Source organism: Clupea harengus, chromosome 5, assembly GCF_900700415.2.
Source record: "Clupea harengus chromosome 5, Ch_v2.0.2, whole genome shotgun sequence".
NCBI lineage: Eukaryota > Metazoa > Chordata > Actinopteri > Clupeiformes > Clupeidae > Clupea > Clupea harengus.
The window spans coordinates 26,333,878-26,404,860 of record NC_045156.1 but is presented as its reverse complement, the minus strand read 5'-3'; the positions used below and the strand labels follow the sequence as shown (position 1 = coordinate 26,404,860).

The window sequence follows — 70,983 nt, the reverse complement described above, 5'->3', positions numbered from 1 at the left end:
TGGATTTACTGTTACGTTTTACACCTCCCTCAAAGGCTACTTTGTTTTTGGACCCCTTGGCTGTGCCATTGAGGGCTTCATGGCTACTCTAGGAGGTAAGACCCAAACCACAACTGGCAACCAGAAGGAGAACAGGGCAGATTTATTTTATCTGTAAGAAATTTGTCCAAATGCAATTTACACTGGTTGCTTAAAACACCCATGTGCCAGAAAGATGTGCTGCAACTATCCTTAGAGAACTGCTGAACTGAGAGGTAAAATCACTGTGATTTTCAAGTTCACTGAACTCTAACCTTTCTGTCTCCTGCCTTTACAGGTCAGGTGTCTCTGTGGTCATTGGTGGTACTGGCCATTGAGAGATACATTGTCGTCTGCAAGCCCATGGGCAGCTTTAAGTTTGGTGCCACCCATGCTGGAGCCGGAGTGGCATTCACATGGATCATGGCTATGTCTTGCGCAGTTCCACCACTCGTTGGCTGGTCCAGGTGAGACACGTTTTTACTCAAATGACAAGCAAGGGTTTTATTTAGATTGTCAACTCAATAATTAAGGTAGTTAAGAGATTAGCCAACAACTTGTTTAACTTGCCCTAACGATGAGCACAGGTCTATAGTGAGTTCCTGAAGATCTAAATAGGAGTAGATAGCTCTAGTAATGCTTTATGATTTATGCCCTACTATACCATAAACAGCTCATTAGGCTTTGATATAAATGTTCAATATATAAATATATATAAGTGTGTTTTTCAATTATTGTTTTCAGGTACATCCCTGAGGGAATGCAGTGCTCCTGCGGACCTGACTACTACACCCTCAACCCTGATTACAACAATGAGTCATATGTCATGTACATGTTCAGCTGCCATTTCTGTGTTCCTGTCGGCACAATCTTCTTCACCTATGGAAGCCTTGTCCTCACAGTCAAAGCGGTAAGAATCTGCAAAATGAAAGCTGCGGGTTTGAAACTTTCTGAACCTATAAACATGGTTGTAAGAGGAGGCACCAGTACAATTGTTTACTGATACACGTGATTCATATGTAGTCATACTTTGTTTCAAAGTTCAGCTGCTCTTTCAACATTTAGTGGTTGTCCTATAATGTCCCATTAATACTGATTGACAGTATTTATCCTAGTTCCCAAATCTGCGCTAGGTATAACTTGTAATCATTATGTATGTTTTAAGATTCATTTTAAGACATTTCAAGACTACTTACGATAACGTACAGTCAAATAACTTAGTGCACTAGTTTGAAAGGGTGAAATGCCATCATTATTATGAATCAATCAGTAATATTAAATTATCTGGATCTTATTCTTACCAACAGGCTGCAGCCCAACAGCAGGACTCAGCCTCCACCCAGAAGGCAGAGAAGGAAGTTACACGTATGTGCTTCATGATGGTTTTGGGCTTCCTCACTGCCTGGACCCCCTATGCCAGTTTTGCTGCCTGGATTTTCTTCAACAAGGGAGCTGCTTTCACTGCTCAGTCCATGGCTATTCCTGCCTTTTTCTCAAAGTCCTCAGCCTTGTTCAACCCCATCATCTATGTGGTGCTTAACAAACAGGTACGTTTTAACTTGTATTTGTATATTTAAAAAAACATATGTATTTGATAAAACCCAATGTAGGCAACAATTAAAGAAAATAAATACATTGGTCTAGACTGTAATCTTTGAAAAATCTCTCTCTTTTTTCTGTCCCTGCTTGTCTTCTTTTGCCCCCTGTCATCTAGTTCCGGGGGTGCATGATGCAGACAGTCTTTGGCAAATCCCCAGAGGACGAGACTTCAGTGTCCACAAGCAAGACAGAAGTGTCTTCAGTGGGTCCTGCATAGAGACATTTACTCAAAATCTGTTTTACATGTGGTAAAAACATTCGGTCAGTTCCCCACATTCCATTTTTTGGTTGTTTTGCTAAAAACAGAGGTAAAACTCTGGAATATCATATATGGTTTTGCCACCATGACTCTGTAAAAAGAAACTACCTGAGAACAACGGTAAAGAGCATGCTCCTTTTCAGTAATTACATGCTATGCAGATTCATATTCTACCCAGGTGATTTGAATTGGTCTGACATTATATTAATATTTGTAACAAGTGAGATGTTACAATCATTTAAGACAGGGAACAGCTATTGTTTAGTTTTTGATGGATTTTGTTTTGTTTGCTTTTTTTTTTGTCCTTCTATCCGTTCCTAATTTTTTCTGTATATATTTTGTAAATGAAAATAATACATGTATTAGTTAAATAAATGCTTGCATCAAAAAAGAAAAAAAGTGTAAATATTATTTCCATTATCTCAGTTGAGAACATATAACTGCCATACCAACTACCCTTTGTGTACCCTATATGATGGTTCCACATGCATGTGTGCTTTTCACATGGGAGGACCAATCTCCTTCACTCCTTTAAAGCACACTCTTACTCCTCCCCTTTCATCTGTGGTCTTAGCCTTCCTCTAAACCTTTCTATCTTAAATTTAAGAGTACAGAGCTTAGCTTTTCTAAGCAGCCTAGTCAAATGTGGATTCAGAGTCACAAAGAGGCCAATCCTTGCAAAAAGGACTTGTCTGTGTAGAAAGCTTTGAAAAGGGGATGGTGACCTCAAACACTACTGGTCATTTTTTAATCCTGAAAAATGAAATAGAAGAATAAAAAAGACATTATGAAAGTGTTTAAAGTATAATGAAAATGAAATACACTGAGAAATAAAGTAAAAAGATTTGAAAGGCAAGTTGATGTCAGTGCAGCTACAACAGGACCTTCTTGAATGGAAAAGATTGACCAATCTCCCTTCCTTTTGTTTACAAACAATCTGCCACAGATCGGAATATATTGCACAGTAAAAAAATGAGTTATGTAGATATTTACTGTACTTTTTGTTTCAAATGTGACTTTCCCTACTTGGTAACGGATGCATGGTATGTCCATGGCCAAAAAATGTATCAATGTGAAGGGCCAAGGTGTACAACTTTCTTACATAGCCTACTTGAAGTTTTTATATTGTACTACTCCAAGTCAATAAGTTGAACAAGTTGTTAAGCACATGAAGGTCATCACTTGTCTTAGGGAGAACCCATAATGACTTATCTGGTTTTAAATCTAACAGTATTGATTTAAAAAGTAAATGTAAATGTCAGATATTCTGTATCTTAGGTAAAATGACCAATTATTTCCTCTGATGTCCACTTAACAAGTGTAGATATTTCTTAACTATGATATATATTTTCTTAATATGTCACTTAATTATACAATATAATAACACATACAACCAAAATAGGTAATCTTGCTATTTTTAAATCAGCTCTTATCTGTGCATATATTAACTTGTTTATGTATTTATTACTGTGTGAAATTCTGTGCAACTAGTATATAACACATTTCAGTATTTACAGCCATAGAATATATTCAATAAAACGTCTAGTTGCCAGTCAATATCATCAGTGAAACATATGTGAGTTTTCATGTTCTTGTTACTGTTAGGTAATAATTCACACTCAAGTTTACCTCAGACTCGGGAGTTGTGTATAAGTATTTTTTTATTCAACAAGCTTGTCGGGCTCACTCACAACTTGGCAGATGAGAGTGAAGCCAAGTTAGTCACATCACACAAGGTTTATATAGATTGAAGTTGGCAAACTCTGATGTCAAAGTGCTATGTCAGCAGAAATAACCACATGGTGGGTTTCCTTTGTCCGAGGTCATCTCGCTATGCTTTCTGCAATGTATGCATCAGCAAGACGGATAAGAAGGACTACTAGTTCTACTCTTTAGCCATCGCATACGCATACACTCAAGGTACACTTTAAAGCACACATACAGAAACAGTCTATGGTGCTTAGAATGTTCTGTAAAGCTGGTTTGACTGGTAGGACCATACTATGTTCTCAGAGTTTAAGAGTTTGTGTTACTCTTTGTATTACCTGCATGTTATTAGGCATTTATTGACTATAAATGCATGTTGTACTTGAGCATTATTAAGCTTGCAGTGTATTGATACTCTTAAAGGAAATCCGGGCTGTTGGCTAATGAATATACCTTAATCTTTCCCCTTCTTCCCCTAGACCATTTCAGTAATCTCTTTTAAGTCTCACTGGGAGAGTATAAAACCACCACTCTTACCTTTGCAGAGAACAGGTCTACACAACTGCGCCTGACAGTTGATCTCGTGACCACATTTTTTGTGTTTTGAGATCACCTTGAGAAGATGAACGGCACAGAGGGCAACAACTTCTACATCCCCATGTCCAACAGGACAGGGCTGGTGAGGAGTCCTTTTGAATATGAGCAGTACTACCTGGCTGAACCATGGCAGTTCAAGATGCTTGCTTTTTACATGTTTATACTGATCTGTCTGGGATTCCCCATCAATGGAGCGACACTGTTGGTGACAGTACTGCACAAAAAGCTTCGTCAGCCTCTCAACTTTATTTTGGTCAACCTGGCTGTTGCTGGTATGATCATGGTCTGCTTTGGATTCACCATCACCATCACCTCAGCTCTTAATGGCTACTTCGTCTTTGGACCCATGGGTTGTGCTATTGAAGGTTTCATGGCTACTCTAGGAGGTAAGTGATTATTAGTTTTCAATAGACTTCATCAGTTTCTAGCAGGCCTTTTCATGATATTGCAGCAATATTGTATATATGGTATATAGCACAATAATGTATTTTAATTGTATGTTTCCTGCCCATATTCAGGTCAAGTTGCCCTATGGTCACTGGTGGTGCTGGCTGTTGAGAGATATGTTGTTGTCTGCAAGCCCATGGGCAGCTTTAAGTTTGGTACTACCCATGCTGGAGCTGGAGTGGCATTCACATGGGTCATGGCTATGGCATGTGCCGCACCACCCCTCTTTGGATGGTCAAGGTATGTCTGGTGTCTATCATTGAGAACACTGAGGACCTGTTTTCTATTATACTGAAAAATAGCAAGGATGATAACAGGGTTTGGTTTCTCCTAATGCTGGATCTTAATTCATATCACTATTTATAACCCAGGTACATCCCTGAGGGAATGCAGTGTTCCTGTGGACCGGACTACTACACCCTGAGCCCTGGATACAATAACGAGTCATATGTGATCTACATGTTCACCTGTCATTTCTGTGTCCCTGTCGTTACTATCTTTTTCACCTATGGAAGCCTTGTCCTCACAGTCAAAGCGGTAAGAATCTGCTACTTTTGTAAGGAAATGAAAGCTGTGGGTTTTAAACTTTCTGAACCCATAAGCATGGTTGTAAGAGGCACCAGTACAATAGTTTACTGATACACGTGCTTCCTATGTAGGCCTACTTTGTTTCAAAGTTCAGCTGCACTTTCAACATTTAGTGGTTTCCTATAATGTCCCATTCATTGAAAAGAACACGGAACAGTATTTATCCTAGTTCCCAAATCTGCGCTAGGTATAACTTGTAATCAATTAGTATGTTTTAAGATTCATTTTAAGACATTTCAAGACTACTTACGATAAAGTACAGCCAAATAACTTAGTGCACTAGTTTAAAAGGCTGAAATGCCATCATTATTATGAATCAACCAGTAGTATTAAATGATCTGGATCTTATTCTCACCAACAGGCTGCAGCCCAACAGCAGGACTCAGCCTCCACCCAGAAGGCAGAGAGGGAAGTGACACGTATGTGCGTCCTGATGGTTTGTGGCTTCCTGATTGCTTGGACCCCCTATGCCAGTTTTGCTGGCTGGATTTTCTTCAACAAGGGAGCTGCTTTCACTGCTCAGTCCATGGCTATTCCTGCCTTTTTCGCAAAGTCCTCAGCCTTGTTCAACCCCATCATCTATGTGCTGCTTAACAAACAGGTACGTTTTTCGCCAGCTATCATTTAAATAAAATTCCAGCTTTATGTTTTGCAAAAATATTATTTTGTCCAAGCACTTTAGATTCCTTTTCTCTGTGTTGTAGTTCCGTAGCTGCATGATGCAGACAGTCTTTGGCAAGGCCCCTGAGGATGAAGCATCAGTGTCCGCAAGCAAGACAGAAGTGTCTTCAGTGGGTCCTGCATAAGCATCATACTTGCACCAATTTACCTGTCAACAAGCTACAGCTGCCGATGGCACAAACTCAATGTTGGTTGCTCTCTAAATGTTATGTGGTGTTTCTGAAAGAAAATAATAATACTGGAAAAAATTATTCAGATTTAGTTGGAAATGTATTTGGGACCAAAGTCTGCCAATGTCCATTAGACCACAATGTAATTTGGCTTTTGACTTGCACCAGTAAGTACAGTGCAAACTTCCTTGTCTGAATTTCTTCTGCAGAGATTCAACCAAGGCTTTTCAAAATATCCATCATGTCTACATGTAAATACATTTACTTTGTTCAAGGAGCATTAAACTTGCAGTATTGCACTGCATACACTGCACAATGTGACATGGTATATGAACTGACTGGTACAACTGACAATTACTTTGTGAAGCTGGTGTTAAGTACATGCGTAAATACTCAGGTATTGCCCTTTTACAAGATCCCATTCAAGATTATCTGGATGATTTTTTCCTTATTTTGAGCCAAACAGCAAGACCCATTTTAACACCTTTAAATTGTTGTTTATCACTGAATGGATTTTGAGGTTTTATTTTTATGTTGTTAAATTGCTAACAAATATTTTGTTAGTGTGACTGTTTCTTTTTTTGTGTGTGTACAGTATTTTATAAAGCAAAGAAAAATATCCCAAAAAAAAAACCAATACTAGTGAAATAAATTTCTGCATCAAATGAGCCATGTTACAAGTGTCATTAATCTAATATGCAAAGGACCTTATGTATTTTATGCTTTCTCAACTATGTGCTATTGTTTTTCTGAGATCCACCTGGTAACGAGAATAGTGTCAGAGGATGTGTGGCAAAAGGAGAGTGACAGGCCCGTCACCAGGACAAACAGAACAGGGGGCATACGACACACAATTTGACATTTTTATTTAGAGACGAGATTGACCCCAGAAATGCATGGTTTGCAACTGCTAACCAAGACTGTATCAAAGCATTGGTACAAGATGGTCAATACTATAAATCATTTATTGGTCAGTAGCAGCAAAACGTGATTTGTGCAAACAGGAATGCCCCAGCAAAGTCAATTACATGACTAGCTTTTCTCAGGTTGATAGCATTGACTGTCAAGTTACGTCAAAAAATCCACACATACTAGGCCTGCAATACGAGAAGAGAGGGCCTTGGTCAATGAAGTTTTTTTTAAGACGGATTACAACTCAATAAACTCAATAAATGGTCACTGGCAATAAACTCAATTGAGTGGCATTCATGCAGGCATGTGATTATTTTGTAATCATTTTGAATCACATGCATACATACTTTTTTATAAGCAGCTTTAGTTAACCAAATTAGATTTCTCTCTAGTTTAACTTTGCTGTACTTCAGCAACTTCTAGTACGAAATAATTGGTAGCTTGCCAAACTATTCTTTCAAACGAGCTTCCCCAACACTGTAAGCTCCATACATACAACCATGCCCTCCAGAATTATTGGCACCCTTTAGTAAAAATGAGCAAAACGAGATGCGAAAAAAAATCTTTATTGTTTATCCTCATGATCTTTCTTTCAAAATATTCACAAAAATCTAACCTTTAATTGAAGTAACATAATTGAAAGAAACAATAAATTCTTATCATGAAATAAATATTTTTCTCAAAAAATATGTGTGCCACAATTATTGGCACCCCTTCATTTAATATTTTGTGCAGCCTCCCTTTTCCAAGATAACAGCTCTGAGTCTTCTCCTATAATGCGTGAGGAGGTTGGTGAACACATGGCATGGGATCTGAGACCAATTCTCCATACAGTATCTCTCCAGATCCTTCAGAGTCCGAGGTCGACGCTTGTGGACTCTCCTCTTCAGCTCATCCCGCAGATTTTCAATATGGTTTAGGTCGGGGAAGTGTGATGGCGATGGCAAAACCTTTATTCTGCGGTCGGTGAACTATTTTTGTGTAGATTGAGGTGTGCTTTGTATCATTTTCCTGCTGGAAGGTCCAACCACGGCCCATTTTAAGCTTCCTGGCGGAGGCTGTTAGGTTTTAATTTAATATCTGCTGGTATTTGATAGAGTCCATGATAACCATGTATCCTAACAAGATGTCTAGGGCCTTCGGAAGAAAAACTGCCCCACAACAGATCCGCCACCATATTTCACAGTGGGTATGTGCTTTTCTGTATGGCTAGCTTTCTGTCTACGCCAAACCCACCTTTGATGTTTGTTGCCAAAAAGCTCTATTTTGGTGTCATCTGACCATATAACCCCGTCCCTTTGAAAGTCCAAGTAACATCTGGCAAACTGTAGGCTTTTTTCTGGCAACCCTCCCAAATAACTTGTGGTGATGTAGGTGGCTTCTGATAGATAGATGGATACTTTATTAATCCCGAGGGAAATTTAGGTCATCCAGTAGCCTATACACTTAACTCACAAACATACATACACCACAGTAAAAAACAATACACATAGGGAGAACATGTTCACAGGGAGTGGGGTGTATACAGATACAGGATAGATCTGGCCCTATATTACAGTGTGCATTGATTGTGACAGTGTTGATGTCCACGAGGAAAGTAGTGCAAAGATATAGTGTTCATGTGCTTGTATGGATAGTGCAAAGATGGAGTACTTGTGTGTGTGAGGATAGTGCAAAGTGATATAAATAGTAAAGTCTGTGCAAGGGGCTAGTATAGCCAGTAAAAAGATGGACAGTGGGATGGAATATAATGAGATGAGGAGGGGAGACTGAGGTAGACTCATGCAGAGAAGTCCCATCTCCCTCCCCCTCCCCTTCTGCATGGCGTTAAAAAGCTGTATGGCCCTGGGGACAAAGGACTTCCTCAGCCTGTCCGATGAGCATGACAGTGACAGGAGTCTGCCACTGAATATGCTCCTCTGTCCGTTAAGAGTACTATGTAGTGGGTGGTGGTCATTGTCCAAGATGGTCAGCAGCCTACTCAGGGTCCTTCTCTCCGCCACTGATGTTGATGATGGTAGTTTTGGAGACTTTCTGCCCAAGACTCAACTTACTTCTGCAGTTCTCCAGCTGTGATCCTTGGAGATTCTTTTGCCAGTCGAACCATCCCCCCTCACGGTGCGTGGGGTCAATGTACAAACACGTCCTCTTCCATGCTGATTCTTAACCTCTCCTGTCGCTTTAAACTTCTTAATTGAAAAGGAGTTTGAGGAGTTCAGGGTGGCTGGCTTGAGACCAATGGGGGTGTCGGTGAGAACACTTGTCCAGGGGTACGTTCGTCGTAGAGTTGAAGCTAAGTTAATCAATTGGCCTTTTAGCCCGTTAAGATTAGCGAGCTGATTGAGAACAGCTAATATCGGTTCGTTAACGGCTGACCCGCATCCTAATCATGTGGTTAATTTCAACCAGGCTAAAGTTATCATGGCATTTGCGCGTGCACGTCCTACTTCAAAAGGCAGGAAAGGTCGATCACCAAAACCATGATTTTCTAACGGTATTATGGCGGAAAAGATAAAGGAGAGAGCTGTCATTTTTTCCGCTTCCGAGCAAGCTATTATCATTTCGCTATACGAAGACCATAAAGAAGTTATTATGGCCAAATCAAACACCGCCACCGCTGGCAGAGCAAGACAGGCAGCTTGGCAAAAAATTACCGATAAGCTAAATGCGTAAGTTTTGGGGAAATGTATAGGCTCATCTTAAGTGCCTCATTACCCAAATCAATCAGATCACATTTCTTTAAATGTGCCTGCTGGCAGTAGGCTTAATGGAAATAATCATCGAATGAGATCTTGCTAGCGAAAATAATGATCTCAACTCTTTCAGAATAAGTAGATAAAAACAAGGCCAAAGAGTATCTAATTGATACGAATTCACATATATGTACTGAAAGCGCTTATATATCACGTACTATGTGTATATGCATGTATGTGTAGATGACCATATAGAAGTAGGAGTTTGAATATTTAAGTGCAAATCTGTGTATGGGCGGATCACAGTGTATGTATGTATGTATGTATGTATTATTCATAATCAGAAATTCAATCAATTGAAGCAGTGAAAAGAAATTGTGTTAGATTCTCTCCTCGTATCATGAGTCCACTTTAATCATTTTCAACAATAATGATATGGTATGGTGTACTAATAACACTGTCATATAATTATGAGTGCTTTCAACCCCCATGTAGTTGCAACCCGGCCACTAAAAGGACTTGGGAGCAAGTCAAAGTCAAGCACAAAAACATCATTCAGGCTGGTGAGTCAATACAATATGTGCCATGGTAATGTATTGAACAGCTTGTCAGTGTCATATCCTTCATATTTTAGCAAACAAGAAAAGGGCTGACATGGCGAAGACGGGGGGGGGGACCCAGAGGTCCAGAGTTAACCCCTGCTGAGGAGCTGGCCCTGGCCAATAACAGGGGTAGGCCCATTATGCAGGGCATAGCTGGGGGCAGCTCCTCTGGAGAGGTGGTGGCAGGAGAGAATCCCTATGTCCAAGGTAGGTGCATTTCATTCTATGAGTTTCCTTCATAATTAGTCATTTGGTTAACCATCGTCACATTTTGCAGTAGTAGAAGGTTCACTCACACTCCTGCAGCCACCTACCAATGTGTTGGGAGAGGAGCCCACTGCTGATGTAAGTTGATATTGCTGCATCATTGTGTAATGATTCTAAACATGTTCATTGTGTGTGTCTTTTAAAACCCAAGGCAATTTTCCACAGTTCCTAATCATTCCTAATTCACTAACAGGAGGTCGGTCTAGACGATGAGGACACACTTTCCGCCTTCTCAAGCGATTTGGTAAATGCAAGTTGTGTTAACTAATACTCCTATCCCACTCACTCCTGGCACTCACTACATCAATGCATTCCTTTAGGCAAATCCTGCTGGACCACGGCCTGATCCGCCGGAGCCTGGCCCCTCTCGCTCTTCGGGAACTGGGGATGGGGACGTGAGTTCTCATTAAATACCCTCACATTGTGAGTATAGTTGGCATCTGACCACCACACTGAACAAAGTTATGAATGGTTTTCTTGTCTTTTTTTCCAGACTGACAATGAAGATGTGCGTACGCTTTATAAGCACTACTGAGCTCAGCGAAGCTTGATGTGGAGGTTAAATTGCTTAAACAGCAGCTGAATGTAAGTCGAATCCTGTAAAGCAAAGCTTTGGCTAAAGTATTTGTGAGCTTTGCCATGAATTGTAACTAAACTGAAATTCTTATTTCTTGTGCACCTTCATTTACAGGATAACCAATAAAGGGAACAAAAATAAAGGCTTTATTGTACAACATGGATCTCTTACATTATTCTTCAGCATGTTCCTCTATTCAGAATCAGAATTATTTGTATTGCCAAGTACACTCTCATATACAGGACATTGACTTGGTGATTTCAGAGCATGGGACAGACAGAATATTGATAAATAGAATAAAAATAAGGGTCATAGTCAAACATACAAATAATCAAAACAGTATTACAATATGAGCATACTGTGCAAGAGAAAGTGTTAACAAAATAGCAATAAATGATGTGCACTTGCTATGATGTGTTGAATAAATAAGGATGCAAACTAAAGTGCATTGTGTGCGGGGGTCCCGGAGTCAGTGTGGTGCAGGGGGCTTGTTTGTGAGCCCCACTGCCGTGGGGAAGAAACTGGTCAGGTGGCGCCAGGTTTTGGTTTTAATGGACCGGACCCTTTTGCTGGATGGGAAGAGGTGGTGGCCAGGATGGGAAGGGTCAGCAATGATCCTGCCTGCTCTCTTGCTGGTCCTGGAGTGAAACGGGTCAGGGTGGGACGGCAGGTCGCAGCCGATGGCCTTCTCGGCTGACCAAATGATCTGCTGCAGTCTGCCTTGGTCCTTGGCAGTGGAGGCAGCAAACCAGACGGTCATTGATTGATGATTTGGGATGGACTCGATGATGGCTGAGGATGGACTATTAATGGGTAACTTAAAAGCAAAGAGGGTGGCAAACCATATACCCATTAACCATATAAATGAAACATGCAAATATAAAGAGAAAAACATGAAATGAGTCCAACATTACCCAAAGTCATCTGGACACCTATCTGAAATGATGATGGGCAATTATGTCCCTTGCAGCCGGTCCGGACCGCTCATCAGGCTGGACAGGTTCCAGATCGTCCTCAGGATAGGCCACGATCACTGGGACCCTCTCCCTCCTGAGTGTGGCCACATTGTGGAGCCACCGTTATCGCACAGGCCCTGTCCAGTGCCACCCTCAGACAATTAAATCTGGCCTTTAGTAGGCCAAAGGTCATTTCTATTCGTGCCCTCGTTCTAGCGAGAGCACCGTTGAACCTCACTTCAGGGCCTGGGGCTGGCTCGGGATAGGGGGTCATGAACCAGGGCCTGCAGGCGTAACCCCTGTCTCCAATTAGGAGCCCATCATAGTTACCTAGTATATGATATGAACAATGTTGGATCACCTCTACATAAAATAATCAATTTCTGAATGACATGAGATTTGCTATACCTTGCTCGAAGCTGTGGCACAGTGTAGACTCTCTGAATATCCGGGAGTCGTGGACAGAGCCCGGCCACTTGGCCTCAACATTGGTTATGAGGCAGGTGGAGTCACAGATCATCTAAGATGAATTGCAGTCAAATCATGGGTATTGTACAGTACATGGGTAGCCTACAGCAGGCAATTGCAAGGTCCATGTCTATTGTCAAAGACAAATGATTGTTTTTATAGCAATGTAATTTGAGGAAAATGATGTCATAAGTACCTGCACATTAAGGCTGTGAAAGCCCTTTCTATTGACAAAATCGGCCTCGTTTGGCCCAGAGGGCCTTTTCAGGCAGATATGGGTGCAGTCCACTGCCCCAATGACATTAGGAAACTCTGCATAATGATAAGCTCCGTAATGAATAGTGATAGGAATGCATTTTCATGAAATGGTAAAATACTGAATTACTCAATTACCTGCAATTGCATAAAATCCCTCTTTGATCTCATCGACTGGGACATGGCCAGGGAACATGATGAATTTATTCATCAGTTGGTTTAGTGCCAGGTACACTTTCCTTACAGCAACGCATGCTGCGGCTTTGCCGATGTTTTCGGCATCACCTACACTGTATAAAAATGTACCTGATGCAAAAAACCTCAACGCTATGCAGAGAGTCTGAAGCACAGTAAGGGCTCTGCTGCGGCGTGTGACATTTGAAATGTACGGCCCAAGAAGGTCTTGCAAATAAATTAGTCCTTGTCGGCTGAAACGATAGCGCTCAAACAAGAACTCATCAGTGTAAAATAAAGGGTCTTGGCGATCGCGCAGAACTCTATTCACATGAAAAGCTAATCGAACTAGAATAGCTCCTTGGTCGACTGGGTCTCTCAAAAAGGGAGCTGCCATGTTTTTTCCGGGGGTGTGGCAAGCTTATCCAGCTACACTTAAGTTAGCCTGCCCTGGAGCAGGTTAGTGCTAATCGATATGTAACTATGGTGATTTAGCAAAAGTTGCTTCCACGAACCAAAAAGAGGGGCGTTTTTAATTTTAGCCTGAAAATTAGCTCGCTAAACCGCTTAGCGAGCTACGACGAATACCCCCCAGTCAGGATTCACAGTTCAATTTGTTTATTGGCGTTTTCGTGGAGGATAGGAGTAGGACTGTATGGATGTGTGTGTACAAGCATGTGTGTGTAATAGGAAGGTTTGTGTGTGATAGGAAGGCGTGTGTGTGATAGGAAGGCTTGGGTGTGTGTGGTTTCTAGGAGGGAATGAGAAATTATATACAAATCAGCTCCAAAATATTACATTGTACAAAGGATGCCGCAGCATACAAAGTGCGCTCAAGTCATACAATACAAGATGATAAATCATGTGCCTCATAATAATAACAACTGTACAACATAAAGTCTCAGCCTACACAGGCAATACATAAGCATACAAACTTAAGAGCATTTCCATTAAGGCAACAAATTAAGGTAGCAAACAATTCCAGGCACATATTAGTTCATTTCCATCTAACTAAATCAAGATCAGTCCATTGAAGTAATCACCAATACACTTACATGTTTCAGATAAAGCCGCAGCATTCAAGTTCTCTGTGTCTCTGAGTGAAAGGAAGAGGCTGTGAGCACAGGTGTAGCTTATAAGGTTGGTGGCAGGATGGCAAGTGATCAGGGCTAATTGGAGCTGAGTGAAACAGAATGAGGAAATGAACAGGCTGGGAAAGGGGCGTGGCCGTGTGTCTGTGAGGGAAGCAGGGAAAGTGAAAATCTTCCAAACAATAATTATTGCCATGATAGTGGAAATGGGTCTTTTAAACAGTTTAGAGATTTTCTTATATCCATTTCCTGGGGGGTATTCGTTGTAGCTCGCTAAGCGGTTTAGCGAGCTAATTTTCAGGCTAAGATAAAAAACGCCCCTCTTTTTGGTTCGTGGAAGCAACTTTTGATAAATCACCATAGTTACATATCGATTAGCACTAACCTGCTCCAGGGCAGGCTAACTTAAGTGTAGCTGGATAAGCTTGCCACACCCCCGGAAAAAGGAGGGATCCCATTGACCAAGGACTGATATTAGAGTTAGATTAGCGGAGGGAGAGTTCTTTGCGATCGCCAAGATCCATTATTCTTGTATGAGCGCTACCGATTCAGCCAACAAGGAATCATTAATTTACAAGACCTTCTCGAGTCATTTATTGCAAACACCACATTGACTGTCTTGCGCTTTTTTGCGAGTGGTACATTTTTGTAGTGTCGGTGATGCGGAGAACAAAGCACTCATAATTATATGAGTGTTATTAGTACACCATAGCATATCATTATTGTAGAAAATGATTACGGTGGACTCATGATAAGAATAGAGAGAAATACAGACAATTTATTTTCACTGCTTCAATTTATTGCATTTGTTATTAATACATTTAGTCATTTAACAGACGCTTTTATTCAAAGCGACTTCCAAGGAAACGTAAAACTACATGGAGGAAGGAGGTGAGGGGATTTGAACTAGCAACCATTCAGATTCAAACCAGTAGAGGAAACCGCTGTACCAGCTGACACGTGCCGTCAGGTATTCATACATAGATATCACCCTATAAACATCCCAACACACCTTGCTCTCACAGCGGTGGCGGTGTTGAATTTTGCCATGATTATGGTCTTGTATTCTTCATAAGCGTTCATGTTCATCTCCTGCTCGCCAGCGGAGAAAATAAGAGCCCTTTTCTTTGAGTTTAGAACCATTATACCGTTAGAAAATCATTGTTTTGGTGATCGACCTTTCCGGCCTTTTGAAGTAGGACATGCACGCGCAATAGCCCTGGGCCCCATTCGTCGTAGGCTTGAAGCTTAGTTAATCAATTGGCCTTTTAGACCGTTAAGATTAGCGAGGTGATTGAGAACAGCAAATATCGGTTTGTTAACGGCTGATCCGCATCCAAATCATGTGGTTCATTTCAATTCAACACCGCCACCGCTGTGAGAGTAAGGTGTGTTGGGATGTTTATAGGGTAATATCTATGTATGAATACCTGACAGCAAGTGTCAACTGGTACAGAGGTTTCCTCTACCGGTTCGAATCTGCAAGGTTGCTAGTTCGAGTCCCCTCACCTCCTTCCTTGATGTAGTTTTACATTTCCTTGTAAGTCGCTTTGAATAAAAGCGTCTGTTAAATGACTAAATGTATTAATAACAAATGCAATAAATTGAAGCAGTGAAAATAAATTATCTGTATTTCTCTCTATTCTTATCATGAGTCCACCGTAATCATTTTCTACAATAATGATATGCTATGGTGTACTAATAACACTCATATAATTATGAGTGCTTTGTTCTCCGCATCACCGACACTACAAAAATGTACCACTCGCAAAAACTGTGGTGTTTGCAATAAATGACTCGAGAAGGTCTTGTAAATGAATGGTTCCTTGTCGGCTGAATCGGTAGCGCTCATACAAGAATAATGGATCTTGGCGATCGCAAAGAACTCTCTCCCTCCGCTAATCTAACTATGTAATATCAGTCCTTGGTCAATGGGATCCCTCCTTTTTCCGAGGGTGTGGCAAGCTTATCCAGCTACACTTAAGTTAGCCTGCGCTGGAGCAGGTTAGTGCTAATCGATATGTTCCTATGGTGATTTATCAAGAGGGCGTTTTTGATCTTAGCCTGAAAATGAGCTCGCTAAACCGCTTAGCGAGCTACGACGAATACCCCCCAGGGAACAAATCCTTATCTTTTGGTGTACCTTGTTGGCTAAATCACTCCATAAAATGAATCAATCCATGGAAATGAAGGAAACACTGATGTATTTCACTGTGATGGCTTACAATTATGGGAGAATATTTGATTATTTTATGTGTCAGGACATCGGGTGTTCCTGCTCATCGGAGAGTAGAAATAGAAATAGAAAAGCCTTTATTGTCATTGTATTCGCATACAAGGCAATTTGTAAGGTCTGTGTTCTGTCCTTGTTTGATTTCTGAGTTTGTCTCCCTTGTGTTGTCACATGTTTGTTCCCTTGTCTAGTCCTTGTGCTTCCTTGTTCCCGCCATGTGCTTTCCTATGTTTGTTTGTCTATGCCATGTGCTCTCTTGTTGTTGTTCGTGTCTCCACCCCTCACCTGTTCCCAATCACCCGGTTTGTTTCTATTATTGGTTTCTCCTGTGTCCTGTTAATTCCCCTTGTTTAGTCCACCTGTGTCTCATTGTCTGCCCCGCCTTGATTGTTCTCACCTGTCCCTCGTTATCTGTTGTGTGTGTATATAGTTCATGGATTCTTGTTTCTCGTTGCGTCTTCGTAATTACATGTTGCGTTCTGTGAATTCCTAGTGTTGCCAGGGATTAGCGCTTTCTCTTTGTTTAATTGATTTACTCGTGCTTCTGACCTCTGCCTGTACAACGACTACTCTCCTGCCTATTCCCTGTTTGGATTTGTTTGCTTACTCTTGGACTGCCTACCTGTGTATCGAACCCTGCTAGTAAACGATTATTCTTCACTCTACTGTATGAGTTCTGAGTTGTGCGTTTGAGTCCTGCACATCACCACCCATTTGTAACACAATTGGGAGTGCTGCCCTGTTGGTGTGACAACATATAACACAACCACAACATAAAACACAACAATAGTACACCTAGCTAAAAATAGTACGAATAGCTTAAAAATATATATATATAATTAAGAGTTCAACAAAGTGCGGTGGTATAGATTAAAGTACTTCCCTGAGGAACAATAAATACAGCAACTGTACTACCTGAGGTGCTTTACAATAAATACAGTAACAGTGATTTTTATACACATGTGTAAGGTGACTGAGATGGCATATGTGACTTGCAGTCAATAAAGTGATTAGTGTTTTAATATTGCATGATGAAATTCTATGTTTATTGCATGTTTGTATTAAGTGTTCTGATGGCCGTCAGGAAAAAAACTGTCCTTTAGATGTGTGGTCTTTGCTCTAGAGGACCTGTACCAACTGCCTGAGGGCAGGAGAGTAAACAGGTGGTGGCCTGGGTGAGAGGAGTCTTTTAGGATGTTATTGGCCCTGTCAAGGTAGCGGGAGCGGGCAATGCATTCCAGGGAGGGCAGTGAGCAGCCAGTGATTTTTTGGCCTGTGTTGACTCTTTGGAGGGCTCTGTTGTCTGCCGCAGTGAAACCGAAGTACCACGCCGAAATGCAGTAGGTCAGTATACTTTCGATAGTGGTGCGGCAGAAGGCCACCATCAGATTACACTCTAGGTTGTTTTTCCTGAGTACTCTCAGGAAGTGTAGTCGCTGCTGTGCCTTTTTCACTATCTCTGAGGTGTTGGCAGACCATGAGAGGTCATCTGATAAGTGGGCTCCTAGGAACTTGAAGGTGTAGACCTTCTCCACACGGTCCCCGTTGATGTGGAGTGGGGCCGGATCTGCACTTTGCCTTCTGTAGTCCAGAATGAATTATTTCGTTTTTGTTGTGTTCAGTGACAGATTGTTGAGCACCACACTGTCAGTTTCTGTACTTCATCTCTGTACGCTGATTCGTCGTCTCCTGAGATGAGAAGACAAGAAGCACAGCAGAGGGCCAACCAGTCATTCTCTTGGGTCAGAGATGCATTTGATCCTACCCCTCATCCATACTCTAGTGAGTCCGGGCCACAGACGACTTTAGCAGGAGTGATGCAAATTTTTATGCAGATGGTAGGGCTTGACTGTTTTGCTAATTTGGTGGAAAACACCAACATCTATGCCGTTTGCATCCTGGTGCAGTACATTTGCGGAGGAGATGAAGGTGTTAATAAACATCCTCATGGGTATCCGTTTACCCGTTAACCCGTTACCTTGGTTGCTAACCGGAAAAAAGATGCTAGATAAAGGGATGTAACCAGGGGCGGAGATCCCATTTCGTTGTAGGGGGGGACAATACATGATCAAATTTCAGAGAGTAATACCTGGGGGGGGGGACGTACACAAATTGTGGTCTGGCCCTATCGCCCTCTCTATGCTGTCCTCGTACTGCGTTTGCTACCTTGCAGGACTAGACAGCTAGATAACACTTTTCTTTGCAGAATAAAGATGATGAATTTCAAGTGAATCCACAAGTCTTGTTTCGCTTAAGTTTACTTAAGTTATCAGCATGCAATTATTCATACAGGACGTTTGATTTTGTAAACCTGTCTGGAACAGACAGAAATAAAGAGACATACATTTCAGGTCAAATAATGTGGCATAAATGTAGCACGATACCACGAGAGCTAGCATAACTTACTGCTAAATACCGAATTCTCTTTTTTAACATTTACAAACAGAAATTCAACGTCATTTTTAAATTCTCTATGCTAAACGGCATTAAATGTACTTACACAAAACGTCTACCTCACAGACAAATAATGTCAACAGTTCAAACGCAAATTAACGCTCTTCAAAGAGGAATTCAGCTGCATGTAAATTAACGTCTTCTCTATTCTATTCCACCATGGCTAAACTTTCATGAATGCCAGAATTGTCCCGGGAACTTTGTAACGTGTTCTCAACTGCGTTTGAGAATGAGATCCAATGTCTGTCAGCCTCTTTACATATCGTGTAGCATAGCGGCAGTGACAGGGGAGAAAGGAGGAAAAAGAGCAGTGTGTGTGCTTTGTCCAAAATCAGCCTCTTTTTAATCAGCACGCTGGTTAAGCCACTAGCTAATGATTGTTAACAAGCTCAAGTTTGAGCTTTTGCACACAGCAGGAGAAATGTCACTTTTCAGGTTGCAGGCCTGTGCTTGTTGAAAAAGTGGTGTGATAAATGACTTACTGCCTTTTACTTGTAGAGGATTTACTAGTGAGGCTGGTATTGTCAGGTTCCTGCGGAGCTCCGCTTCGGCCACGCCCCCTTCAGCTCACTGACAGAGCATTCACACGGTTCCGTTGGAATGCGTTGATCCGTCAGGGTTGACGGATCCCCATTCACTTTGAATGGGGTGACGTCATCCTTTGCCGAACTGAATTATGGCTCCGTTGGGTTCCCGTGCGTTGCGTTTCATGCTTTGCTTGCAGCAAGAGTTGAAGAATGTTCAACTTCTCGAGAGGCAATGCATGCGTCAGCCAATCAAATTGCCTTTCATGCATAACTGACAGCACAGGCGCTAGCCAATCAGATCCCGTATATGCTCACGTCTAGAAAGCGGCAAGCTCCAAAAAAAAAAAGATGGCGACCAAACTCCGTAGATGGTCGTATTTGTACCCAAAAGTTGTTTGTTTGACTTTTTTTTGCTTAGATTTTTTAAAAGTTACCGAGAAATAGACACTGTACAATAGGGGTGGGAATCTCTTGGCACCTCACGATTCGATTCGATTCCGATTCAGAGGTCAACGATTCGATTCTAAACCGATTATCGATTCTAACCCGATTATCGATTATCAATTCTAAACCGATAAAACGATTATCGATGCATCACGATTTTTAAAACATTTGAGTTTGCTACTCAGAGTCTCAAATCACTTCCTACTTTGTGTTTGATAATTAAAGAAGATCAACAGAGGAATTACCTTCTCTATTTTCTTATTAGAGAAAAAGTTTGCATTTCAACACAAAATGAAAGTGTAAAAAAAAAAAATGTTTTATTAAAAAATCGATTATGAACTTTTCTGAATCGAGACAGAATCGTTCTAGAGAGAATCGAGAGAAATCGATTTTTTTCCCCACCCCTAGTGTGTGTGTGTGTGTGTGTGTGTGTGTGTGGAGCACACAGCTGTGGGGTTAGGGCAGCAGAATGCGGCGACCATTTAAAGTGCTCCTCCATGCAATATTCATGCTCATCACAGAGGCCTGCTGTTTACGCCATCGTTACCACGCGCATCACTTGTGTGTGTGTGTGTGAGAGAGAGAGAGTGTGTGTGTGTGTGTGTACGCCATCGTTACCACGCGCATCACTTCCATGTGTGATTACTCCACCGCGGCATCCCTCCTCCTCCTCTCTTTCTTCTTTTTCCCTTCTATCCACCTCTCTATCCATCTCTCTCTCCATCTCTCTATCCACCCATCCTCAGAGCTTCAGTCCCAGCTCCTCCCAGATGCTGAATTATGAAAGCAGCCCATCTGTGTGTGTGTGTGTGTGTGTGTGTCTGTGTGTGTGTGTGTGTGTGTGTGTCACGCGCACGTGTGGGTGCACGTGTGTGCGTGTGTGTGTGCGCACGTGTGTGTGTGTGGTGTGTGTGTGTGTGTGTGTGTGGCAGGTGGGGACAGATAGACCCCCTTCATTAGCCTACTTTTGCAGACTAGCACAGCATGCTAGGGACAGAGCAAATACTACCTCAACATTCTCCGAAGTGTCTGTGTGTGTAGGCCTATATATGTGTGTGTGTGTGTGTGTAGGCCTATATGTGTGTGTGTGTGTGTGTAGGCCTATGTATGTGTGTGTGTAGGCCTATATGTGTGTGTGTGTGTGTGTGTGTGTGTGTGTGTAAGCCTATGTGTCTGTGTGTGTAGGCCTATATATATGTGTGTGTGTGTGTGTGTGTGTAAGCCTATGTGTCTGTGTGTAGGCCTATATACGGTATGTGTGTGTGTGTGTGTCTGTGTGTGTGTAGGCCTATATATGTGTGTGTGTGTGTGTCTGTGTGTGTGTAGGCCTATGTATGTGTGTGTGTGTGTGTGTCTGTGTGTGTGTAGGCCTATCTGTCTGTGCGTAGGCCTATATGTGTGTGTGTGTGTGTAAGCCTATGTGTCTGTGTGTAGGCCTATATGTGTGTGTGTGTAGGCCTATATGTGTGTGTGTGTGTGTGTGTGTGTGTGTGTGTGTATGTAAGCCTACTGTATGTGTGTGTGTGTTTGTGTAGGCCTATGTGTGTGTGTGTGTGTGTGTGTGTAGGCCTATGTGTGTGTGTGTGTGTGTGTTTTAATATACGTGTTCTGTACAAGTAACCACTTCACACTTCTTACTGCAGTTGCATAGCATAGACCCATGATAGTTAATTACACAACTCCACAACCGGAAAACACAGGGAGGGGAGGAGAGGAGAGGAGGGGAGGAGAGGAGAGGGGAGGGGAGAGGAGGGGAGATGAGAGGAGAGGAGAGGAGAGGAGAGGGCAGGAGAGGAGAGGAGAGGGCAGGAGAGGAGAGGGAGGAGAGGAGGCCATTGCTCTGTTCCAACCCCAGGACCACACCTCTGATGTGCTGTTTGTTTGTTTGTTTGTTTGGTTTCATCATTGATAAACACAGCCACAAAAAGACACAGAGTCGTCATTGCAATGGTTCAAATGAATCCATTATCTGTGCGTATGTGTTTATGTGTGGTGTGTGTGTGTGTGTGTTAATGTGTGGTGTGTGTGTGTGGGGGGGGGGGCAGGAATCTGCAGATACAGCAGAGCTCCAAAGAGCAGCTTCAAGCCTGTGTGTACGTGTGTGTGTGTGTACGTGTGTGTGTGTGTGCGTGTGTGTGCTCAGTGCCAGGCTCCACTCAAAGGCCGGGTCCGAAACCCAGACCACCCAGGGTGCGCAATCTCAGCAACCACTGCCTGCAACACACACACACTCTCCCTCTCTCCCACACACTCCCACACACACACACACACTACCTCTCTCCCTCACACACACACACAGAGCATTCACACGCTTCCGTTGGAATGCGTTGATCCGTCAGGGTTGACGGATCCCCATTCACTTTGAATGGGGTGACGTCAACCTTTTGACGAACTGAACGGAGCCACAATTCAGTTCGGCAAAGGATGACGACACCCCATTCAAAGTGAATGGAGATCCGTCAACCCTGACGGATCAACGCATTCCAACGGAAGCGTGTGAATGCTCACTTACGGAGCATTCACAGGCTTCCGTTCGAATGCGTTGCGCCAACGGATGGCGGAGGAGGAGTCTGGCGCATGGGGTTCTGTTGATACCAGAGACGTTATAGTGAGATTGACAGGTCAACAAACCAATCACACCACTAGCAAGCTGCTTACCTTGTAAGCAGTAGCATGCTAACATTAGGTAGGGTACTCACACACCTCGCAAATCCTATCAGACGTATTTTTCAGTTACAATAAATGGGTTTTTACACTGTACAGTGTCTATTTCTCGGTAACTTTTAAAAAATCTAAGCAAAAAAAAGTCAAACAAACAACTTTTAGGTACAAATACGACCATCTACGGAGTTTGGTCGCCATCTTTTTTTTTTTTTAGCTTGCCGCGTTTTAGACGTGAGCATATACGGGATCTGATTGGCTAGCGCCTGTGCTGTCAGTTATGCATGAAAGGCAATTTGATTCTTCAACTCTTGCTGCAAGCAAAGCATGAAACGCAACGCACGGGAACCAAACGGAGCCATAATTAATTTCGGCAAAGGATGCCGTCACCCCATTCAAAGTGAATGGAGATCCGTCAACACTGACGGATCAACGCATTCCAACGGAAGCGTGTGAATGCTCTGTCAGTCACCGGAGTACTGATCATTCACACCTGCATCCTCACTCACCTGCACCGCGTTTGCACTCACCTGGTTCCTAATCACCCACACCTGTCACAGGCCCTACATATACCTCACACTCCCTTCACGCGGTGTCTGGTATCGCACTTCAACGGATAAACAACCTTGGATTTCCCGCGACCTGACTTTCATATGGATTACATTCGCGCCGTCATAGTTTGTACCAGTTACGTTTATCGCCTTAGTTCCGGTTTCGCTTATAGTATTTAGTTCTGGTTTAGTTAGTGTAAGAACTGTAATACCCATAATGCTTTGCGGGTAATTGGATAGATTCTAGAAAGCAAGGAAAAGGAGAGTTCTTCGTTGTGGCTGGAGTTTTAGTAAAGTCTTCTCAGTTCGAAATTGTGTGTCCGTGATTCTTTATACGTCCACTACACCAAGAACCTATTCCCGGAGAGATCAAGGTTTACATTAGTACCTTGCCGAGTGTGACTCGTGTTATGTTTGCCGCAGCGGCGTTTTCCTCTGTTCCCTCAGTTCCCAGCAGTGCTACGAGCCTGCGCCCCTCCGTGGGTTGTGACTGTGTTCTCGAGGATTAACCCCTCAGCATCTCCGTGTCTACAACCTGTTGTCTGTCCTGTGTGTCCCTGGCTGTCTCTGTCTGCAATAAACTCAGTTCAAAGTATTCCTATCTCAGAGTCTGTTCGTTCCGTGACAGGTATCCTCACAATTTGACCTTGTACAGAGCTGATTGACTGAAACAGAGCTGCTCCGCTCGTTGGAAACAGCATGTTAACCAAACCACTTTGAGGAATAGGGGGATCATGATTTTTAAACACTTAAAAAACACATTGTTTAACGTTTATAATTAGCACCGCTTGTGTTGTGGTGCTTTTATTTAATATTACTATATTATATAAAATTATTTATTTGTGTTAACATTGATTGTTGGCCCTGCCCCGGGATCTCCGCCTATGGATGTAACAATAAACAATAAAACTGAAAGGCCATATATGCACAATTGGGAGGGCCATTAACGATCTATGGTGACAGGAAAGGCGCCAATGAAATGTATAAAGTGATGTGCAAACCTTTGTGATATCAGTGTTGTCTCGAGCTCAGGTTTATGCTGTTGGTATTGCACTGACTAAATAAACCTTATTGATTCACATTCTTTCGGTTTGCTGAAGTTTTTGAAGATCTTCAGGAATCAACAAGAACGAAGAGTTTTAATTGAATCAGAAAATAGAGTTTTTTCTCAAACCTACAAATCTGACAGGACACCAACTACCCATTTTATACCATGTATGATGGTTCCACATGCATGTGTGCATTTCACATGGGTGCATCCAATCTCCTCCATTCCTTTTAAGCACACTGTTACTCCTCCCCTTACATCTGTTGTCTTACCCTTCCTCTAAACCTTTTCATCTTACATCCAAGGGTACAGTACAGAGCTTAGCCTTGGCATTTGTTGGCTACAAATGCATGTCGTACTTGAGCATTATTAAGCTCAGGGTGTAGTGATTGTATTAAAGCAAATCCTTTCTATTGGCTATACAATATATATATATATATAGATGCATATATATATATATAGATGCAGCCCAACAGCAGGTGTGTTGACCTTTCCCTTGTTTCCTCTAGACGATATCAGTAATCTTTTCATCTTACACCAAGGGTAGAGTACAGAGCTTAGCCTTGGGAGCTGCCAGGAAAAATGTGCTTTCAAAGTCACAAAGAGTCCAATCCTTACAAATGGAATTATCTGTGTCGAAATCTGTGAAAAGGGGATGGTGACCTAAACTCTACTGGTAATTTATTTATCCTGAAAAATGTAATACAAGAACAAAAAAGGCATTATGAAAGTGTTTAAAATGAAAATGAAAAACACTGACAAATAAAGTAAAAAGATATGAAGGGCAAGTTGATGACAGTGCAGCTACAACAGGACCACCTTGAATGGAAAAGATATATTGGTTTGTTGTGGTTGGATATCTTCAACTCAAGAGCTAAATGGGACCATACTTTATTCTCAAGGGTGTAATTTGTATTAGTCTTTGTATTACCTGCATGTTATTAGACATTTGCTGGCTACAAATGCATGCTGTACTTGAGCATTATTAAGCTCAGGGTGTAGTGATACTCTTAATGCCAATCCGGTCAGTTGGCTAGTGTGTTGATCTTTTCCTTGAATCCTCTTGACGATATCAGTAATCTCTTTTAAATCTCCCTGGGAGAGTATAAAACCACTATCCTTACCATTGCAGACAACAGGTCTACACAATTGCACTGGACCTGCACTTGACAGTGACCAAGAAACTTTATCTCGTGACCACATTTTTTGTGTTTTGAGATCATCTTGAGAAGATGAACGGCACAGAGGGCAACAACTTCTACATCCCCATGTCCAACAGGACAGGGCTGGTGAGGAGTCCTTTTGAATATGAGCAGTACTACCTGGCTGAACCATGGCAGTTCAAGATGCTTGCTTTTTACATGTTCATACTTATCAGTCTGGGATTCCCCATCAATGGGGCGACACTGTTGGTGACAGTACTGCACAAAAAGCTTCGTCAGCCTCTCAACTTTATTTTGGTCAACCTGGCTGTTGCTGGTATGATCATGGTCTGCTTTGGATTCACCATCACCATTACCTCAGCTCTTAATGGCTACTTCGTCTTTGGAGCCACGGGTTGTGCTATTGAAGGTTTCATGGCTACTCTTGGAGGTAACTGATTATTAGTTTAAATAGACCTCATCAATTTCTAGCAGGCATTTTCATGATATTACAGCAATATTGTATATATGGTATATAGCACAATAATGTATTTTAATTGTATGTTTCCTGCCCATATTCAGGTCAAGTTGCCCTATGGTCACTGGTTGTGCTGGCTGTTGAGAGATATGTTGTTGTCTGCAAGCCCATGGGCAGCTTTAAGTTTGGTACTACCCATGCTGGAGCCGGAGTGGCATTCACATGGGTCATGGCTATGTCATGTGCCGCACCACCCCTCGTTGGCTGGTCAAGGTATGTCTGGTGTCTATCATTGAGAACACTGAGGACCTGTTTTCTATTATACTGAAAAATAGCAAGGATGGGGGATGATAACAGGGTTTGGTTTCTCCTAATGCTGGATCTTAATTCATATCACTATTTATAACCCAGGTACATCCCTGAGGGAATGCAGTGTTCCTGTGGACCTGACTACTACACCCTGAGCCCTGGATACAATAACGAGTCATATGTGATCTACATGTTCACCTGTCATTTCTGTGTCCCTGTCGTTACTATCTTTTTCACCTATGGAAGCCTTGTCCTCACAGTCAAAGCGGTAAGAATCTGCTACTTTTGTAAGGAAATGAAAGCTGTGGGTTTTAAACTTTCTGAACCTATAAGCATGGTTGTAAGAGGCACCAGTACAATAGTTTACTGATACACGTGATTCCTATGTAGGCCTACTTTGTTTCAAGGTTCAGCTGCACTTTCAACATTTAGTGGTTTACTATAATGTCCCATTCATTGAACAGAACACTGATTAACAGTATTTATCCTAGTTCCCAAATCTGCTATAACTTGTAATCATTTAGTATGTTTTAAGATTCATTTTAAGACATTTTAAGACTACTTACGATAAAGTACAGCCAAATAACTTAGTGCACTAGTTTGAAAGGGTGAAATGCCATCATTATTATGAATCAATCAGTAGTATTAAATTATCTGGATCTTATTCTTACCAACAGGCTGCAGCCCAACAGCAGGACTCAGCCTCCACCCAGAAGGCAGAGAGGGAAGTGACACGTATGTGCGTCCTGATGGTTTGTGGCTTCCTGATTGCTTGGACCCCCTATGCCAGTTTTGCTGGCTGGATCTTCATGAATAAGGGATCTTCTTTCACTGCTCAGTCCATGGCTATTCCTGCCTTTTTCGCAAAGTCCTCAGCCTTGTTCAACCCCATCATCTATGTGGTGCTTAACAAACAGGTACGTTTTTCGCCAGCTATCATTTAAATGAAATTCCAGCTTTATGTTTTGCAAAAATATTATTTTGTCCAAGCACTTTAAATTCCTTTTCTTTGTGTTGTAGTTCCGTAGCTGCATGATGCAGACAGTCTTTGGCAAAGCCCCTGAGGATGAAGCATCAGTGTCCGCAAGCAAGACAGAAGTGTCTTCAGTGGGTCCTGCATAAGCATCATTCTTGCACCAATTTACCTGTCAACAAGCTACAGTTGCCGATGGCACAAACTCAATTTTGGTTGCTCTCTAAATGTTATCTGGTGTTTCTGGATGAAAATAATAATACTGGAAAAAATAATTCAGATTTGGTTGGAAATAATTAATGGATTAAAATATCCATCATGTCTACATGTAAATACCCTTACTTTGTACAAAGAGCATTAAACTTGCAGTATTGCACTGCAATAAACACAATGTAACATGGTATATGAACTGTCTGGTACAACTGACAAATACTTTGTGATGATAGTGTTTGTATTTGACATTTTAACACCTTTGAATGATTGTTTATCACTGAATGGATTGTGAGGTTTTATTTTTATGTTGCTTAACTGCTAACAAATATTTTGTTAGTGTGACTGTTTTATTTTTTGTGTATGTACAGTATTTTATAAAGCAAAGAAAAAGCAAAAAACAAAAACAACTTCTAGTGAAATAAATGACTGCATCAAATGAGACGTCTTACCAGTGTCATTATTCTCATAGGGCAAGGACCTTACATCTGTGCAAACAGAAATGCCCCAGCAAAGTCAATTACATGAAAGACTAGCTTTTCTCAGGTTGCTAGCATTGACTGTCAAGTTACATCAACAAATCCACACATACTAGGCCTGCAATACGAGCAGAGAAGGCCTTGGTCAATGATGTTTTTTAAGACGGATTACAACTCTTCTTTTTTTTGGCTATAAACTCAATTGAGTGGCATTCATGCAGGCATGTGATTATTTTGTAATAAGTTCAAATCAAATGCACATTATTAATTTGATCATTAAAGTTAAAACTACTTTTTCTAAGCAGCTTTAGTTAACCAAACTATATTTCTCTTTAGTGTAGCTTTGCTGTAGTTCAGCAACTTCTAGTATGAAATAATTGGTAGCTTGCAAAACTATTCTTTCAAACTAGCTTCCCCAACACTGTAAGCTCCATACATACAACCATGCGGATAAAGACACACTACACACAGCACCAGCAGCAAAAAAAATAAACAACGTCTGATCTACACAAATTATGCTTTAGGCCTACTTATAGGACTTCTTGTAGCACAGTAGTTATGTACATATTTGTTTAGGGCTCTATGCAAAAAAATGCAAGGTCTGAACACGTGGAACCCCTCCCCATTAGAAGAGCTGGAGGCCAGTTGTTGAGTGGAATTACATTTGCATATCCTTGATATTAATTAAATTAATAAAGATTTTAAGCTAAAACTTGAAACACACCTGTTACTATACCCGAGCACCTTTCTTCACAATAGACATTACTGATGCAACCGCGCCGGTTCAAAGGTCGCTTCATTCTTTTTCATTACCTATTACTCTTCGTTCGTCTCTACTAGTTATTCATATCATGGTTGCTAACCGGAAAAAAGATGCTAGATAAAGGGATGTAACCAGGGGCGGAGATCCCATTTCGTTGTAGGGGGGGACAATACATGATAACATTTCAGAGAGTAATACCTGGGGGGGGACGTACACAAATTGTGGTCTGGCCCTATCGCCCTCTCTATGCTGTCCTCGTACTGCGTTTGCTACCTTGCAGGACTAGACAGCTAGATAACACTTTTCTTTGCAGAATAAAGATGATGAATTTCAAGTGAATCCACAAGTCTTGTTTCGCTTGAGTTTACTGAAGTTATCAGCATGCAATTATTCATACAGGACGTTTGATTTTGTAAACCTGTCTGGAACAGACAGAAATTAAGAGACACATACATTTCACGTCAAATAATGTGGCATAAATGTAGCACGATACCACGAGAGCTAGTATAACTTACTGCTAAATACCGAATTCTCTTTTTTAACATTTACAAACAGAAATTCGACGTCTTTTTTTAAATCTCTATGCTAAACGGCATTAAATGTACTTACACAAAACGTCTACCTCACAGACAAATAATGTCAACAGTTCAAACGCAAATTAACGCTCTTCAAGGAGGAATTCAGCTGCATGTAAATGAACGTCTTCTCTATTCTATTCCACCATGGCTAAACTTTCATGAATGCCAGAATTGTCCCGGGAACTTTGTAACGTGTTCTTAACTGCGTTTGAGAATGAGATCCAATGTCTGTCAGCCTCTTTACATATCGTGTAGCATAGCGGCAGTGACAGGGGAGAAAGGAGGAAAAAGAGCAGTGTGTGTAGGGTGACCAGATTTGAGTTTGTGAAAAAGAGGACACTTTGTCGCGGGACCCCGCCCCCTTCCCCGCAACGGAGTTTTTGGACATCTTTTTCACATGCAGATGTCATGTACTATTGTAAACAGGGCTGTAGTGGGTAAACTATGAATTTTGTGATCAGACAGACCTCGACGCGAAGCAACGCAACACAAAGCGTTGCGACTCTGTAAGGCTGTCCTGGCTATATTCCATTATGTTATCAGTTAAAGTCATATTAAATCAATGACAGTGAATAAATGTGTTTGTAGTTTATTCAATTTCAAGAAAACAGTAAAGAAAAGTATGTGTAGGCCTCACAACAATGAAGGGGGTGGGGGGGAGACAAAAGAAAGGACCTCTATAGGACCTAAAAAAATGTAAGGCCTCTGGAAACAGGCCCTGGGTGTTACAGCTGAAAAGTATAATATAAAAAGAAATCATGCTGCAATTAAACACTTCCCCTGTTCTTTCCCATTGGAGAAACCTCCAATGTCAACACAACACAACAATTGCTATATTAAGACATACGGGGAGGGGAGGCTGTGCCTCATCTCAGATTGCGCAATCCCTCACAAACTGGGTTGAGCGCATGAGTAGAACCTTCTTAGTAGTGCTGATCTGACATAAAATTAAAAAAATCACGGAGGGGAGGAAAACAGTACCTCTGCCTCACCGGTCGGGTTTATGCTTGTTCTGCTGTTTCTTTTCTGCTACACTTATATTTGACCTTGACCTCGAAAATGGAAGATTCTATAGCTAAGCTAAAACATTTCACTTAGCAATTCACTTAGCTATGTCTAACTGGTTTGCAAATAATCTGTCTACAATTTGCAATGAATTAGCCTAATCTACAGCGATATGCGTGAGGATAATTACTCATGCATCTTCAATTGCTGAAATAATTGACGTTTTATTAGGCCTATTTAGATGGCACCGGGAAGGCTGGCTTGTTACCTCCATCATCGTATTTGCAAGCACGTTATTAATAGAGTTTGTCCCTGTCTTAATGCGATGTTGTCCAAACCAAAACAACGTTTAAAAACGTGAATTGATCTTCTTCAGTCTTACTTTGTACTTGAGGCCTTTTGCGGGCATCTGTGGGAGTGGGAGCACTGATGGTCTCTTCAAAAATCGCCTGATATCCATGGCTAATTAATCCATTCCGAACAGGTAGGCAGGGAGGCTAATCCACAACGTGTATGTGTTTACATACTTCCTGGATCCTGATTGGTGTCGCTGCCGCAGCCAAGGCACCGATTGGAGGGTCACATACCATAATACAGCGCAGATGAAAATGATTCAGACTACAGCGTTTATATGTTCAACAATTTGAAATGTAGGTGTTTTAAAATGACACCAAATTTATTTCTGATTATTCCAACGGCAGAATACAAGGCCCATGGAACTTTGAGGTGCGTAAACGGCACTTACAGGTGCGTAAACGATATTTAGAGGTGCGTAAATGCTATTTCCAAAATTCCAGAGGTGCGTAAACGGCGTTTACCCTCCACTACAGCCCTGATTGTAAACGATGCAACTAGTGGAGGCGGCAAGGTGCTCAGTGTTGCCAGATTGGAAATGGCGTAATGTATGAAAGGGTCAAAATTATCATATTTGGAGGATAATTATCATATCTGGCAACACTGGGAAGGCGGTCGACCAATGACAGTTCGCGCTACAGTCAGAGCTTGCGCAAGAAGGTGGATTGTAAGGGAGATACGCTTTCCAAAACTTGTAAGGACGTAATAACTAGTTTGTGAAAGACCCAGACAAACACAAATATCTGACGAGGCAAAATCCCGGACGATTTTGGAATCCCTGCCGGACGCATTTTTTAGGTCTCGAAAAGAGGACATGTCCGGGTAAAAGAGGACGTCTGGTCACCCTAAGTGTGTGTGCTTTGTCCAAAATCAGCCTCTTTTTAATCAGCACGCTGGTTAAGCCACTAGCTAATGATTGTTAACAAGCTCAAGTTTGAGCTTTTGCACACAGCAGGAGAATTGTCACTTTTCAGGTTGCAGGCCTGTGCTTGTTGAAAAAGTGGTGTGATAAATGACTTACTGCCTTTTACTTGTAGAGGATTTACTAGTGAGGCTGGTATTGTCAGGTTCCTGCGGAGCTCCGCTTCGGCCACGCCCCCTTCAGCTCACTAACGCTCCCAGCTGCACGCTCATCAGTTGCATTCAGATCCCCAATCACATACACCTGTTCCACTCTCTCGCCTCACTCACCAGCACCACGCTTACGGAGCATTCAGACGTGCACGTTGGAATGCGTTGCGCCAACGGATGGCGGAGGAGGAGTCTGGCGCATGGGGTTCTGTTGATACCAGAGACGTTATAGTGAGATTGACAGGTCAACAAACCAATCACGCCACTAGCAAGCTGCTTACCTTGTAAGCAGTAGCATGCTAACATTAGGTAGGGTGCTCACACACCTCGCAAATCCTATCAGACCTATTTTTCAGTTACAATAAATGGGTTTTTACATTGTACAGTGTCTATTTCTCGGTAACTTTTAAAAAATCTAAGCAAACAAGTCAAACAAACAACTTTTAGGTACAAATACGACCATCTACGGAGTTTGGTCGCCATCTTTTTTTTTTGAGCTTGCCGCGTTTTAGAAGCATATACGGGATCTGATTGGCTAGCGCCTGTGCTGTCAGTTATGCATGAAAGGCAATTTGATTGGCTGACGCATGCATTGCCTCACGAAAAGTTGAACATTCTTCAACTCTTGCTGCAAGCAAAGCATGAAACGCAACGCACAGGAACCCAACGGAGCCATAATTCATTTTGGCAAAGGATGACGTCACCCCATTCAAAGTGAATGGAGATCCGTCAACCCTGACGGATCAACGCATTCCAACGGAAGCGTGTGAATGCTCTGTCAGTCACCGGAGTACTGATCATTCACACCTGCATCCTCACTCACCTGCACCGCGTTTGCACTCACCTGGTTCCTAATCACCCACACCTGTCACAGCCCCTACATATACCTCACACTCCCTTCACGCGGTGTCTGGTATCGCACTTCAACGGATAAACAACCTTGGATTTCCCGCGACCTGACTTTCATATGGCTTACATTCGCTCCGTCATAGTTTGTACCAGTTACGTTTATCGTCTTAGTTCCGGTTTCGCTTATAGTATTTAGTTCTGGTTTAGTTAGTTTAAGAACTGTAATACCCATAATGCTTTGCGGGTAATTGGATAGATTCTAGAAAGCAAGGAAAAGGAGAGTTATTCGTTGTGGCTGGAGTTTTAGTAAAGTCTTCTCAGTTCGAAATCGTGTGTCCGTGATTCTTTAAACGTCTACTACACCAAGAACCTATTCCCGGAGAGATCAAGGTTTACACTGGTGGCAGCGGTGTTCTTCACGTTCGAGTTTCGTCTGAAGTTTTTCTCCAGCACTACGAAACTGACTACTGCTAGCTGTGAAGTGTGAGTTGTTTTAGTTGCTACGATAGGATTCGCTGCTAGGGCGCACCTTTACGTTTGCTAGTTGGTGCTAAGTGAGTTTAGTTTACATTTGAATAATGTCAGTAGAGGAGAATGGAGCTGCCGCTGCTGCCGCCGCCGCACGGGTCCCTCAGAAGGCTCGGGATGTCCCTCTGCCCCCGCCATTTCGGAATGATGGCAGTGAGTCTTTCCAGTTGTGGGCCAGACGTTAATTCAGGAAGCGCGCTACAGAGACACTGGTGTGAATCTGGATGCAGTAATGGCGACAGAGTTGCCCACTAAATTACCGCCTGAACTTTTCATTGTCTGGGATAATTTGCCCTCTGCAACACGACGTTCGTTTGCAGCAACAAAGAGAGAGTTGCAAGATACTTTTGGCAGAACGGACATAATTGCGTCCTTCCAGGATTTTACTAACTCCTGTAGTAGGAAGCCCAATGAGGCCATGGAAGTGTATGTTGCTGATGTATGTAGACTAGTGAAAGAGGCTTTTCCAGACTTTGAACCAAATGCTGCAGAATATATGAAACTCATAAGTTTTTTGGCAGGGCTGGATCAGGAACTTCAAATTAAGTGTCATGAGAGAGGAGTAAAAACATTCAAAGAGGCTTTTGATATTGCCACTCAAGCAGAGCGTGCCCGGCAGGCTGCTAAACTTATGCCACCAACTACCCCTCATACAAACAGCTGCGGTGCCACAACCCTGTCAGTCAACACAATCTCAGACAGTACTGCACCTCTTCATAAAGTTGTTCAAGATTTCACAGACACAGTCAGACACTTAAGCAAAGATCTAACTGACCTAAAACTGACAATTAATGCCCAAACCCTGACATCACGCCACAATGCCTACTCACCAAACCGTCATCAGAGGTCCCCTTCCCCACGTGGCAGAGACCAAGGATACTCCCCAGGAGCACAGAGATATGCTCGCAGTTTTTCACCTACCAGTCACATGGGTCGTCGTCATCTGTCTCCTGAGACATACCAGAATTCTTCTGCACGCCAGAGTATGGACAATCGCAGACAGGACTACTACGGACGTGACCGAGACAGACCAACCTCTCCACACAGGGGAGAGATGTCTAGAGATTTCCACCACTACAAATTCTCACCTGATCGTCACCCAAACTACTCGAATGAGGACATGCCACGACCAAGGCAGACCAAGTGGAAACATCAGAAACCGCCGCTACAGCCCAAGTCCAGTACGCAAGCGTGTCTCTTTCCAAGATGACAGGGGTGGTGATCAACATGACCACCATGACCATGGGTATCAGGATGACTATCGGCAGGGAAACTTCAACTAGCTGATTCAGTGGGGCATCCATCAGCTAGCCTCCACCTAGCCCCTTTCTCTCATTGTGCAATAGTGCCACCTTGTGGCCAACAAAATACACTGCAAAATAATTCTGCTGTTACAGACAACGAAAACTGCAACACTTTCACTGCCTACGTCAGGGGAATAGTAGAAGGTTCTGACATGCATATTATGTTGGACACTGGTTCAAGCATTTCATTTATTAGTGAGAATATAAGAATGTCACTTCCATCATTGAACAGAAGGCCTCTCAAAAAGGACTTTGTCTTATCCAAATCGGTAACAGGGCAACATTTGGACACACTTGGCACTGTGAACATTGCACTACGACTAGGCTCACTAAATTTACAGCATGAAGTCCAAGTTATTAGGAATGTTAGTCAGACTATTATACTTGGCTGGGACTTTTTGCAACAACATTTTGCTGTGCTAGATTTAGGCAGAGGTTTGTGCCACCTTCACAATCAAGATCTTCCTCTGCTGAGCACCACAGAAATGACACCAGACAGCTGCTCTGCCCATGTTACTGAATGCACCACCATACCTCCTCACTGTGAAATGCATTGTGCAGTGAAGCTGATGCCTGTTGCTGCTCATCTCTGTACACCTACGGGATACAATGGTCTCTTGGAGCCATACCACACAGACCTGGACGGGGTTGCAGTAGCACGCACACTTGCAAGAGCTGACAATGGTTTTACAGTTGAGCGTGTCATGAACCCTACAAACACCCCCATTGTGCTACAACCAGGTATGCAGCTAGGACAGTTCACCCCTGTAACGGACAATGAAATCAGTACAGCTGCTCCCACAGTTTGTCAGGTATCAGCCCCCCCACCAACATCTCCGCAGTCTTTGACGTGAAGTGTGGCAGTCTTACAGATTCTCAGTTTTCTGAACTTAAATCTATGTTACTATCATACACTGATGTGTTCAGCAAGACTCCAAATGACTTTGGAAGAACTAATTTAGTCAAACACAAAATCAATACAACTTCAGACTCACCAATCAGAAAGCGTGCCTACCGCACCTCTCCACACATGCGGTCTGTGATCTAGTCACAAGTGGAAGACATGCTGGCACAAGACATAATCGAAGTGAGTCATAGCCCATGGGCTGCGCCAGTGGTTATGGTGCGGAAAAAAGATGGAAATTGGCATTTCTGTATTGATTACAGGGCACTAAATTCAGTCACTGTCAAAGACGCGCACCCTTTGCCCAGAACCGATGACACACTAGATGCACTGGGTGGCTCTGCTGTGTTCAGCACCATGGACTTGTCATCAGGCTATTGGCAGGTCCAACTCGACGAACAAGACCAAGAAAAATTGGCGTTTACTACTGGCCGCTCTCTCTATCACTTCAGTCATGCCAATGGGATTAATTCAATTCAATTCAATTCAATTTTATTTATATAGCGCCATAACAATACAATTATCTCTAGGCGCTTTACAGAGCCCAGAGCCTGAAACCCCCTTAGTGCAAGCACAATGGCAACACGGGCAAGAAAAAACTCCCTGTTAGTCAGGAAGGAACCTTAAGCAGAACCACGGCACATAAGGGGGAACCCATCTGCTTGAGGTCGGCCGGGTGGAGATAGGAAGGGGGGAAGGGAGGAGGGTTGTGTGGCAGAAGGGGAAGGGAAACAACAGGTGTTGTACATAGCCTGCATTTGGTAGATGTACATAATATATATACAGACATCCAGTGGTAAATACATGATACAGACAAGACCAGTTTAGTGGATATACACTGTGCTGATAGGGTTACTATTACAGGGGTAAGGGGAGTAGGAACAGAGAAACATGTCAATGGTGGCAATAATATATATTGTATATAAATGCTAGCATAGGGTATGAGGTAGAGTAAGTGTACGGCAGTGCAGTGGCGGTGGGTGCAATTGGTCGAGGGTTTCTGCAGGTAGACCGGGTAGAGAGACTACAGCAGCGTCGCATGGCGAAGATAGTCTAGATTAGGAGAGAAAGAAAAAGAACAGAGTGAGTGGGTTATTATAGGCATTAGCAATGTGATAAGAAAGGAGAGGGAGAGAGAGAGAGAGAGAGAGAGGCTGCCTGGCTGGGTGTATGGGGATTTTATTTAGTATTTAGTTGGCTGGTGACAGTCGCAATACGCGCCGTGTGCTGTACCCGGGATCTTCCGCACTCCTTCACGGTACAACATACGCTGTCTGTAGCCCAGTTATGTTGATTAGGGGGGTATTGCATGTGTTTTAGATGTGTTTAGCTATTCTGGCATTTAGCATTTAGTTTGGTTTGGCATTTAGTTTGGTTTAGCATTAGTTATGTTTAGTTATGCTGCCATTTAGCAATTAGTTTGGTTTGGTACATGTGGAGATTTTAGTCGTAAGCTTTGTTAGGGTTGCAGGGTACAACATACGCTGTCTGTAGCCCAGTGATATACATTTTTTATTTATTTATTTATTTTTCTTATGTGTTCAGTTATGTCTAGTTATGCTTGCTGACTGGCTGGCCCAGCAGGTGATGGGTTTGTTGACGCAATTACTTATGGCTATTTAGTAAATTCACCCCCAACATTTCAACATCTTATGCAGCTTGTACTACAGGGACTGTCTTGGAAAACATGCTTAGTGTACCTTGACGATATAATTGTGTACAGTAAGACCTTCTCTGCTCATCTGCTGCATTTGAAGGAGGTGTTTGAACGTCTCAGAGCTGCAAACCTTAAATTGAAACCGTCAAAGTGTGACTTTGTGCAATCTCAGGTGACATTCTTAGGACATGTTGTATCTGCTTCAGGTGTGCAACCAGACCCAAAGAATATTGACAAAGTGAGGGATTGGCCAACACCTGAGAATCCTACTGAGGTTAGGGCATTCTTGGGACTCTGTTCTTATTACAGACGTTTTATACATCAGTTTGCCAAGATTTCACAGCCTCTACATGCCCTTACTCAGAAAGGAAAAACTTTTTCATGGACTGATGTGGAACAAGCCGCATTTGACACTCTTCGCCATGCCCTCACACATACTCCCATCCAGGCATATCCAGATTTCTCTAAAGAATTCTTGCTTTTTACTGATGCCTCTAACATCTCTATTGGATGTGTGCTCTCACAGTTAAATGATAGCAGCAGGGAGCATGTCATTGCCTATGGTAGCCATACCCTCACATCAACTGAGAGACGATGGTCTACGTTTGATCGGGAACTGTGGGCCATTGTGTGGTCCATACGCCATTTCCGCCAGTACCTCACGGGTCATCCATTCCGAATCATTACAGACCACAAACCTCTCCTAGGATTGAGAAAGATGGCCTTGGATGGTGATCCGACTGGGCGCAGAGCGAGATGGGCACTGGAAATTGACCCATATAACTGGACAATTGAACACAAACAAGGTCTTAAACACTGCAATGCTGACTCCCTATCACGGCGTCCATGTAGGATCGAAGACAGTATGCCTATAAGGGAGACCGTATCTGTGAACTCTGTGTCGGTTCAAACACAGAGGGTCAGTTCTGCGACTGCGTCACCAGAACGTACGGCATTGACTTTGTCAGTACAGCCTGTCGCGGCTGACCCTGTGCCCAGTGACCCACTCACACATAAACAGAAACACCCTTCAGGATGCCCAAAAGGAAGATCCTATCCTAAAAACTGTCAGTGAATGGGTCTTGAATGACACTAGACCACCCTTTTCACATCTGAAGGGCGAGCGGTCTGAGCTGCGCCACTACTGGAGAGAGTTTCCCAGACTTGTCATTGTGGATTCCATCTTGTGTCGTAGGGTCCGGCCCCCACCAGGTGACCCTGTATGTCAAGTGGTTGTCCCAAATAGGTTGCAGAATGAAGTTTTTAAGATGTTACATGGACATTCACTATCGGGACATTTTGGCAGCAAAAGAACACTCCAAAATGCAGTGACTCTGTGTTATTGGCCCCATATGAGCACGGACATCACCCAATGGTGTCTCCAGTGTCCTGTATGTGAGGCACGCAGGCCACCGATTCCACACCAGCAGGCCCCAATGCAAAACATAGTGACAAGTAGGCCTTTTGAGAAAATTGCTGCTGACTTCACTGAACTGCCACTCAGTCATAAAGGTAACCGTTACATACTAGTTGTGATGGATTACTTTACAAAATATATGGATTTATATGCACTACCTAACCAAACAGCAACAACAGTCGCAAAATGTTTGTTTGAGGACTACATCAGTAGACACGGGGTACCACGCAGTCTACACCCAGATCAAGGCCGCCAGTTTGATTCGGATTTGGTGAAAGAGTTATGCAGACACCTTGGAATTCACAAGACACGGACAACCGCCTATCATCCTATGTCAGATGCCGGTATGGTAGAGCGAGCCAACCGCTCTATTAAAGATCAGTTAGCCAAGTTCCTCTACACCAAAGGGGGTGAATGGGATGATCATCTACACCAGGTTGAGTTTGCATATAATACAAGTGTGCATTCATCAACTAATCATATGCCTTTCTTTCTGACTCATGGTAGAGAAGCTCGTTTGCTGGCAGACATCATCCTTGGGGACTTGCCAATGGCTACAAATGCTACACCTGGAACCCCTGGTGAATATGCCACAGCTGTGAGACACAGACTTTATTCTGCATTTAACATGGTAGCAGACAACATAGCTATGGCAGGTGCTAAACAGAAGCATTACTATGACCGCCACATGAGGCACAATGCTTATGAAGCAGGTGACCTTGTGTGGGTCAATCTTCCTGCACTTGCCAGACAAAAGTTATCTCCTAGATGGACTGGACCTTTCAAAGTACTGCAACGCCTTGACTCATCCTCAGGGGAAATTGGAGTGGATTACAACCTACAAGACCAACTGGACCCGAGGGCAAAGCCTAAGGTGGTTCACTATAATCACCTAAAGCCCTACCGTTCACCATGGACTTGTAACCTGGCCCCCACTACTCCTGAGAACATCCAGGCTGAGTCCAATCAGGGTGTTGGCTCCCAGCTCATGACCCTCTCAGCTTCACGGCCTTATGTCTGTGAGCTTGGGGCAAATGAGCCTGCATCTCAAACAATGGACAATGCCCCAGATCCTGTGGCAAACACACCTGCCATTGAAGCACACACCCCTCAGGAACGGAGAACCAGATTAGGTCGCATCGTGCGCCCTCCCCACCGTTTTAGAGATGACACTTAAGGAATTTCACAACTGTTTTGTATGTTCACATATAGTATAGGCCTACAACATGTATTTTGTTCAGTTATACAGTTGAGTTTTGTCTAATTATCTGATTAGTTTTCTTTCAGAGCTTTATACTGTACCTATCTTAAAGTGAACTGACTAACTTTCTGGATAAAGTGGAAATACCAGTAGATTGGGATGGTTATAGATACACTGCGGTAGGGCCCAGCATGGATAGCGACAATATATGGCAGAATACAGTATAACTGCATTTTGTGGGATGTTTTTTTGTGTGTGTGTATGTGTTTTTTTTCCCCCCACAGGCTCCACTTGTTACTCTTATGTCAGTAATGTTACTAATTGATGTGGATCAGCTAAAACGAGGACGTTTTATTTTCTGAAGGGGGAAGTAGTGTAAGAACTGTAATACCCATAATGCTTTGCGGGTAATTGGATAGATTCTAGAAAGCAAGGAAAAGGAGAGTTATTCGTTGTGGCTGGAGTTTTAGTAAAGTCTTCTCAGTTCGAAATTGTGTGTCCGTGATTCTTTATACGTCCACTACACCAAGAACCTATTCCCGGAGAGATCAAGGTTTACATTAGTACCTTGCCGAGTGTGACTCGTGTTTTGTTTGCCGCAGCGACGTTTTCCTCAGTTCCCTCAGTTCCCAGCAGTGCTACGAGCCTGCGCCCCTCCGTGGGTTGTGACTGTGTTCTCGAGGATTAACCCCTCAGCATCTCCGTGTCTACAACCTGTTGTCTGTCCTGTGTGTCCCTGGCTGTCTCTGTCTGCAATAAACTCAGTTCCAAGTATTCCTATCTCAGAGTCTGTTCGTTCCGTGACAGGTATCCTCACAATTTGACCTTGTACAGAGCTGATTGACTGAAACACAGAGCTGCTCCGCTCGTTGGAAACAGCATGTTAACCAAACCACTTTGAGGAATAGGGGGATCATGATTTTTAAACACTTAAAAAACACATTGTTTAACGTTTATAATTAGCACCGCTTGTGTTGTGGTGCTTTTATTTAATATTACTATATTATATAAAATTATTTATTTGTGTTAACATTGATTGTTGGCCCCGCCCCGGGATCTCCGCCTATGGATGTAACAATAAACAATAAAACTGGAAGACCATATATGCACAATTGGGAGGGCTATAAACGATCTATGGTGACAGGAAAGGCGCCAATGAAATGTATAAAGTGATGTGCAAACCTTTGTGATATCAGTGTTGTCTCGAGCTCAGGTTTATGCTGTTGGTATTGCACTGACTAAATAAACCTTATTGATTCACATTCTTTCGGTTTGCTGAAGTTTTTGAAGATCTTCTTCAGGAATCAACAAGAACGAAGAGTTTTAATTGAATCACAAAATAGAGTTTTTTCTCAAACCTACAAATCTGACAGGACACCAACTACCCATTTTATACCATGTATGATGGTTCCACATGCATGTGTGCATTTCACATGGGTGCATCCAATCTCCTCCATTCCTTTAAAGCACACTGTTACTCCTCCCCTTACATCTGTTGTCTTACCCTTCCTCTAAACCTTTTCATCTTACATCCAAGGGTACAGTACAGAGCTTAGCCTTGGCATTTGTTGGCTACAAATGCATGTCGTACTTGAGCATTATTAAGCTGCGGGTGTAGTGATTGTCTTAAAGCAAATCCTTTCTATTGGCTAGTGTGTTGACCTTTCCCTTGTTTCCTCTAGACGATATCAGTAATCTTTTCATCTTACACCAAGGGTAGAGTACAGAGCTTAGCCTTGGGAGCTGCCAGGAAAAATGTGCTTTCAAAGTCACAAAGAGTCCAATCCTTACAAATGGAATTATCTGTGTCGAAATCTGTGAAAAGGGGATGGTGACCTAAACTCTGGTACTGGTAATTTATTTATCCTGAAAAATTAAATACAAGAACAAAAAAGGCATTATGAAAGTGTTTAAAGTATAATGAAAATGAAAAACACTGACAAATAAAGTAAAAAGATATGAAGGGCAAGTTGATGACAGTGCAGCTACAACAGGACCACCTTGAATGGAAAAGATATATTGGTTTGTTGTGGTTGGATATCTTCAACTCAAGAGCTAAATGGGACCATACTTTATTCTCAAGGGTGTAATTTGTATTAGTCTTTGTATTACCTGCATGTTATTAGACATTTGCTGGCTACAAATGCATGCTGTACTTGTAGTGATACTCTTAATGCCAATCCGGTCAGTTGGCTAGTGTGTTGATCTTTTCCTTGATTCCTCTTGACGATATCAGTAATCTCTTTTAAATCCCCCTGGGAGAGTATAAAACCACTATCCTTACCATTGCAGACAACAGGTCTACACAATTGCACTGGACCTGCACTTGACAGTGACCAAGAAACTTTATCTCGTGACCACATTTTTTGTGTTTTGAGATCATCTTGAGAAGATGAACGGCACGGAGGGCAACAACTTCTACATCCCCATGTCCAACAGGACAGGGCTGGTGAGGAGTCCTTTTGAATATGAGCAGTACTACCTGGCTGAACCATGGCAGTTCAAGATGCTTGCTTTTTACATGTTTATACTTATCAGTCTGGGATTCCCCATCAATGGGGCGACACTGTTGGTGACAGTACTGCACAAAAAGCTTCGTCAGCCTCTCAACTTTATTTTGGTCAACCTGGCTGTTGCTGGTATGATCATGGTCTGCTTTGGATTCACCATCACCATTACCTCAGCTCTTAATGGCTACTTCGTCTTTGGAGCCACGGGTTGTGCTATTGAAGGTTTCATGGCTACTCTTGGAGGTAACTGATTATTAGTTTAAATAGACCTCATCAATTTCTAGCAGGCATTTTCATGATATTACAGCAATATTGTATATATGGTATATAGCACAATAATGTATTTTAATTGTATGTTTCCTGCCCATATTCAGGTCAAGTTGCCCTATGGTCACTGGTTGTGCTGGCTGTTGAGAGATATGTTGTTGTCTGCAAGCCCATGGGCAGCTTTAAGTTTGGTACTACCCATGCTGGAGCCGGAGTGGCATTCACATGGGTCATGGCTATGGCATGTGCCGCACCACCCCTCGTTGGCTGGTCAAGGTATGTCTGGTGTCTATCATTGAGAACACTGAGGACCTGTTTTCTATTATACTGAAAAATAGCAAGGATGGGGGATGATAACAGGGTTTGGTTTCTCCTAATGCTGGATCTTAATTCATATCACTATTTATAACCCAGGTACATCCCTGAGGGAATGCAGTGTTCCTGTGGACCTGACTACTACACCCTGAGCCCTGGATACAATAACGAGTCATATGTGATCTACATGTTCACCTGTCATTTCTGTGTCCCTGTCGTTACTATCTTTTTCACCTATGGAAGCCTTGTCCTCACAGTCAAAGCGGTAAGAATCTGCTACTTTTGTAAGGAAATGAAAGCTGTGGGTTTTAAACTTTCTGAACCTATAAGCATGGTTGTAAGAGGCACCAGTACAATAGTTTACTGATACACGTGATTCCTATGTAGGCCTACTTTGTTTCAAGGTTCAGCTGCACTTTCAACATTTAGTGGTTTTCTATAATGTCCCATTCATTGAACAGAACACTGATTAACAGTATTTATCCTAGTTCCCAAATCTGCTATAACTTGTAATCATTTAGTATGTTTTAAGATTCATTTTAAGACATTTTAAGACTACTTACGATAAAGTACAGCCAAATAACTTAGTGCACTAGTTTGAAAGGGTGAAATGCCATCATTATTATGAATCAATCAGTAGTATTAAATTATCTGGATCTTATTCTTACCAACAGGCTGCAGCCCAACAGCAGGACTCAGCCTCCACCCAGAAGGCAGAGAGGGAAGTGACACGTATGTGCGTCCTGATGGTTTGTGGCTTCCTGATTGCTTGGACCCCCTATGCCAGTTTTGCTGGCTGGATCTTCATGAATAAGGGATCTTCTTTCACTGCTCAGTCCATGGCTATTCCTGCCTTTTTCGCAAAGTCCTCAGCCTTGTTCAACCCCATCATCTATGTGGTGCTTAACAAACAGGTACGTTTTTCGCCAGCTATCATTTAAATGAAATTCCAGCTTTATGTTTTGCAAAAATATTATTTTGTCCAAGCACTTTAAATTCCTTTTCTTTGTGTTGTAGTTCCGTAGCTGCATGATGCAGACAGTCTTTGGCAAAGCCCCTGAGGATGAAGCATCAGTGTCCGCAAGCAAGACAGAAGTGTCTTCAGTGGGTCCTGCATAAGCATCATACTTGCACCGATTTACCTGTCAACAAGCTACAGTTGCCGATGGCACAAACTCAATGTTGGTTGCTCTCTAAATGTTATGTGGTATTTCTGGATGAAAATAATAATACTGGAAAAAATTATTCAGATTTGGTTGGAAATTTATTTTGGACCAAAGTCTGCCAATGTCCATTAGACCACAATGTAATTTGGCTTTTGACTTGCACCAGTAAGTACAGTCAAAACTTCCTTGTCCATCTGAATTTTTTCAGCCGAAATGCTTTTTTTAAATATCCATCATGTGTACATGTAAATACATTTACTTTGTACAAAGAGCATTAAACTTGCAGTATTGCACTGCAATACACTGCACAATGTAACATGGTATATGAACTGTCTGGTACAACTGACAAATACTTTGTGATGATAGTGTTGGTATTTGACATTTTAACACCTTTGAATGATTGTTTATCACTGAATGGATTGTGAGGTTTTATTTTTATGTTGCTTAACTGCTAACAAATATTTTGTTAGTGTGACTGTTTTATTTTTTGTGTATGTACAGTATTTTATAAAGCAAAGAAAAAGCAAAAAACAAAAACAACTTCTAGTGAAATAAATGACTGCATCAAATGAGGCGTCTTACCAGTGTCATTAATCTGATAGGGCAAGGACCTTACATTTGTGCAAACAGGAATGCCCCAGCAAAGTCAATTACATGAAAGACTAGCTTTTCTCAGGTTGCTAGCATTGACTGTCAAGTTACATCAACAAATCCACACATACTAGGCCTGCAATACGAGCAGAGAAGGCCTTGGTCAATGATGTTTTTTTTAAGACGAATTACAACACTTCTTTTTTTGGCTATAAACTCAATTGAGTGGCATACATGCCGGCATGTGATTATTTTGTAATAAGTTCAAATGAAATGCACATTATTAATTTGATCATTTTTAAAGTAGTTAAAACTACTTTTTCTAAGCAGCTTTAGTTAACCAAACTATATTTCTCTTTAGTGTAGCTTTGCTGTAGTTCAGCAACTTCTAGTATGAAATAATTGGTAGCTTGCAAAACTATTCTTTCAAACTAGCTTCCCCAACACTGTAAGCTCCATACATACAACCATGCGGATAAAGACACACTACACACAGCACCAGCAGCAAAAAAAACAAAACAACGTCTGATGTATACAAATTATGCTTTAGGCCTACTTATAGGACTTCTTGTAGCACAGTAGTTATGTACATATTTGTTTAGGGCTCTAAACTAAAGGGTTTCCCCGATAATAACACTAAAATGCAAGGTCTGAACACGTGGAATCCCTCCCCATTAGAAGAGCTGGAGGCCAGTTGTTGAGTGGAATCTCCTGAGCCACTTTTGCATATCCATGATATTAATTAAATTAATAAAGATTTTAAGCCAAAACTTGAAACACACCTGTCACTTATACCCGAGCACCTTTCTTCACAATAGACATTACTGATGCAACCGCGCCGGTTCAAAGGTCGCTTCATTCTTTTGCATTACCTATTACTCTTCGTTCGTCTCTACTAGTTATTCATATCCTCTCCATTGTTGAGCTGTAAATGTATGGGGAACAACAGAAGCAAAATACACTATCAAGAGCAAGATTGTCATTTATAATATATTTAAAACCTCATATTGGATAGGCAGATTATTCGTCCACCAGCTAGTCATATGTTGTGATGTTTAAGTTGTAAGTTTATAGCTGTGATATATGAGAGACTGATCCTGTCACAATGAAATCAGTGCTCATATAGGACCATGGTATAGGACATCACTACTACAAATGTAGATATTTCTTAACTATGAAATATATTTTCTTAATATGTCACCTAATTATACAGTATAACACATACAACCAAAATAGATAATCTTGCTATTTTTTTATTAGTTCTTATCTGTGCATATGTAGTTCACCCTGAGATATTCAGCAGGTGATGTGACAGCAAACAATTGCCCGTGCAAGAGAGAGGGAGGCAGAGAGAGAATCAGGGAACAAGTCCTTATCTTTTGTTGCATCTTGTTGGCTAAATCACTCCATGAAATGAATCAATCCTTGGGAATGAAGGAAACACGGATGTCTTCCACTTTGATGGCTTACAATTATGGGAGAATATTTTATTCTTTTATGTGTCAGGACGTCGGGTGTTCCTGCTCATCGGAGAGTAGTGAAGCGATTGAGGGTGCTGTGGCAGCAGAGAGGAGTGAGGACATGGAGGAGGAGAACAGGAACAACGAGAGGCCTGATGAGCACAGAGAACCTTTAGTAGGACAGAGGAAAGGAGGGAGACATGGAAGCGGCAGAGGAAGAATGAGTAGGAGAGGGCAGGGCAGATTCTCAGCACAGCAGGGGGCCAACCAGTCATTCGCTTGGGTCAGAGATGCATTTGATCCTACCCTTCATCCATACTCTAGTGATTCAGGGCCACAGACCACTTTAGCAGGAGTGATGGTAGGGCTTGCGTGTTTTGCTAATTTGGTGGAAAACACCAACATCTATGCCTCTTGCATCCTGGTGCAGTACATTTGCGGAGGAGATGAAGGTGTTAATAAATATCCTCATGGGTATCCGTTTACCCGTTTAGCCTTTTACCCTCTTACCCTCTTATCTTGACTACTGTTCACCCGATCCAGCCTTATGAGTGTCCTATGTGGCAGGCACCATGCCATGACATGAGGAGCTGTGCAATACCTACACTGTTCAACTCAGGGACAGTACACTCTGGTGACAGGCTTCACAAAGTTAGACCGTTAATGTGTGTCTTCCAGGAGAACTTCCCAAAACTTCAGCCATGGAAAAATCTCTCAGCATATGAGGCTATGATTCAATTTGATCACAGGTTACTGTGGAAACAGTATATGCCTAAGAAACCGGCCAGATGGGGTATTAGGATCTGACAGGATACTATTTGGCATTCAATGTATATACAGACAATGAGGGGTGTGTGGCAGATCATGGTTTGGGATACAAATGGATCTAATGAGAGACTACCTACACAAAGACCACCACTTGTATGCAAACAATTCGTCTTCTATTTCATTAGTGAGGAACCTGCTGAATGCTAATACATACTACTGTGGAACCATACGACCCAACAAAGGATGTGTCCCCAAAGATATCATGGAGGGGAGACTGATGCCCGGAGACAGCCTGAAACAGTCATCTGCCAGGTAGTACTGCTCATATTCAAAAGGACTCCTCACCAGCCCTGTCCTGTTGGACATGGGGATGTAGAAGTTGTTGCCTTCTGTGCCGTTCATCTTCTCAAGATGATCTCAAAACACAAAAAATGTGGCCACGAGATCAACTTTCTTGATCTCTGTCAAGTGCAGGTCCAGTGCAGTTGTGTAGACCTGTTGTCTGCAATGGTAAGGATAGTGGTTATATAGCATAGCCAGGCACAACTTGAAAAAAGGCATCAAGCAGGCCAAAGCCGTGTACAGGGAGAAGATTGAGGGCCACTTCAACAACAGAGACCCAACACAAGTGTGGCAAGGCATACAACAGATCACCAACTACAGGGGAAGCCGCAACCCACCCACAAACACCAATGCCTCCTTAGCAGAGGAGCTCAACCACTTCTATGCCCGCTTCGAGACATCTGGGCTAGATAATGGAGCTGCTTCCCCACCTGCTGGCACAGACCACACAGCCATGGTAACAGCAGAGGAGGTAAAACGCGTCCTCAGGTCTGTGAACACAAGGAAGGCAGAGGGACCAGATGCCATTCCAGGAAGAGTGCTCAAAGAATGCGCATACCAGCTTGCAGATGTCTTTACGGACATTTTTAATGTCTTTAGCCAAAACGGCCGTACCAACCTCTTTTAAAACAGCAATTATTATTCCAGTGCCCAAGCAAAGCAACATCAGCACTTTAAATGACTATAGACCTGTGGTGCTCACTCCCATCATCGCCAAGTGCTTTGAGAGGCTGGTGGCGAAGCGCGTTAAGGCTGCCCTCCCTCGCTCCCTGGACCAGCATCAGTATGCTTACAGGGAAAACAGGTCCACTGTTGACGCTATCACCACAGCCCTCCATACAACGCTGACACACCTGGACAAGAAGGAGACATATGTGCAGTGGTGGAATGTAACAAAGTATTTTTACTTCGTTACTGTACTTAAGTACATTTTTATGTATCTGTACTTTACTTAAGTAAAAATAATAATGCATACTTTTTACTTTTACTCCATTACATTTTTTTGCTATTATCTATACTTTTACTCCGCTACATTTCTACAATATGTGTTGTTACTCGTTACATTTTATGAACACAGTTTCACCAAAATGTTGCCTACACAAAACTATGGATTGCGTTGCGTTGCTGTTTTGGAAGTTTAAACCAATCAGGTGGCTCTGATATCTTTGGAGTTGATAGAGTGCGCGTCTGGCAGCAGCACTAGCGGTACCTTTGCCTGTTATACCTGAACATGCAACAGACAGCCTGACTAGTACTGCCTATTCAACATGGATCCAGAGTCGGCCTGAACTGAGCCCTCTGATATGAGCCACCCTTGGCCCTATTTAAAAGATATGTTCGAGTTCAAAGGCCCCAAGAATGACTCCTGGAGGTTTCAATGCGTTTCCTGTCTCCCTCAAAAAAAGGAGTTGCTAGCCTTCAATAATTCGCCCTCAAATTTAAAGTAGCATATCGAGGTAAGCAGAGTTATGCTAAGTTAAAGTCCCTGACTTTTGAATATTGATATACCGGTATGTATTTAATTCGTTTACTGACATGATATTATAATGTTATCTAGCGAAATGCATGTTGACATACAGCAATAGCATCAAAAAACATGATTGTATCTTCATTATATATTTAACGTATTGGTAAGATAAAGCTGGTAGGTTAGCTATGTCAAGCTAGCGTGCCTTGTTCTGTCCAGTTTTACAATTACATTTGTTTTTCATGTTCCATGTTTCCCTTTTTTACACGTTTACAATTAAATAAAAGATTTAAAGATATCACATGGTGTCTTTATTGGTTTGGCTTAATGGTATTAACTTTGCAAATAATCCCTGGTAGATAACTTGTCATCCGCAGAATTGTAAGACATAGTGTGAACAGTATTACAGATGGTAGGCACAATAAGTACACCAACCTTTCCAATTAACAAATGTTGTTGCTTATAATTATTACTAGTAGTGACATCTGTAGAGGCATTTATTACCAGTAGCTATTTCTTTATCAAAATGGCACAGCCTAGACATTGAGACAACCCATTGTGTGAGTACTTTTACTTTAATACTTAAAGTACATTTCAAAGTAAGTACTTTTTACTTTTACTTAAGTAGGATTGTTGATGTAGTACTTTTACTTTTATTTTCCTGGGTACTTGTACTTTTCACTTTTCACTTTCCTCCTGGACACCGACACTGTCAAAATCATTGCACTCTGCACAATAGGGTCAGACCCTTTCATGTACCTGGAAACACACTATGTTCTCCCTATGTGCAGTGCCGCTGCTAGCCATTTTGGTGCCCTAAGCATAACTCCTTTATGATAACCCCCCCCCGAGAAAAAAAATGTCTTCCAGGTGTGCGCGCACGCCAACAGCTGACCAACAATAATGGAAATCGCAAGGTTTCATTAGCCATACCATAAACCTATTCATTTCAGTGTAATTTTGGCAAACCACTACTGTACTTGCTTGGGTGTATTGTTCATAGTAATAGTCATGACAATTATTACAAGTTTCTCTCAAATTTCATGTTGTTTTCTTGAAATAGCATTAGACCAAGGCTGCCCAATTTGGGGCCCACGCTCGATTTTTTTTGGCCCGCGCTCCGATCAGAATCAGAGTCAGAACATCATTCGTAGCATTTTAACCCATTTCGAACAGGGCCTCAACGTCCTATGTAACTCAGACTGGTTGCAGTTCACTGCCTGGCCACAGTTTTAACATTGTTTTAGATGGGTCAAGGGGCGCTATTTACCTCTTGTCAGATCCATAACTTTGCAGCTAAGGAAACTTTTAATAACAAACGATTTAAATGGAAGATTTCTGTTTGCATGAAATGATAGCTAGTTATCTAGCTAATGTTATAGTCTCCTCGATTTAACTTCTACAATTAAAATTGGTGCCTGTGACACTTCGTATGAACGAGTTCATATTCATGAGTTCATATTCACACATATATTCACACATATAACACCATAACGCCAGTTCATTATGTGTAAAGAATGCTGATATGAAATATGAAAACAACCAGTAGTCAATGTGCAAGTTTCCAATTTAATCGTGATTTAAGATACTCTATTTGAGTTGGGGAAGTCTGTCCTTCAGTCGAGGCATGATGATCTCTCTCTACAAGTTTCACCTGTTCGTGTTGGCGTAACAAATGCTGGTGGAGTCAAGTGCAGTTGAGAGGCTCTTGTCTCCAGGGCACAGATTACACTTAACTGTTATATTTTTCTCTTTTCACGGATACAAATAAAAAGGCTGTGATTGGAATACGGGACTGGAGCTGTCCCTGACGGGACAAATCAAAATCACCCATAATATTTCGGGATGTCCCGGACAATTCGGGACGGTTGGCAACCCTACTTGCACCTAAGTTATACCATATTTGAGTGTGCTAACATTAGCAATAACGTCAGCTAGTTCGAGGTGTGTGCATAGGGTAACCATTAAATTAGCAGCACATTTCCCGTATTTAACAATAATTACACATGGACTTACCTGGAAGTGATGCACGGGCATCATCTCGCAGTTTCTTTCTCTTTCTTTTGTCTGCTCCTGACTCCTATTGTCTTTTTGAGGCCATTTTCGAAAAGTTGACCTAGCCTACTGTCAAAGTTCGTCAGGCCACTGAGATAGGAAAGGGCACCATGTCTATGGCACCCACAGCTTGGGATGTTGAGTGTGTATTTTTTGGGGGGGGGGGCTGCTTAAGTCTTTTTACCACTGTTGCATTGAAAGTGTCATCACATACTATATCACTGCATGGTACGTCAACTGCACAGACAGTGACAGGAAATCCCTCAGTCGGGTCATAAGGTCTGCTGAGAGAATAATTGGACTTCCACTGCCTCCCCTGGACGATATCTTTAGGACATGCTGCCTCCGCCGAGCATGTGGCATTTTGAAGGATGAGACTCACCCCGCAAACCATCTCTTCACCCTGCTACCCTCTGGCAGGCGCTACCGGGCCACTACAGCCCGCACCTCCAGACTACAGAACAGTTTAATCCCCAGGGCCATCACAGAACTAAATAATCACACAACCCTCCTACCCTCCACCCAGCACAACTGCACTTTTTTTGTGTGTTTGCACAAACAAATTTCGTTGTGTATCTAATGCACAATGGCAAATAAAGTCTATTCTATTCTATATACTCTCCCAGGGAGATTTAAAAGAGATTACTGATATCGTCAAGAGGAATCAAGTAAAAATATCAACACACTAGCCAACCAGATTTGCATTAAGAGTATCACTACACCCTGAGCTTAATAATGCTCAAGTACAACATGCATTTGTAGCCAACAAATGCCAAATAACATGCAGGCAATACAAAGACTAATATAAAATTACACCCTTGATGGTCCTTTTTAGCTCTTGAGTTAGAGATATCCAACCACAACAAACCCATTCAAACATAACATCAAATCAGCTTTGGGTGCATCCAATCTCCTCCACTCCTTTTAAGCACACTCTTACTCCTCCCCTTTCATCTGTTGTCTTACCCTTCCTGTAAACCTTTCCATCTTACACCCAAGGGTTGAGTACAGAGCTTAGCCTTGGGAGCTTCCAGGAAAAATGTGCTTTCAAAGTCATAAAGAGTCCAATCCTTGCAAATGGAATTATCTTTGTCGAAATCTGTGAAAAGGGGATGGTGACCTAAACTCTAATTTATTTATACTGAAAAATGAAATACAAATCTCAAGGGTGTAATTTGTATTAGTCTTTGTAATACCTCCATGTTATTAGACATTTGTTGGCTACAAATGCATGTTGTACTTGAGCATTTTTAAGCTCAGGATGTAGTGATACTCTTAATGCCAATCCGGTCTGTTGATCTTTTCCTTGATTCCTCCTGACAATATCAGTAATCTCTTTTAAATCCCCCTGGGAGAGTATAAAACCACTATCCTTACCATTGCAGACAACAGGTCTACACAATTGCACTGGACCTGCACTTGACAGTGACCAAGGAACTTTATCTCGTGACCACATTTTTTGTGTTTTGAGATCATCTTGAGAGGATGAACGGCACGGAGGGCAACAACTTCTACATCCCCATGTCCAACAGGACAGGGCTGGTGAGGAGTCCTTTTGAATATGAGCAGTACTACCTGGCTGAACCATGGCAGTTCAAGGCGCTTGCTTTTTACATGTTTTGCCTGATCTGTCTGGGATTCCCCATCAATGGAGCGACACTGTTGGTGACAGTACTGCACAAAAAGCTTCGTCAGCCTCTCAACTTTATTTTGGTCAACCTGGCTGTTGCTGGTATGATCATGGTCTGCTTTGGATTCACCATCACCATCACCTCAGCTCTTAATGGCTACTTCGTCTTTGGACCCACGGGTTGTGCTGTTGAAGGTTTCATGGCTACTCTTGGAGGTAACTGATTATTAGTTTAAATAGAACTCATCAATTTCTAGCAGGCATTTTCATGATATTACAGCAATATTGTATATATGGTATATAGCACAATAATGTATTTTAATTGTATGTTTCCTGCCCATATTCAGGTCAAGTTGCCCTATGGTCACTGGTTGTGCTGGCTGTTGAGAGATATATTGTTGTCTGCAAGCCCATGGGCAGCTTTAAGTTTGGTACTACCCATGCTGGAGCCGGAGTGGCATTCACATGGGTCATGGCTATGTCATGTGCCGCACCACCCCTCGTTGGCTGGTCAAGGTATGTCTGGTGTCTATCATTGAGAACACTGAGGACCTGTTTTCTATTATACTGAAAAATAGCAAGGATGGGGGATGATAACAGGGTTTGGTTTCTCCTAATGCTGGATCTTAATTCATATCACTATTTATAACCCAGGTACATCCCTGAGGGAATGCAGTGTTCCTGTGGACCTGACTACTACACCCTGAGCCCTGGATACAATAACGAGTCATATGTGATCTACATGTTCACCTGTCATTTCTGTGTCCCTGTCGTTGTTATCTTTTTCACCTATGGAAGCCTTGTCCTCACAGTCAAAGCGGTAAGAATCTGCTACTTTTGTAAGGAAATGAAAGCTGTGGGTTTTAAACTTTCTGAACCTATAAGCATGGTTGTAAGAGGCACCAGTACAATAGTTTACTGATACACGTGATTCCTATGTAGGCCTACTTTGTTTCAAAGTTCAGCTGGACTTTCAACATTTAGTGGTTACCTATAATGTCCCATTCATTGAACAGAACACTGATTAACAGTATTTATCCTTGTCCCAAATCTGCGCTAGGTATAACTTGTAATCAATTAGTATGTTTTAAGATTCATTTTAAGACATTTCAAGACTACTTACGATAAAGTACAGCCAAATAACTTAGTGCACTAGTTTGAAAGGCTGAAATGCCATCATTATTATGAATCAACCAGTAGTATTAAATTATCTGGATCTTATTCTTACCAACAGGCTGCAGCCCAACAGCAGGACTCAGCCTCCACCCAGAAGGCAGAGAGGGAAGTGACACGTATGTGCGTCCTGATGGTTTGTGGCTTCCTGATTGCCTGGACCCCCTATGCCAGTTTTGCTGGCTGGATTTTCTTCAACAAGGGAGCTGCTTTCACTGCTCAGTCCATGGCTATTCCTGCCTTTTTCGCAAAGTCCTCAGCCTTGTTCAACCCCATCATCTATGTGGTACTTAACAAACAGGTGCGTTTTTCGCCAGCTATCATTTAAATGAAATTCTAGCTTTATGTTTTGCAAAAATATAATTTTGTTCAAGCACTTTAAATTCCTTTTCTCTGTGTTGTAGTTCCGTAGCTGCATGATGCAGACAGTCTTTGGCAAGGCCCCTGAGGATGAAGCATCAGTGTCCACGAGCAAGACAGAAGTGTCTTCAGTGGGTCCTGCATAAGCATCATTCTTGCACCAATTTACCTGTCAACAAGCTGCCGATGGCACAAACTCAATGTTGGTTGCTCTCTAAATGTTATGTGGTGTTTCAGGATGAAAATAATAATACTAGAACAAATAATTCAGATTTAGTTGGAAATTTATTTTGGACCAAAGTCAGCCAATGTCCATTATACCACTATGTAATTTGGCTTCTGACTTGCACCAGTAAGTACAGTCCAAACTTCCTTGTCCATCTGAATGTCTTCTGTAGACATGCAACCACAGCTTTTCAAAATAACCATCATTTCCACATGTATATACATTTACTTTGTACAACGAGCATTAAACTTGCAGTATTGCACTGCAATACACTGCACAATGTAACATGGTATATGAACTGACTGGTACAACTGACAATTACTTTGTGAAGTTGGTGTTGGTATTTGACATTTTAACACCTTTAAATGATTGTTTATCACTGAATGGATTGTGAGGTTTCATTTTTATGTTGCTTAACTGCTAACAAATATTTTGTTAGTGTGACTGTTTCATTTTTTGTATGTACAGTATTTTATAAAGCAAAGAAAGAGAAAAAACAAAAACAACTTTTAGTGAAATAAATGTCTGCATCAAATGAGGCGTCTTACCAGTGTCATTAATGGCTATACGTGTATTGCTTTACCCTTGTCGTGACTGTAGGATACCATCGACATTCATTTGAAGATGCTATATTATACATATAAGCCACTTACAAAAATTTAGCATAGGCAGCCTTAAAGAATGTGGAAACACCGTAAGCAATTAGCCTACTTGGAGCAGCCCATACACGAGAAATCTGGGATGCAATGCACAGGGTGGGTGCAAACAAATATCCTAGCTACTGTTACAACTTCAAATATGACCTCAACCGAGAAGTTCGTAACCTATCCCCCAAACCTGGTTGGTTGGCTACAGTTAAGCAAATTCCCTGCATAGTTTTGCTAACTCTGTATATCTTGCCTTTTGAATCAGGCCATGTAGACTAATAGTTGCCCAACATTGGTGTAATTGTTTCAAATACATAGGTTAGGTTCGGTTATAACAAAATGTTAGTGATACGGAATGACATCAGTTTAACTGCAGAAAAGTTTATTGGACATAGACCCATTACACATAGGCCGTGTAAGGTCATTTTTGTCAAATTGTGCATCATTAATATAATTATATCATTATTGACATCGGCTAATAATACAAACTTGATACTAAAGTGACTGCTCTCTAAATAGGCTACCGGTAACAAGTGCAGCTATTCTTTCACATAACTTATTATTCTACAGTAGTTCAGTTAAAAAATTACATTTAAGACGCACAAAAGTCGATTTAGCATGCTGTTTGGCTATTAACAGCATGCTAAAGTTTTTTCTTCTCACCAATTATTTCAGCCTAGTATCCTATCTAATATTTCCTTGTTTCTCAAATACCCTTTTTTACGTGATTTTCTTAACATCCTATCCCACAGAAAAGGGGACCAACTGATAAGATGTGACAGTGAAAAGATTTAATTTAAAGTTTATTTCAATAACACACTGACCACATTGAAATAACATTTGCCCTTCAGATGTGTTTCAGAACTCTGAATGGTGGCACTGAACACTATCAATGCAGAACCACTGTTTAAATTATAAGTTATTTTCAGCTGCAATGAACATTAAAAGCGATGGAGCAGTTTAGATGTACATATCATATTGTGAATTTGTATCAGGAAATCATTACAAATTAATTATATTTTAGATAAGCAACCAAAGCCATAGGGCGTTTATTCAATAGTGAGGACAAAAGTGCATGGCAGGTACTAGTTTGTAAGACAACTTGAACAAATCTTTGAAAAAAGTATTGCTGAGAGACAACAGCACAACATATATTTCCACAAAAACAACTGCACATAACATCCTACATGGCTTGATGGCTGAGTGACAGACAGACATATTAACATATGTACATATACATACAGATAGCTGCTGATGAACAGAAGAATATTTACTTAATTTGAAATGATTGTGAGAGCTCTCATTTGGGATTATTCAAATTTCCAAAGGTATCTCAGTTTCTCAAAGGAAACAATGTGACAGTTTATGACAGGATAAGAGTATGTACAATTCTCTATAAAGAAAGTCGTACTGATATCCAACACATATTTATTGCATGGCTGAATGGCATGATGCCAGAGGAATCAAAATTCTGGCACTGGGGACATTCTGAATGAAACTCAAAGTATGTGATAATGGTAAGACTTTAATCTTTTAAACATCCTTCCTAGGGGCAATTGGCTGATCTCCATTAATCTGGTTCTGGTCCCTTTGGGAAAGTATAAAACCACAACATTGACCATTGCAGAAATAGGTGGTGCACAACCTGATCAACCTGCTTAGGCTTCAACAACTTCTACATCCCCATGTCCAACAGGACAGGGCTGGTGAGGAGTCCTTTTGAATATGAGCAGTACTACCTGGCTGAACCATGGCAGTTCAAGGCGCTTGCTTTTTACATGTTTTGCCTGATCTGTCTGGGATTCCCCATCAATGGAGCGACACTGTTGGTGACAGTACTGCACAAAAAGCTTCGTCAGCCTCTCAACTTTATTTTGGTCAACCTGGCTGTTGCTGGTATGATCATGGTCTGCTTTGGATTCACCATCACCATCACCTCAGCCGTTAATGGCTACTTCGTCTTTGGACCCACGGGTTGTGCTGTTGAAGGGTTCATGGCTACTCTAGGAGGTAAGTGATTTTCAGCTTCTAGAAGCTTCGTAAGTGTTTTATGAAACATTGCACAGATATGTTACAGAAGGTTACATACTAACAGTAGGCAATTACTTCCACTTACAGGTCAGGTTGCCCTGTGGTCATTGGTGGTGCTGGCTATTGAGAGATATATTGTTGTCTGCAAGCCCATGGGCAGCTTTAAGTTTGGTACTACCCATGCTGGAGCTGGAGTGGCATTCACATGGGTGATGGCTATGTCATGTGCCGCACCACCCCTCGTTGGCTGGTCCAGGTACGTCTGCATTGAAGCAGAAACTTTGCCCATTTAAAGTGACATATGTTGACTGTATCATTACCTCCTTCACTCTTTTAACCCTCTTTTTGCTCTCTCTCATCTAGTTCCGTAGCTGCATGATGCAGACAATCTTTGGCAAGGCCCCAGATGACGAGACTTCAGTGTCCACGAGCAAGACAGAAGTGTCTTCAGTGGGTCCTGCATAGAAACATTAGGATCTGTTTTCTATGGATCACAAGGACTGACCACAAATTGTCGTGAATTGATCTTCAAACAGACCAATTGTTTTTAAGCTCTTTTGTGTCAGTGATATCAGAGAAGATATTCAGTGGAGAATGTAAGCAGCCAATGTCATATTCCGTTTAATATGAGCTATCTGTCTGAATCACAGCCTGACCAATAACAGTGAAAGTGTTAACTTACCTTGACAATAACACGTCATGTACAGACATTTATGTAGCACTTGACTACTTCATTGGCGGAGGGATTAGTGTTTACAATTCTCTCAAAAATCATCAGAAAGCTAAGTCAAGCTTTCTAAATGCTGTTCCCTCACAGAGACATCGGTCTTTCATTCATGAACTTTCATTATCACAGTTTATCTTATGATGTATCCTGATGTTTTATTTTGATGTCTCAGGTGGACTAACATAAACAGCTGGCTTCATCCTGTATTTTATTTTGTGTAAACATTTTGTAAAGCATTAAAAAAAAAAAACGAAAAAAATATTCAAATAAAAATGTGCATCAAAAGCAACTGTTCTGTCAAAATCTTTTACTGCAATCATACAGTTTGTGTTTGGCACTCCTAGTGCAGGTGGGCAAACACAACTTCCTAAGTTCAGCTGTTTCTTTCATAATGAATCAAAGCAGAAATAATTTCGAACATCATCTTTTACCTTAAAATCAAACTTTGGCTCCTTAGTCCTCACAAACGTACTACTTCCAGGCATTCCTGTGATTACAGCCCAACAACTAGTCCCAAGTCCAGACCGTCCACAAACAAGATCAGTTGTTTCAAACCACACATGGCCATTTTCATGGCTAACGTTGCATTCAATCTCATATTTCACTGCTTCTCTCTAGGAACAGAGTAAATCTTTGGCATACTGCCGGGAGACAGGAACTATCAGCTCCCCTAACAGGACAAAAGGATCTGAGCTCATATGACAGTATAAGTGTCATGTAAGCCTCCTTATAACACACTCTCTGACTGACTTAGATTCTGTCTACATCTGATTTTCACATAATCCATTTACAAGTATGTGAGGAAAGAACCTGGACAATATAGGCTACATGACAGGCACACATCTCCTCCTTCTTTCATCTTCTCACTTCTTTTGGAGTCAACAGATTATTGATTGCAGTTGTGTCTGTAGCCACTAGGCAAGGAGCGCACCTGTGACTTTTCTCCTCTCTGCTTGCATCCCATGGAGACTACACATGTGCGCGCTATTGTCCAGCGTTGTTCTGTGTTTTTATCTTTCTCTATTTTTGGCTCTCACCCTGGCCTACTCAGGAGTCTTGTCAACAAAAATGTGGCGAAAACTGTTTGTCAACAAACCTTTTCCCCTTGACTACAACAGGACAGCTGTGACAGTTTTTTCTTATCTTAAGGTAAAAGGCATGTCATTGTATATTTTGTAACACTTGGCAGAATATCTATAGCAATGACATGACTGTAAGAGCTGCAGTGAAGAGAGTGTAGAGCAAGAATTGTATTATAAGATACAGTCTACCCTTTTCAGACATCAAGAAAAACTGACCATCACATTTTACATCTTTTGTGAAAGGCACAATCCCTCATATCAACCTGTTATTCTACAACGGCAAATTCATGTTTTGAGATTATTCACTGAAAACATAGCTTCTCTGCTCTTTCACTGGATGTGGCTATCGTTGTCTGTGGAATTGAATTTGTGCTCAAGTTCCAAGTGGTTTCATGTCATTGGTTAGGATGGCAGGCTCCCTCGTGGCTCAGTTAATGCAGGGTTGTCCAAGTTTGCCACCTAGTGGTATAACACGTTTTTTTTTTACCTTCACTGAAGATTGCCACTTCCAGCCACCATCTGATTGAATCCAAGACTGCCAACATGTTACACGAGAAGTCTACTGAGTTTACCCGGTCTTATCTTACTGCTTTGTATACTGACATTGCTCATGGTTTACTGCATCATTATCCTGATCATACTGAGCAGCATTCACTGCAATTCATTTAATATAATTAGAAGATTTACATTTAGAGATTTTGATAGTGCTATGCACACGTGTACTCGTAACATAGTATGCATCACTTCTTTGGCCCATCCTAGGATTTCCACACTCAGCCCCTTCTGGTGGTATAGAATCATCTTCAGTACCATCGTCTGTAAAAATGTAAGTGCATAAATGAAGTACAGTTGTCAGACACTCTTTGAGCCTCCTGTCCCCTAACTACCAGTATGTTAGACCAACAGCACACATGCTTAGATTAAGAAAATCCTCACTGCACTCTCATGGGCTCTGAAATAAGTTTGTAGAGGGCATTTGGCGGACAGATGGATATGCAGACAGAACCGCCGCAAGAGTGAAGGGGTTAGTGTGTCAACAAAAGTCCTCCTCATTTGGAGTTCGACCAGCTCACTGTGTACAGAGACAGCTTTCAGTAAAATGAGATAAATGAGTGATGATCATACAGTACATGCTTTGAATTCCTTAGATATAGCTCTGCCGTGTTCTAAGCAGGCTGTACAATGCCAATGGCATGCAGTTAGCATCTAACCAGAAGTTCAAAAGAATAGTATTATTTACAGTGCAGGTATAAGTAAGAACTACAACATAGGTGATGCTATATCTTACCTTATCTTGAGATGAAGTGGACATAGTTGGAAAGGGTGTGTATATGTATAGGGAGTGTATATATAAGGAGTGTATGTCCAGTTTAGACAAAACATTTGCATTTGGTTGTATGTTTAATATAAATGATAGTAAACTGCACAAGGTGAGAGGTTCAGCCTGTGCAAGAATGAACAGTATTAATATACAAGTACTGAGACAGTGCAGTAATGAGTGGAATTATGCTTAGTGCCGTGGTGTGGACTGTGGAGCAAAGTCACAGCCTCAGGGAAGAAGCTCTTCCTGAGCCTGCTGCAAGGTCCATGCTTATGGTGGGATGCATCATTGATAGTGCTTTTTGCACTGCCCACGCAGTGTATGGTAAATGTTCTCTAACCTTCATCATAACCTTGTTCACACACTTGTTGATGTGATCCAGGACAGAGTTGGTATGAGTATCTTAAATCTTCCATGCAACATTTTCCTCCGTCTCCATGGTAATTGTTATTCACAAACAGCTGTGGCATGCTCTCTGGCAACCTTTAATTTCCTGTCGGCACCCTCATCACACTGGCTAATACATGTAGCTGTGAAGACACTGGGACACCTCCACTGCAATTTGTATCACATCAGCCCTAACACAGACACCTGCAAGTAGTTAGCTTCACCATGGTGGGCCTGGTAAACACTGCCTTTTGACTGGGGGCCAAGAAAAGGCCCTGTGACAGGCTAAAGAGTGTAATTGCACCTCTTACTCCCCCTCATTACAGTGTTACCACTCCGGGTGAGCGGAGCTGCCCCATCCTCCTGCAAGAGGGTTGTATTATGGATCTGCAGGGGTTTGGAGAGAGACGGCAGTGTAAGCGAGAAGTAGCCATTTTAGTTTTTAAATGGCTGGTGATTGGTTGTAAGGTTGATGTTCAGAGCTGTTAATCAGATGGCAAATGTGTTCAAGACTAGACTAGACTAGAGACTAGACTAGACTTAGTGTTAATGTGAATGTGTAAGATAGATTATTTATCCAAGTACACAGCATCAGTAGGGTAATATCTTGACCTACCATTGTCTCATGTCTTAGTTCATACGATTTAATTCATGACAATGTTACCACCTCCCCCACCCAGCAAAAACACTCATGGTTGGTGGGTTTTTGTCTGTGGATAAACTGATCACACTGCTTATAAGAAATACACATGCAATGTTTTGTATTTGTTTCTTTCTGATGAGCAATCTCACAACTATTTTGACACTACATCATCAGATAAGTTACCCTCACAATTAGTTTGGCTATTGCAAACTGATACCTACTCATTTCTGTGACAGACTCCCAGAGAGGGCAATGATTGACATGATTGACCCCCCTATCCTGAGAGTATTTAGTACGATATTTATACATAGAGTGGAAAGCTGTAGTGCATTTTGCAATGAACTTCACCACTTCAATTGCTTCTCCACCATTTATGTTCAGTTTATCTTTATTCTTCAATTCAATTCTCCCAAAACAGGCCAGCACAATCTTAATATCTTGGTAAAGGAATAGATTCCAACACCCAACATATCCTGTTCATATTCTGCATCTATCATAGCACATATTAATTTATCACACAGCACAGTTGAAAATTATTCAGATAATGTCTGACCGTGGAAGGCTTTAAAAAATGATACCATTGAAAACAAAACATCCAACAGAAAGCACCACATATATAAGGGCCAATAAACTAAACGTTTGGTTGGAAACTAATATTTTGGACATGTTACATCATGATGGTATGTTATAAGTTAAAATGTTCAATTGAAAAAAGATTCCAATTTAATTGTTTGCATTCATAACAGCTAAAAACAGCAGATAACCGTCATATAAATGACCTAAACAAAGCTTAGGATACAGTTGAAACACTGAACATTACTGAAAATTACCTGACCTTGGAAAAACACTTTAAATGATTTTTGTACAAAGTACAGTAATCAAACAAGTACATATATCATTTATTTTTCATATAATTAATGATGTAGGGGCTAATCATTATAACTACAACACAATTATTTATTAATAATAATAATAATAATATAATTTCAATACAGTCATTTAGACACATTTAGACACATTAGGCATAGATAACAGTCCTAGTCTCACGAGTACCCTCACTGACTAACTGCACATACACTGAGCTGACACCCGTGCACTCACTCATCCAGCCACAGTACTCACTCACTGTCTCTCACATCTCTGCATGCTCTGCCTTACATGTCATTGATCAGTATGAGCGGTCCCATGGAGGAGGAGCTATAGAGTGAAGGCGGACCCAGGCTGGTGTGTGGAAGGCTAAAACCTCCTGCTGAATGGTCGAAGCTAACCTGTCGATAAAGCTGCTGGCCATAGGATGCTCCTGAATGGTCAAAGCTGCTCTGGCTGCATTGCCGTTGGCTGAAACTGCTCTGTTTCTCAGAGAGGGTCCTGGTGGATCTCTGGCTGGTCTTGTGTAAGCCGGTCTCTTTGTAGGCAAACCAAATGTTGCCAGCCCACAACATGACGTTTAAAAATCCAAAAACCTGGTGAAGTTCAACAGATCAACAGTATGTACCCTATTGACATATTATCACACTATTTACCAGCCTTTTAAAGGTGACTTTTTAGTAAATTCAAGTATTTTCTTCCCACGCTGATGTGGGTTAAATATACTCGTATGTAGTTGACTACCATTATTTATCAAGAACTTTTCACCAAGCCAACTAAGCTTTGAAATACCACTGCCTGCATAATGTATATTATGACATTACAATTTGGAAAAGGAGTTATAAAATATGAGTGCACACTTTTGTGTAGGCTACCCTAATATTTACCAAAGACTGGAAAAAAGTGACTTGCCAGAACAGTAGGGGTTGCACAGAATACTCAAGTATTTGAGCAGCTAAATCAATTCTCAAGTTTCTACATTAACATCGAGTACACGTTAATCACATGATGCTAGTGCAAGAACTCAAAATGGGTCAGTTTTCTAGATATTGTTCATTGTTAGTAGTGACTATATTTCCTGTACTGCTTTGCTTGGAGTCGGGGGTGAAGCAGGTTTTGGAGATGAGCTACTTGTTGGTAATTAACATTCAAATATCGTTGTATCATCCATACTTCGTCGTTAATAAAATCGTTCATTTTATGCTTTGGTTTATGTGCTGAGACCAACCCCATCTTAGTTGCATAGTCTTTTAATTGATACAAAACACCACTGCACGAACCCCCTTCCCCCAAGATTACTCGATTTAAAAAAGAATGTACTCATGCAACCCCTACAGAACACTCACCACAGATGTGTTGAGGCGGGTCCAGACGGGTTTCTCCAGAGCCTCGCATTCATTGGCTGGCTCCCTGCAAGCCGACATGAGGAACAAGACCTGGGTGCTAGCTACGACTTCTTTTACCCCTGAGAGAGCTTTGGCCCAGGCACATGAGCTCACTAACCACAGAAAGGAGAAGATCACCGTCACCAGGAAGTCCTGTAGGTGTTATGGAGGAGAACATGGTGATTAGCTGAAGGAGGAAGCCTGTGTGTTGTTTCAGGAAAGCTAAGTGGAGCAGAAAGGATGAACTAAACACCTGTTCTCAAGACTGCCTTAATGCCTAGAGTGCAGTGGCGGCGGTGTCATTACACAGCACAGGTCATTCAATCACAATTTGAAACCAAATGTTTGTAAAAATCCTACATTTCTAGAAATTTCATTTGATTACAAAAAAGAACATTTTGTTTGTAATGTCGTATAACTGTATTTATCCAAAATCTTTCCAAGTCAAATCTATCTAGGATTTTGTGTTATATCTAGGCTGCACATTGTGAAACAGAATTCTCATTGTCTGGTTTGTTGATGGGAAGAGACATAAGTGGAGGCTCACATACTCACCAAAAGAGGGCCCCTGTTGTTTTCTCTATATTTGTTCTGGTAGAAAAAGTAGACGACGGTGGCCAGGAGGGAGTAGAGGAAAGCAAAGACAGCAACGGTGACAAAGAACTGGGCAGATTTGGAAAAGTCGCCCTCCAAGAAAAGTGTTTCGTGTCTCTTAAGATCACACAGAGGCACTTTGAAATGCACTTGTTCAAACCTGATGGAGGGGAAATTACATTTGGTACCAGTGAATGTCACAGAAAGCACAGAAGTCACAGAGTGCACATTACAAAAATCACCTCTTAGCGAGCAAATACTTCCTCTGAAATAGGATGGTTAAATAAGACTAACATTCGGAAGTCAGGGTGCCTTGGTAGCAGAGGGTGCACAGGAAGGCTGTGAATTACCACAGATGGCCAGTCTGTATTGGCTCAACTCTCTGCTGATTCCCAAGAGAGTGGGTTTGGTTTGGAACAGCTTGCGTGATCTTTTGTAAGTTTTCTGAGAGAATAATTCTTTGGTAGAATCATAGTTATTCCCTATAGTTCAGTTTAATGGACCTACCAGGCTAAATTAGCGTCACAAATATGCGGTACATTCTTGAATGAAACACTCAAAACACCAACCCTGAGATAACCTTAAGACAGTGGCCTTTTTAATATGGGAAAGGTTTGAAGACATTCAGTATTTAAAAAACTGAGGATTTTTTTTAAATAAACTCTTTAATGAAATGTATGCTTTGTTTTACACTGGCTGTGTGGACCTACCCCTGAACGTATATACATTTAATTTAGTTATAAAACTCTGAGGAAAAACACACTCAATCCAAAAACTACCCCTGACAGGTGTAAAGGGTAGGGAATCTTCTATAATCAGCATGAAAAAAAAAGTGTAAATATGTGTGTGATATTCAAAAGTATCTTCCTCTAAATGCACTCATATTTTGTCCTGATTTATTCCCAATCAAATGAATTGCATTTAAAGATCAATTACATTTAGTTTGTCAAGAAATGTTCATATATTAATGAACAAATGTATGTAACACTTGTGGGTGCTGAAGTGTGTCATCTATCACCTGAATGGATAGCCAAAGCTGATGGTGATGTTGGTCTGGTTCTTGTCCGCACAGTCCACTCTTACCCTCAGCTGACCAGAGTAACCCCCACATGTTGCAAATGCAAAAATGGCTAACACCTGTGGGAGATGTACTGCTGTTGAAATTATAGCCTCATATCATACACATTTGACAGTAACTGAAAAAAGCAGTGAAAATGATGCAGCAGGATTAAGGATAAAGTCTTGTCAGGTGTCAGTTGAGCACTGTTAAATTGATTATTGGAATTCCATATCTTAATATTAAACACCTAAAATATTATGTAGCTCCGTGCCACAAAGAACACAAACATAGAACTATACCTCTATTTTTTTTTTTTTTTGGAAATGGTAAAACACATCTAAAATGGAAGCAGAAACCATATGACATGTCTGTGTGTTCTGGTAAAGGTTAACATAAAAGTACAACATGATGATACAATGGTGTAAGTATATCATAATGTGCACACGGTAATCTTTATTTCCTGGACAGCTACATCTGTATACAGATTTACTGTCATTTTAAGTTGCAAATCTGTTTTTTTTTTTGTCACAGTCAGTGCAATGCAGTAAATTATGCAGAAGACACCCAGGGGTTCATCTCACACATGCACACAGCCAGGTCAGGTGCTTGCAGCAGATTAGGGATTGTAATCAATTTCCCCATATCTCAATGAGAATAAATTAATAATTTAGGATGGTGAACAGCATAAAGCGAACTACTGCTGACACTGCCACCGGGCTTAACCTGTTGGAATGCCTCTCTGTTCTTCAACTGTTCATTATAAGGATGCATGGAAAGCCATGGGTAACATTAACATCTATGACAGTCAAAATCCTTTTTTTAGAAACTAATTCAAATTATTATCAGAACAGAATACCTGGAAATGGAGATAATCATGTCAAGGATAGAAATGACCCACTTTATATACTCAACATTCCTGGTTCATAAATTAATCACAATCTTAGTGTCTGTTTTTCTTAACTTGTCAATAACAACATACATACAAGCATGTCACTGTTAGTCAGTGCATATAAGTGAACCCAGACCAGTAAGGCCAGTTTATCAAACAAAACATGTTTAGACATTTCCCTGAAAGGTGGATATCTGACATGCCACACAATGCATTAAATATGAAATAACAAATCTTAACAACAACAAGAAATCTTACCGGTGAAAATATGACCATACACATCGAAAAGACTGGCAGTGTCAATATCAGTGTCTACATGAAACTCTGTGCTGCTCTCCCTGTTAAGTACTGAGACCAACAGCAATGTGGAGCCCACAGTTTAGCGATGTGTGTGTGGAGCCAGGAGGGAGGTGAGTTAGTGTGTGTATGTATGGGGGATGGGTTGGAATGTTTGCATCCGTTTGAACTGCTAACAAGTTTAGAAATATACCCATATATACCTTATCTTCACATTAATCTGGCGATCTGTATTTTTGACCTTTAATCACAATTTCACATACCAATGTAAATAACAGTTTCATAATAGGTTTGCAGTATTACACTTGCTAATGGTACCACCCTGCTCCCTCATCCTCCTCCAAATTGGAGTTACATGCTTATACGAGAAGGTACAATGCCATAAACATCAACATTTTAATCTCAAATCAGTCATGGTGTTCCTCCCTCAACTTCTGGAGGAAATAAATGTATAGAATATGACGAGACAAACAGAAAAACAGGAGAAAGACTCTTCTTTCTTTCTTTAGTTCTCAACAGAGAGACAGGCTTCACAATCTCATCAGTAACTGCTGGAAGGAAATCAATCTGGCACCTATTTGATCCCTTGAGCTTTTAGTGTATTTATCATTGTTTTTACTGTAGCTTCTCATTAAATAGTCATGTGGGAACACCCATTACTTTATCGTTATGGAAGACTGAATGTTTGTTATCTATCCCCATGTTGTTTTACCTGATGCATTAATAGGATTTGTATGTGAAAGAGGGAGAAAGAGTGACCCATTCATGCATTCCACACACAGTCCAGTGTATAGGCCAGACCCAAGTATCAACCGCAGGGCTGCAGACATTTTACTAAATCTAAATCTAGTCTAAATATGTATAACATTTGGGAAATTAATTATTTTCTGGAAAGTGATCTGGAAGGGTCAAAGTATAAAATGAATGAATTGAATGTATAATCACTCGCTGAAATAATCAATATATTGACAGTCACTACACAGGAAAATACACAATTCCTTTACATGAATCACACAGAGAAACAAGGACTGTTCCAAAACACTGAATTTAGATCAAGGCCTGGTGATAAGCCATGGGTAACTATTAGGTTCAGTTGGTTTCAAGGTTTCAATTATGATGAATACCCATTGGAACTGTAACTATTATTTATTCCCTGTGAGAATCTTGAACTGTGTGCTCCACAGAGGAGAATTTTCATTTAGAAGTAAATGTTTCATAATGTAAAGCCTACATATGGGTGAAATTATAGTGTGACCTAGACAGACTTGTATACATACACACAAAACAGCATCGGCCCTGGTATCCTCTCATTGTATTTCTTCATTTCATTATTTAATAGCATTTAAACAATTACACACAGTGATGCATTGTTTTTTCTGACTGAGCTGATTCAGTTGTACATATATGGGCATACATGCGATCTGTACATCTGCACACATCTACAAGGGATGCATCTAATACAAAACAAAATGATCTGTCAAAATTCCTCATTTTCACCTTCAATTAGAAATGTTACATCTGTTTTCTAACACTGCCATCTGCTGTTCAAAAATATGATTACAGCTTTGTCCTGTATTCTCCAAAAGATTAGATGGCATACAAATCTAATAGTCAAGTCATTCTCAGGAGGTGGCTGAGTAGAAGGCTGGTGATGATAAGAACAGGACATATCAAGGCGCTTCACAAAATAGTGAATCATAGTCTGGCACATAGTCCGCTTGCTGGAACGTAGTTGGCTGGGGTTTACTGGGAGCCACTGACACGGACAAGTGAGCTGGAACTGCTGCTCACTCAGCATCTTTCCTAAGAAGTAATTGGTCCCTGTCTGTATCCCTTGGCTTCCCAGGAAATGGGTTAGGTGGATAAGGATGACCAGTCACACAACATGAGTCTGGAGGGCAGTCATAGCTGAGCTGAGGTGGATACTGATGCAGCATCGCTGATGCTCCAGTGGTGTTGGTCATCTGAGGTGGTGTAGGTCAGCTGAGGTGGTGTAGGTCAGCTGAGGTGGTTGACTGTTCCTATTCAGGAGGGAAGATTGAGGCAACATCAGTATTGCAAGGCTGGATGCCCTCTTGGGAGGCAGGTTTAACCCATATTGGCTAATTGACACCTGTGGTAACTGTTGAAGCTTTCTTTCCCATGGTCGGTGGTAAGGGGAAGACTGCGGTGAGTGACTAGGCTGTTGGAGTCAATCAATCAATCAATCAATCAATTTATTTATTTGATCAAGAGGAACAGTGTACATTCATGAACATTAAAATGTAAATGCACTCAAATATAGCCAAAAGGCTAGTTTCCATTGGCAGTTCCTCTGCCAGAGTGAAAAAAGGCTTTACAACCTAAAAAAAGGCATTAACGTATATATCAAAAATAAAATAAAATCCCAATATACAAGCTCCACTTAGTCCTTAACCATGGGTAGAAGGGAAAGAACAAAGTGGTAAACAAAAATAATTCTACTTCTTACCCACTAATGATCACATTTTTGGTTATTTATCAACCATGTTTTGAGATTTCTTTTAAAGCAGTTGAATGAGGTTGATTCTCTAATGTTCTGTGGGAGATGGTTCCATTCCCGGGCTGACCTAACTGAGAAAACCGACTGTCCAAATACACTTTTTTTAAAGGAATTTCACAGTCTCCTCTTGCTGCCCCTCGAGTAGCAGTGGTTGCTGCTGTTCTAAACATGACTAGGCTGCATAGTGGTGGGGGGGGCCAGGTTAAACCGGATTTTGAACATTAATCAGCAGTTCTTAAATGTGATCAGAACCCATGTTGAATGGTTTGATTCAGTGGTAAGAAATAGTTGGACTGTATATGGTGTATATGGTGTGATATATATTTTCAATGGATGTCTTCTTCTTGGGGTGTCGTCAGAGCACAGAGTAGTCAATCAAATGCAATCCAGTCATTTACTTTGGTTGTGTGACGTACACCTTAATGTACGAAACATAAAGGGGAGGCCACGCAGAATTTATGATAATAATATAAGTTGTTTATTTAATAATACAAGATTTAGGTTTATATAATAATTATAGCAAACGTGTGGTGAAAGTCAGGTTTGTGAATAGAAACCAAAAGTGTAATGTACAGTCAGTTCAATGGTAATATAAAACAAACGACGACAACGACGACGACGACGACGACGACGACGACGAAAATCCAAAATCCAACGGCAATTCACAATCCAATCACTACTCCACGACCAACGATAACCAACTGAAGGGAAGACCAAAGCTCTCCCGTCTGCTGGCTGATCAGGGCTCTTGTAGCCCAGCCAATCAACCACACCTGGCTCCAATTACCTGTTGGAGACAGAACAGGCATGCAAAATATCATGGTGCGGGGCCTAGACCCGCCAGGGTCGTAACAGTTGTTACAGAGATTCACACAGCACAGCAATGCACAGAAAGGTACAGAACATCTTACCTTTCTATGTATCTGTGTGGTCTGAAATAAGAATAAGCAAAACACACATATTCATTAATATCACACATTATGTTTACATCACTTACACTAAAAATAGCTGACAAACCGTGCCATGTAAACACAGGCAACCTCTCTTGCTGTCACAGCATTCACATGGACAAATCCAATCCAATAGTGCCACCTAGTGGCTATAAGGGTTAACAGTGAACACAATGATTCATGGAATTTTCCACAAACGTGATTACTAGGATGGTTACTAACTCACCACAGCGTACTTACACACAAAATAAATACAGCTAAACGGAGTGTAATAGGTCTAAATCAAATTGCAGTTACATACAAGGAGTGAGCTGCAGGTTATGTAATACAAACATGACAGCATGAATTACTCGTTATGAACAGACAGACAGTAAACTCCATTTATGCTAGCTATGCTATTGCTATTTTTGTGTCTTTGCAATCAGCCCTTAGAGTTTTGGGGTGTAGTTTACATTAAGACCACTATCATAAATGCCTTTACATTTGCAGTATACATTTTCTGACAAGCTCTCGGATTTCTATTTGGCTAAAAACTAAAAAGACAACACACTCCCAGTTACAAACTGGGGTTAGGACAAGCATTCCGTAGAACTCAGACTGGTAGGATGCTAAGCTAACCTAATCAGAACAACAAACACCTTACTATTACATAGGGATGATGATGCTAGTTGACCCAGAGTTGCCAACTTTCAAGGCTGACTTGGCGTGAGAATCTGTGAGATTGAACAAAATGATTTAGGGTAGAATACAATCTGATGCTGACAGGAGTTACCAGTACAAATATCACAGATTTAGCAAGTTTGCTAATGTAGCCCTGTGCTATATTTTCCTCTTTTTTTTCATGTAAAAAATATTTTCAATACACAATGTGAAAATTTATTTTATTTCCATTTGAAAACTTCGTTTCTGTAGCTTTATTGGTTGTTCTGATAATGTGACCTTTGAACCAGAACCTGTGGTAACAGAAGCTGCAGGGTTGATGAGAGGAGAAGATGGACGAGAGCAGAAGTCTAGGCTGAGCTCGCTGTTCATTACGTTACCATTACACGGTTATTATCTCTGTCTAGGCTATAGGACAATATTTGAACAGATTGAAGTTGTCGGACAGATAACTACGACATAAGTGAATGTGTTCTTGGACAGTTTATTGAGTTTTTTTAACAACGCGAGTAGCCTGCCTCTTGACGCCTCGCCTGGGCGCCATTTTAGCTCATAGTGCTCGAGCCAGAAGCAGTTACCATCGTCCTTGGTGCACGTGGACTTTGCCGACTTTACTGAGACAGAGGCCGTTTGTTTGACAAAAGATTGACGGCAGGGCAACCTGGTTGACACGAGGAATGGGGCTCCACACATGCTTTCACACACGGGACTCAACTCTCTTCTCCTCCTCAAGGTAAACGGTTCACCTTTTTGTTTGTTTTCAAGCAAAGCTGCCTTTTAGTTTATGGGCACACCGCAACCATGCAAAAAACAGGCTTGCAACGTCGGGGTTAATTTTAGGTTATGCTGGCATAGGATAGGACATTTATTTGACTGTTATATTTCACTGTTTGACTGACATATTTGAACTGTGAACAGTGGGTACAGTTAGGGTTAATCACTGTGTGTCTGACTGCACTTGAATTATTTAATGTGCCTACATTTGCCATTTTGGTAATATTTTTGATTTGGTTTAAGCCCCAGGGCGCTAGGCTCACTTTAGAGGTGTAGTAGCCTGAGTTGCTAGCTTTAAAGGCTACCTAGCTTTTGTGCTAACTTTAAAAAGCGACCTACCCTAGATTTTTTACTGTGCATTTGAGTTTAAAGTTGCAATAGGTGCCTTATTTCTTTGAAATGCATTGTTTTGTGTGAACAAAGGTAATTTAATTTACCTTTTAAAGGATAAGAATGAAAAAAATATTTTAAAATCTTTGTTGTAATTTTTATTTTTTTCACGATTTACACAGTAAACATTTTCTACTTGTTTTTACAAAAAGGGAAGATTCCTGATTTCATTGCATTTACTATACTAGTAATGTAGTTTCATTAAGGATGGCTTAAGCTAGTTTAA

The 70,983-nt window shown here is 41.5% G+C and overlaps 6 protein-coding genes and 1 pseudogene across 6 annotated transcripts in view; 5 read left to right on the top strand and 2 right to left on the bottom strand.

Annotated features, from left to right (window-relative positions):
- LOC105889200 (green-sensitive opsin-2-like) overlaps positions 1-1,834 on the top strand; it is a 2,371-nt gene extending 537 nt beyond the window's left edge. Inside the window, exons 1-5 of the mRNA XM_012814995.3 lie at positions 1-95; positions 317-485; positions 763-928; positions 1,326-1,565; positions 1,733-1,834. The exon at positions 1-95 is cut by the window's left edge and continues 537 nt beyond it. Coding sequence (XP_012670449.3) covers positions 1-95; positions 317-485; positions 763-928; positions 1,326-1,565; positions 1,733-1,834 — 772 coding nt within the window. The remainder of the gene's footprint in view (positions 96-316; positions 486-762; positions 929-1,325; positions 1,566-1,732) is intronic.
- A 2,371-nt stretch (positions 1,835-4,205) lies between these two features.
- On the top strand, positions 4,206-6,132 carry LOC105889201 (green-sensitive opsin-2). Its single transcript, XM_012814996.2, has 5 exons — positions 4,206-4,566; positions 4,699-4,867; positions 4,999-5,164; positions 5,577-5,816; positions 5,920-6,132. Exons 1-5 carry the CDS (start codon positions 4,206-4,208, stop codon positions 6,019-6,021), a joined length of 1,038 nt encoding a protein of 345 aa, XP_012670450.2. The 3' UTR covers positions 6,022-6,132.
- A 5,064-nt stretch (positions 6,133-11,196) lies between these two features.
- On the bottom strand, positions 11,197-13,440 carry LOC116220552 (annotated as a pseudogene).
- An 11,685-nt stretch (positions 13,441-25,125) lies between these two features.
- LOC116220551 (green-sensitive opsin-2-like) lies at positions 25,126-27,521 on the top strand. Its single transcript, XM_031568311.1, has 5 exons — positions 25,126-25,572; positions 25,704-25,872; positions 26,011-26,176; positions 26,586-26,825; positions 26,929-27,521. Exons 1-5 carry the CDS (start codon positions 25,212-25,214, stop codon positions 27,028-27,030), a joined length of 1,038 nt encoding a protein of 345 aa, XP_031424171.1. The 5' UTR covers positions 25,126-25,211; the 3' UTR covers positions 27,031-27,521.
- A 13,986-nt stretch (positions 27,522-41,507) lies between these two features.
- On the top strand, positions 41,508-44,066 carry LOC116217935 (green-sensitive opsin-2). Its single transcript, XM_031568309.2, has 5 exons — positions 41,508-41,954; positions 42,086-42,254; positions 42,393-42,558; positions 42,968-43,207; positions 43,311-44,066. The coding sequence occupies exons 1-5, from the start codon at positions 41,594-41,596 to the stop codon at positions 43,410-43,412; spliced, it is 1,038 nt and encodes a 345-aa protein (XP_031424169.1). The 5' UTR covers positions 41,508-41,593; the 3' UTR covers positions 43,413-44,066.
- Positions 44,067-51,552: 7,486 nt separating this feature from the next.
- Positions 51,553-54,070, top strand: opn1mw4 (opsin 1 (cone pigments), medium-wave-sensitive, 4). Its single transcript, XM_031568312.2, has 5 exons — positions 51,553-51,989; positions 52,121-52,289; positions 52,428-52,593; positions 53,008-53,247; positions 53,351-54,070. The coding sequence occupies exons 1-5, from the start codon at positions 51,629-51,631 to the stop codon at positions 53,450-53,452; spliced, it is 1,038 nt and encodes a 345-aa protein (XP_031424172.1). The 5' UTR covers positions 51,553-51,628; the 3' UTR covers positions 53,453-54,070.
- Positions 54,071-61,411: 7,341 nt separating this feature from the next.
- synprb (synaptoporin b) lies at positions 61,412-65,514 on the bottom strand. The gene is made up of 5 exons (XM_012822612.2): positions 65,424-65,514; positions 64,235-64,353; positions 63,178-63,376; positions 62,584-62,775; positions 61,412-61,833 (listed from the first exon to the last, which is right to left on the bottom strand). The coding sequence occupies exons 1-5, from the start codon at positions 65,445-65,447 to the stop codon at positions 61,525-61,527; spliced, it is 843 nt and encodes a 280-aa protein (XP_012678066.1). The 5' UTR covers positions 65,448-65,514; the 3' UTR covers positions 61,412-61,524.
- Positions 65,515-70,983: the final 5,469 nt, after the last annotated feature.

Excerpts from the sequence above, each read along its gene's own strand:
- LOC105889201 (XM_012814996.2), top strand. The coding sequence starts at position 4,206 with ATGAACGGCACAGAGGGCAACAACTTCTACATCCCCATGTCCAACAGG. Across the intron at positions 4,868-4,998 it reads CCCCTCTTTGGATGGTCAAG|GTACATCCCTGAGGGAATGC; the intron begins GTATGTCTGGTG and ends TTTATAACCCAG. Across the intron at positions 5,817-5,919 it reads ATGTGCTGCTTAACAAACAG|TTCCGTAGCTGCATGATGCA; the intron begins GTACGTTTTTCG and ends TCTGTGTTGTAG.
- LOC116220551 (XM_031568311.1), top strand. The coding sequence starts at position 25,212 with ATGAACGGCACAGAGGGCAACAACTTCTACATCCCCATGTCCAACAGG. Across the intron at positions 25,873-26,010 it reads CCCCTCGTTGGCTGGTCAAG|GTACATCCCTGAGGGAATGC; the intron begins GTATGTCTGGTG and ends TTTATAACCCAG. Across the intron at positions 26,826-26,928 it reads ATGTGGTGCTTAACAAACAG|TTCCGTAGCTGCATGATGCA; the intron begins GTACGTTTTTCG and ends TTTGTGTTGTAG.
- LOC116217935 (XM_031568309.2), top strand. The coding sequence starts at position 41,594 with ATGAACGGCACGGAGGGCAACAACTTCTACATCCCCATGTCCAACAGG. Across the intron at positions 42,559-42,967 it reads TTGTCCTCACAGTCAAAGCG|GCTGCAGCCCAACAGCAGGA; the intron begins GTAAGAATCTGC and ends TCTTACCAACAG. Across the intron at positions 43,208-43,310 it reads ATGTGGTGCTTAACAAACAG|TTCCGTAGCTGCATGATGCA; the intron begins GTACGTTTTTCG and ends TTTGTGTTGTAG.
- synprb (XM_012822612.2), bottom strand. The coding sequence starts at position 65,447 with ATGTGTATGGTCATATTTTCACCG. Across the intron at positions 62,776-63,177 it reads ACAACAGGGGCCCTCTTTTG|GACTTCCTGGTGACGGTGAT; the intron begins GTGAGTATGTGA and ends TAACACCTACAG. Across the intron at positions 61,834-62,583 it reads CCCGCCTCAACACATCTGTG|GTTTTTGGATTTTTAAACGT; the intron begins GTGAGTGTTCTG and ends GAACTTCACCAG.
- opn1mw4 (XM_031568312.2), top strand. The coding sequence starts at position 51,629 with ATGAACGGCACGGAGGGCAACAACTTCTACATCCCCATGTCCAACAGG. Across the intron at positions 52,290-52,427 it reads CCCCTCGTTGGCTGGTCAAG|GTACATCCCTGAGGGAATGC; the intron begins GTATGTCTGGTG and ends TTTATAACCCAG. Across the intron at positions 52,594-53,007 it reads TTGTCCTCACAGTCAAAGCG|GCTGCAGCCCAACAGCAGGA; the intron begins GTAAGAATCTGC and ends TCTTACCAACAG.